The sequence below is a fragment of the Coffea eugenioides genome, chromosome 3 (assembly GCF_003713205.1).
Source record: "Coffea eugenioides isolate CCC68of chromosome 3, Ceug_1.0, whole genome shotgun sequence".
NCBI classification, from domain to species: Eukaryota; Viridiplantae; Streptophyta; class Magnoliopsida; order Gentianales; family Rubiaceae; genus Coffea; species Coffea eugenioides.
The window spans coordinates 15,944,673-16,016,761 of NC_040037.1; the positions used below are offsets into that span (position 1 = coordinate 15,944,673).

At 37.1% G+C, this 72,089-nt stretch overlaps 3 protein-coding genes, 1 non-coding gene and 1 pseudogene across 4 annotated transcripts; 4 read left to right on the plus strand and 1 right to left on the minus strand.

Annotated features, from left to right (window-relative positions):
• The first annotated feature begins 28,381 nt into the window (after window positions 1-28,381).
• On the plus strand, window positions 28,382-30,310 carry LOC113766168 (putative late blight resistance protein homolog R1A-10). Its single transcript, XM_027310386.1, has one exon. The coding sequence runs from the start codon at window positions 28,382-28,384 to the stop codon at window positions 30,308-30,310; it is 1,929 nt and encodes a 642-aa protein (XP_027166187.1).
• Window positions 30,311-34,858: 4,548 nt separating this feature from the next.
• On the plus strand, window positions 34,859-35,560 carry LOC113766169 (annotated as a pseudogene).
• Window positions 35,561-46,217: 10,657 nt separating this feature from the next.
• Window positions 46,218-47,521, plus strand: LOC113765636 (metacaspase-9-like). Its single transcript, XM_027309870.1, has 2 exons — window positions 46,218-46,678; window positions 46,787-47,521. Exons 1-2 carry the CDS (start codon window positions 46,349-46,351, stop codon window positions 46,808-46,810), a joined length of 354 nt encoding a protein of 117 aa, XP_027165671.1. The 5' UTR covers window positions 46,218-46,348; the 3' UTR covers window positions 46,811-47,521.
• LOC113766170 (metacaspase-9-like) lies at window positions 46,816-47,385 on the plus strand. Its single transcript, XM_027310387.1, has one exon. The coding sequence runs from the start codon at window positions 46,816-46,818 to the stop codon at window positions 47,383-47,385; it is 570 nt and encodes a 189-aa protein (XP_027166188.1).
• A 9,320-nt stretch (window positions 47,522-56,841) lies between the features above and the next one.
• Window positions 56,842-56,948, minus strand: LOC113767275. Its single transcript, XR_003467988.1, has one exon. It is a non-coding gene; the product is annotated as a small nucleolar RNA R71 (small nucleolar RNA).
• Between the last annotated feature and the right edge of the window lie 15,141 nt (window positions 56,949-72,089).

Here is a 72,089-nt window from a genome sequence, read left to right on the forward strand (position 1 = left end):
AAGGAAATTTTTAAGAGCTGCAATACCTGCATTGTTACTACCAGTAATAACAATATCATCAACGTAAACCACTAATAGGATAATACCAATTTCAAATTGTTGATAAAAGATAGAATGATCAGAATTACACTTCTTCATGCCAAACTCTTGAACCACCTTACTGAATCTCCCAAACCAAGCATGAGGACTCTGTTTTAAACCATATAGTGACTTTCAGAGTCTACAAACCTTACCAGACTCCCCCTGAGCAACAAATCTAGGTGGTTGCTCCATATAAACTTTCTCTTGCAAATCCCCATGAAGGAATGCATTCTTAACATCTAACTGGTACAAAAGCCAATTATTAGTAGCAGCAAGGGAAATAAATAATCGAACAGAGGTAAGTTTTGCTACAGGAGAAAACGTGTCTAAGTAATCCACCCGATATGTCTGAGCATACCCTTTTGCAACAAGACGAGCTTTGAAGCGAGCAATAGAACCATCAGGATTGACTTTTACAGCAAACACCCATTTACAATCAATAGATTTCTTACCTGTTGGTAGATGAATCAAATTCCAGGTACCATTATTATCTAGGGCCATCATTTCTTTCTCCATAGCAGCCCGCCAATCAGGATGTTTCAAAGGCTCAGATAAGCGTTGAGGAAGAGATATTGAATCTAAGGAAGCAGTAAAACAATGCAAGGAGGGAGACAAATGGTTATATGAAGCAAATGATGAAACTGGGTAAGTGCACTGTCTTTTACCTTTTCTTAAATCAATAGGCAAATCAAGACTAGAATCTAGAGACTGAGGAAGTTGTGGATCAGGACTCGGATCTGTAGACAGAGAAGGTGGTGGAGGATGTGAGTCTATGTGTTGAGAACAATGAGAATACACTTGAGTGATCGGTGGTCTTGTAGGAACAGTTGTTGTAACAGTGTAGACTAGAATATCATCTCCCTCTCCCTGAGTACTATAGATATTAGACTCAAGAAAAAATGGATGCGCCTCAAAAAATGTAACATCAACAGAGATTAAATAACGATCTAAATTTGAAGAATAACATCTATATCCTTTCTGAAGACGTGAATAACCTAAAAACACACACTTGGGAGATTTGGAATCTAATTTAGACACCTGAGGACGGGTATCACGAACAAAACAAGTACACCCAAATATGCGTGACTCAATGGGGAACAAAGATTGGGTTGGAAACAAAATTGAATAAGCAATCTCACCAGCAAGCACAGAAGATGACATGCGATTAATTAAGAAACAGGCTGTTGAAATCACATCTGCCCAAAATTACTTAGGAACCTTCATGTGAAATAGAAGGGCTCTATCAATTTCTAATAAGTGCCTATTTTTCCTTTCAGCAACACCATTTTGTGGTGGTGTGTCAGGACATGAAGATTGGTGAAGAATTCCATTTTCTGACATATATGAATTAAAGGGTTTGGAAAAGTACTATTTTGCATTATCACTTCGTAAAATGCCGACAGATACATTGAATTGTGTTTTTACTTCAGAACAAAAAGAACAAAAGATATTAAATAAATCTGAACGACTTCTCATTAAATATAACCAAGTAGCACGAGAGTAGTCATCAACAAAGGTGACAAAATACTTAAAATCAGACTTAGATACTATTGGACAAGAGCTCCATATATCAGAGTGCACTAATTCAAAGGGAAATGAAACCCATTTATTGACTCTAGGCAAGGAAGGCAAATGATGATGCTTGACAAATTGACATGACTCACAATTTAAATGGGATAAATTCTGAAAATTTGGACACAACTTCTTCAAAATGGGTAGAGATGGATGACCTAAACGACAGTGAATTTCAAGCGGAGTCAAGGTGGAGGAACATGCAACAGGTTTCGACACTTTCGATGAAAGGGTTTCAAGTGTATACAGGCCGTCAGACTCACGTCCTTTACCAATAATCTTCTCCGTCATAAGATCCTGAAAAACATAATATTCAGGAAAGAATGAGACAGAGTACTTGAGAGCTTTTGTAATTTTACTGACTGAGAATAGATTAAACGAAAAATTAGGTAAGCATAAAACTGAATATAAGGGGATAAATGACACAGAATTGCTATACCAGAACCCACAACTGAAGCACATGACCCATCAGCCAAAATAACATTCGGATGATCTTTGTTAGGATTAAAAGAGAAGATGATACCTTTATTACCGGTCATATGATCTGTTGCATCGAAATCGATGACCCATTTATTAAAAGATGACACAAGACATGTAGTAGGATTACCTGAGTGATCAATAGAAGGAGGATTGGTACTAGAAGATGGGTTAGCAGATTTTTGTGAGGCCTGGAACTCAGTAAAACGGGCAAACTCATCAGCAGAGATGAGTATGAATTTGTCAGACGGCACATAATTATTTTTCTGGGTTGTGAAATTTGCAAACGAGGGCTGCTGTTGAGGTCTACCATGAAAGTTCCAACACGTATGTATGGTATGGCCTGGTTTCTTACATGATAACAGACTCGCTGATTTAAGTTGTATTGTCTATGATCAGCAATCCCACCAGTCCCATTTTTGCCACTGTTTCTACCATTATGACCAGCTCCACTTCAACTTGTGAGAGCACTAGTAACATTGAAAGTAGACAAAAATCTCTCGATTCTCAACACTCGTGTGAAAGTTTCATGGAGGGAAACAATCTGTGGTTTAAAGAGAATTTGTGTTCGAGTAGCATCAAACTCAATTGGTAATCCTGCAAGAAAATTTATTACAACCATTTGTTCCAGTTGAAACTGTTGAGTCTTTACATCAGTACTAAAAGGAAGGAGAGAATTCAATTCCTCATACATACGTTTAAAATTTATAAAATATTCTATAAGGGATCTCTGCTGTTTTTCCAGACGGTAAATTTCCTTGCAAATATCATATATATGATTTAAATTACCCTTACCAGAATACAAGAAAGCCAAATAATCCATAAGATTTTTAACAAACTCACAATGATTGATGAGACTGACTATCTCATTATCAATAGAGTTTCGGATCTGCAAAAATAGTTTTGCATCTTCCCTTAGCCAAACCTTCTTTTCTTCCCCATCAACGGGTGGGTCATCAGTGAGATGATCATCTCTATCGATGCTGCGCAGATATATCCGAATAGTTTTACTCCAATCCAAAAAAAATTTTTTACCCAATTTGTGTTCAGTAATTTTTGATGTTGTAGGAATAACATCAGAAATTATTGTTTTCATCTCTCTACTACTATCTTTCATATCTGTCATTATAATTCACACAAGAAAGATCTAAAAGTGACTCAATAAGGTCACGTCAAAAGATAAACTGGTATCAGAGTTGAAGATATATGATCTAATATTATGAAAAATTTTGATATTGTAAATATTAGAAAAAATTAGATTTGATTGATTATAGTATCATTTGATTATAGTATAATATGATTATAGTATCATATATTAATTAGGTAATAGATTGATTTATATTAGCATGATTTTAAGATCTAAATTAGGTTAAACTTGTGTATATATATTTGTACATTGTGTAGTCCAAAGATATATGAAAAAAAATATTTTCTCTCCCTTTTTCTTACTTTTCATGATATCAGAGCTTCAGACTCTGTTATCAGTTTGTCTTTTGACGTGACTCTATTGAATCACTTTTAGGTCTTTCTTGTGTGAATTATAATGGCAGATATGAAAGATAGTAGTAGAGAGATAAAAAACTGTAATTTCTGATATTATTCCTAGAATATCAAAAATTACTGAACACAAATTGAGTGAAATTTTTTTTTGGATTGGAGTAAAACTATTCGGATATATCTGGGCAGCATCGGTAGAGATGATCATCTCACTAATGACCTACCCGTTGATGGGGAAGAAAATAAGGTTTGGCTAGGAGAAAATGCAAAACTATTTTTGCAGATCTGAAACTCTATTGATAATGAGATAGTCAGTCTCATCAATCATTGTGAGTTTGTTAAAAATCTTATGGATTATTTGACTTTCTTATATTCTGGTAAAGGTAATTTAAATCATATATATGATATTTGCAAGGAATTTTACCGTCCGAAAAAATAGCAGAGATCCCTCACAGAATATTTTATAAATTTTAAACGTGTATATGAGGAATTGAATTCTCTCTTTCCTTTTAGTACTGATGTAAAGACTCAACAGTCTCAACGGGAACAAATGGCTGTAATGAGTTTTCTTGCAGGATTACCAATTGAGTTTGATACTATTCGAACACAAATTCTCTCTAAACCAGAGATTGTTTCCCTCCATAAAACTTTCACACGAGTGTTGAGAATCGAGGAATTTTTTTCTACTTTCAATGTTACTAGTGCTCTCGAGAGTCGGTTATAATGGTAGAAACAGTGGCAAAAATGGGATTGGTGGGATTGCTGGTCATGGACAATACAACTCAAATCAGTGAGTCTGTTATCACTGTAAGAAACCAGGCCATACCATACGTACGTGTTGGGACCTTCATGGTAGACCTCAACAGCAGCCCCTGTTTGCAAATTTCGCAACCTAGAAAAATAATTATGTGTCGTCTGACAAATCCATACTCATCTCTGCTGATGAGTTTGCCCGCTTACTGAGTTCCAGACGTCACAAAAATTTGCTAACCCATCTTTTAGTACCAATCCTCCTTCTATTGATCACTCAGGTAAATCTACTACATGTCTTGTGTCATCTTCTAACAAATGGGTCATCGATTCCGGTTCAACAGATTATATGACCGGTAATAAAGGTATCCTCTCCTCTTTTAATCCTAACAAAGATCATCCGAATGTTACTTTGGCTGATGGGTCATGTGCTTCAGTTGTGGATTCTGGTATAGCAATTCCTGTGTCATCTATCCCCTTATATTCAGTCTTATGTTTACCTAATTTTTCGTTTAATCTATTCTTAATCAGTAAAATTACAAAAGCTCTCAAGTGCTCTGTCTTATTCTTTCCTGAATATTGTGTTTTTCAGGATCTTATGACGGGAAAGATTATTGGTAAAGGACGTGAGTCTGGCGGCCTGTATACACTTGAAACCCCTTCATCGAAAATGCTGAAACCTGTTGCATGTTCCTCCACCTTGACTCCGCTTGAAATTCATTATCGTTTGACTCATCCATCTCTACCCCCTTTGAAGAAGTTGTGTCCAAATTTTCAGAATTTATCCTATTTAGATTGTGAGTCATGTCAATTTGCCAAGTATCATCGTTTTCCTTACTTGCCTAGATTCAATAAACGGGTTTCATCCTCCTTTGAATTAGTGCACTCTGATATATGGAGCTCTTGTCCAATAGTATCTAAGTCTGATTTTAAGTATTTTGTCACCTTTGTTGATGACTACTCTCGTGCTACTTGGTTATATTTAATGAGAAGTCGTTCAGATTTATTTAATATCTTTTGTTCTGAAGTAAAAACACAATTCAATGTGTCTGTCAGCATTTTACGAAGTGATAATGCAAAAGAGTACTTTTCTAAACCCTTTAATTCATATATGTCAGAAAATGGAATTCTTCACCAATCTTCATGTCCTGACACACCATCACAAAATGGTGTTGCTGAAAGGAAAAATAGGCACTTATTAGAAATTGATAGAGCCCTTCTATTTCACATGAAGGTTCCTAAGTAATTTTGGGCAGATGTGATTTCAACAGCCTGTTTCTTAATTAATCGCATGTCATCTTCTATGCTTGCTGGTGAGATTGCTTATTCAATTTTGTTTTCAACCCAATCTTTGTTCCCCATTGAGTCACGCATATTTGGGTGTACTTGTTTTGTTCGTGATACCCGTCCTCAGGTGTCTAAATTAGATTTCAAATCTTCCAAGTGTGTATTTTTAGGTTATTCACGTCTTTAGAAAGGATATAGATGTTATTCTCCAAGTTTAGATCGTTATTTAGTCTCTGTTGATGTTACATTTTTTGAAGCGCATCCATTTTTTCTTGAGTCTAATGTCTATAGTAGTCAGGGGGAGGGAGATGATATTCTAGTCCACACTGTTACAACAACTGTTCCTACAAGACCATCGATCACTCAAGTGTATTCTCATCGTTTTCAACACATAGACTCACATCCTCCACCACCTTCTCTGTCTACAGATCCGAGTCCTGATCCACCGCTTCCTCAGTCTCTAGATTCCAGTCTTGATTTGCCTATTGATTTAAGAAAAGGTAAAAGACAGTGCACTTACCCAGTTTCGTCATTTGCTTCATATAACCATTTGTCTCCCTCCTTGCGTTGTTTTACTGCTTTCTTAGATTCAATATCTCTTCCTTAACGCTTATCTGAGGTTTTGGAACATCCTGATTGACAGGCTGCTATGAAGGAAGAAATGATGGCCCTAGATAATAATGGTACCTGAGATTTGGTTCATCTACCAATAGGTAAGAAACCTATTGGTTGTAAATGGGTGTTTGTTGTAAAAGTCAATTCTGATGGTTCTGTTGCTCGCCTCAAAGTTCGTCTTGTTGCAAAAGGGTATGCTCAGACATATGGGGTGGATTACTCAGAGACGTTTTCTCCAGTAGCAAAACTCACCTCTATTCGATTATTTATTTCCCTTGCTGCTACTAATAATTGGCCTTTGTACCAGTTAGATGTTAAGAATGCATTCGTTCATGGAAATTTGCAAGAGAAAATTTATATGGAGCAACCACCTGGATTTGTTGCTCAGGGAGAGTTTGGTCAGGTTTGTGGACTCCGAAAGTCACTATATGGTTTAAAACAGAGTCCTCGTGCTTGGTTTGGGAGATTCAGTGAGGTGGTTCAAGAGTTTGGCATGAAGAAGTATAATTCTGATCATTCTGTCTTTTATCAACAATCTGAAATTGGTATTTATCCTATTAGCGGTTTATGTTGATGATATTGTTATTACTGGTAGTAACAATGCAGGTATTGCAGCTCTTAAAAATTTTCTTCAATCGCGCTTCCAGACAAAAGATTTGGATATGTTGAAATACTTTTTAGACATTGAGGTTACAAGATATAACAGGTATCTTCTTATGCCAAAGGAAGTATGTTCTTGATCTTTTGAAAGTAACAAGAAAGTTAGGTACTAAGCCATGCAGTGCTCCAATGATCCCCAATATGCAACTTACAGCAGATGATGGGGAGTTATTCTCAGATCTTGAAATGTACTGGAGATTAGTGGGGAACTTGAATTATCTTACTGTGACTCGTCCGGATATTGCATATCCGGTTAGTATTGTGAATCAATTTATGCCCTCACCAAGAACCATCCATTGGGCAGTTTTAGAGTAAATATTATGTTATCTTAAAGGAGTTCCAGGACGTGGTATACTATTTGGTAATCATGGTCATTCTCATGTTCAATGCTTCTTAGATGCGAATTGGGCAGGTTCTAAAATTGATCGAAGATCTACAACTGGATATTGTGTCTTCGTTGGAGGTAATTTGGTATCGTGAAAAAGTAAGAAACAAAGTGTAGTATCTCGCTCTAGTGCAGAGTCTGAATACCGGTCTATGGCACAATCCACTTATGAGCTTGATAGGTTGCAATTTTATCATTTATTTTATAATTAATTTCCCCTATTACCTGACTTGATGTAAATTAATTGCTAGATTCTACTCACTTTTGATATTTTGCATTTATTTCAGGGAGTAGAACGAAAATATAATAACAAGTGCTAATTTGATAGAAAAGGAGTCCAAGGCACAGAGCTTATCCCGGGGCATTGTTGGCAAAGGCAAACTTGTGCCCATTTTAGTAATTACGGAAGGCAAAAGGACGGAAACGAGGAGTCTTCTTATTCAATTGAGAGTCGCCGCACAAGGGGGATGTTAGTGAGTAACTAGAGTAGGACCTAGACAGATACAAAAACTGCAGAGAGCAGGCAATACCTTTAGCTTTTCACTTTGACTTTTCCATGGCCGTTTTTGAGTAGTGGCTCCCTGCGGATGGCAGGGACCATTAGAATGAAGCAATCACTTTTGTAGTTTAGCTTTTCATTTGATGATTCAAACGAATTGGGTCCACTAAATCGGAGACCATTGCCGCAGCTTTTGCGTCAGTTTTGTATGGGTTTTTCTCATCAACAATGAGCTAAACTCTTTTATCTAGTCAAGGGACAACGGATGCTTTGGGTCATCTAAAATTGTGAGATCGATTTAATTTTATCTTTTTCTTTTATTTATTGATATTCGCATATTTCCTGGTTACAGTGCTTATGGTTGTTTAATTAATTGATTGTCTTGGATCCGGATAATTAGTTAATTTAATAATCTATTGTCAATTGAGGTATTAAATCCGTAATTGTTTAATTGCCTTGAAATAGTGACAACTGGCACGATTAGATTCGTGTCAGGGGGATACGCGGGCTAATCTAAAATAACCCTGGTAGTGCGTTATTTGGTTAGAATAGGGCTCCTCTAATACGTAAGGCAATTGGGGAATTAAATTCTATGGGCGTACCTAGGATTATTTCTCAATTAGAGCAGTGATTAACGGGCGTACCTTGATCACCGACACAGTAAGGAGGGGTTGACTGTCATCGCTTGTTTGGTAGTTATAACCTATTTATTGATAAATAATTGGAATTGGCTTTGCATCGATGATCAATTAGGTGAACCATTGCTGAAGTTATTCCTTGGCTAGATCCTTGATTATCATTCATTTGATTTTAGTAATTTGTTATTTAATTTTTAGTAGTTTCTTAGATTTTATTTGAACTTCTTTTATTGTCACCTTCTGCATAAAAACACCACCTTGTCACTGTGAATTTGAAAAGAAACAATTACTCCCAATCCCTGTGGATTCGACCCTGCTCACCACTATCTACAGAAATTAACTTTAGTTTGAGCAGGTTTTATTATTGCACAGGTTCGACACCCTGTCAATTTTTGGCGCCGTTGCCGGGGACTGGCGTTATTATTTGTTTCTTTTTAAATTCATTTTTGTCCTAATTTTCTGGTATTTTTCTAGTGTATGCCTCGGTCTTCTCGTACAGGTGATTTGATTTTTGACCCTGAGTAGAGAAGACCGCGCGTAGAACGAGAAAGGAAACCAGACAGCTCAGAGAGGAGCACTCCAGTGCTACATCTCAGAGACCTGAGTCAGGAGTTGAACCAACAGATTCGTTTGGTGACACTTCAAGTGACTCTGACCAGGAGGAAGGAACCATGGCTAATGCACGAACATTAAGGGAGTTGGCTGCCCCTAATTTAAATCAGCAGCCTCTATGCATTACCTTCCCCACCTTAAATGATAACACCTCCATTTGAACTAAAATCTGGTCTGATTCAGCTTTTACCCTCTTTTCATGGTTTACCAGGTGAAGAGCCGTATAAGCATCTGCAGGAATTTGATGTCGTGTGCAACAGTATGAAGCCCCCGGGTATTACAGAAGAGCAGATAAAAATGAGGGCATTCCCCTTTTCCTTGAAAGACTCTGCAAAGGACTGGTTATACTACCTACCACCAGGTAGCATCACCACGTGGGACCAATTGAAGAAAAAGTTCTTAGATAAATATTTTCCGCGTCCAGGGCTGCAAGTCTGAGGAAAAGAAATTTGCGGGATCAAGCAGCACCCAGGGGAGTCACTCTATGAGTATTGGGAACGGTTCAAGAAGTTGTGCAGAATGTGTCCCCAGCACCAAATAAGTGAGCAGTTGCTCATACAGTATTTTTATGAGGGGCTCCTTTTCAGAGACAGGAGTATAATTGATGCTGCAAGTGGAGGGGCACTGGTGAACAAAACCCCTCAGGAAGCACGGGAGTTAATAGAGGGGATGGCAGAGAATTCACAACAATTCAGTTCGAGAGAGGATGTCCCAATACGTAAGGTGAATGAGGTAGAGACACCCTCTATGCAGCAGCAGCTAACTGAGTTGACCGCGTTTGTTAGGCAACTGGCTGTGAGAAATGCATCTCAAGCCAGGGTATGCGGGATTTGCACTGGTATAGGTCACTCTGCAGACATGTGCCCAATGCTTCAGGAAGAAACTGCAGAACAGGTGAACATGGCTGACCACGCGCCCGCGCCAAGGAAGCAGTACGACCCTTACTCAAGCACCTACAACCCAGGGTGGAGAGATCATCCCAACCTCAGTTATGGAGGGAATAAGCAACCCAACTTTACACCGAACAGGCAGTCTAACTTTGTGCCAAATAAGCCACCAGGGTACCAGCAGCAATACCAACCCCGACCACCTCCGCCCCCAAGCTCTGGTCCATCTTTGGAGGAGATGATGAAACAAATGATGACAACCATGGCGCAAAATCAGCAAAGGACGGAGGCAACCATTATGCAAAATCAGCAAAGGACGGACTCCGAAATGCAGGATATAAGGAATCAGATAAGTCAAATGGCCACAACAATCAACCGTTTGGAGTCCCAAGTAAATGGAAGATTGCCATCCCAACCTGAACTGAACCTGAAGAACGTAAGCGCAATGACTTTAAGGAGCGGGAAGGAAATTCAGGGGTCTGAACCTATGATCCCTAAGGATAAGGATGAGGAAAAGATCGAAAATGAACTTGAGAGGGAGGACAGCAATGGTGCAGATCTAAAGGTACTTCCAGACCCAGTAATTACAGTTAAAACTAATCCCCCTCCATTTCCTTGCAGGTTGGAAAAATCGAAGAAGCAGGACAAGGAGAAAGAGATCCTGGAGGTGTTTCGCAAGGTAGAGATCAATATCCCCCTACTAGACGCCATCAAGCAAGTGCCGAAGTATGCAAAATTTCTGAGGGACCTATGTGTCAATCGAAGGAGGCTGAGGGGAGATGAAAGAGTTATTGTTGGGGAGAATGTGTCAGCAGTTCTCCAAAGAAAGCTACCACCAAAGTGTGGGGATCCAGGTAGGTTTACTGTCCCATGCAAGATAGGTAATACTCTGATTAGAAATACCTTGCTGGATTTAGGAGCATCGATCAACGTAATGCCAAAATCTATGTATGCTTCTCTGAATCTCGGTCCATTAAAAGAAACCGAGATAATAATTCAATTAGCTGACCGAACAAATGCATACCCTGATGGGTTGGTCGAGGATGTGCTGGTTAAAGTTAATGAATTGATATTCCCGGCTGACTTTTATGTACTTGACATGGATGATGATCATTCCCCTGACCCCTCACCTTTGCTACTAGGTAGACCCTTTTTTAGCACAGCACAGACAAAAATTGACGTTAATAAGGGTACATTGTCCATGGAATTTGATGGAGAACTAGTCCACTTTAATATTTTCGATACAATGGAACATCCTGTTAACTCTCACCCTGTGTTTGCTATTCATGCTATTAATCCCTCTGTGCAAGAATTTTCTGAGTTTGCTTGTAGGGATAAATTCAAACTTACTGAGAACAAGTATAAGGGGATGAAAGCACTGTATGAGGTGAAAAGGAGTAGAAAATTAAGAAAGAAGGCTGCACTCAAAGGCTATTTGGATCCTGGAGGAGGGCCACCGATTTCCAGGAAAATTGAGTTACACCCAGATTGAAGAGTGGTGTTCAATGTCTAGCCAAAGACATTAAAGAAAGGCGCTCCTTGGGAGGCAACCCAATTGTTCCTTTTAATTGTTTGTTTTATTTCGTGTGGTAGTTTAAATTGTTTTCCTTGAATTCGACTGATTTTGGGTTTCAGTTTTCGTTTTTGCTGATTTATAGGTGCCCTTCAGTCATGACGCGCCCGCGTGGTGACGTGCATGAAGCTCACGATCAGAAACTTCTGGGAGCTCTCTTGCCCTCATGACGCGCCCGCGTGGTGATGTGCAGAAAGCTCACGACCAGAAACTTCTGGGAGCTCTCTTGCTCTCTTGACGTGCCCGCGTCACGTTCGCGGGAAAGGTAAGGATTCAAAAAAAAAAAAAAAAAAATCTTATCATCGTAGCTTTAGTTTCCAAAATTCAAAAATTAAAAAAATTAATTCCGTAGGAAAAAAAAAACCAAAAAAAAAAAGAGAAAAAAAATATTTCTCACCATAGCTCAAATGGAGCCTAAAAAAAAGAAAAATCTTTTTTCTTTTTTTTTTTTCCTTTTTTTCTTTTCTTTCTTTCTTCTTTTCTTTCTTTCTTCTACTCTGTGTTCCTGCTGGTCCGCCGCTGCTCTGCGCACTTCCGCGAGCTTAGCTCCGCCGCTCCTCGATCGCCATCAACTCCAACCGCGCGCCACCCTCTTCCCTTCTCCCTGGTCCACTGCCGCCAACCAAAAGACCTCCACCAGCCCGCGAACCACCACTTCCCCTCGTGTCTCCCTCTCTCTCCGCTGCTATTCACCACCAGCTCTCCACCGCCAGATCTGCTCCACAGTCACGCGCTCTTCCCCATCGAGCGCCGCTGAACCTCCACCTCACCGCGCGAGTAGCCCACCTCTACCCGAGCTCTACCTCGCGCGCAACCCAGCTGCCCTGCGTACGAAGCTCCACCGCCGCACAACCAGGCAGCCGTGCCTTCCTCCAGCTCCTCTGAGCTCCACTGCATCAGCTAACCTTCGCCACTGCCGTTTCAACGCACGAGGCGCGCCACCGTCGCTCACCAGCTCAGCCGTCGCCCCTCGCGCGTACGCCGTCAACAGCAGCGCCGCCCCTCTGCTCTTGCCGCCAGCCGCGGCTATTTTCTTCCACCGCTGCCCAGTCCACCAGTGCCCCACTGTCGGCTCCTCCTCGGTCTCCACATTCGCGCGCCACCCCTCCGTCCCTGTCCCCTTCATAGCGACTGCCAGCTCTCTCACCCCACTCGTTCCCTTTTTCGGTGGAGGTATTTGGAATTTATTCCCCAATTTCTTAATATTCATTGGTGCTGTCTGGTTTCTCAATAATTGGTATTGTTGGCCGTTGGGGGTTATTTCTTCAATTGTGTGGTAAACCAGTGGTACTGGTTGTGATATTTGACCCAGGTCTTGTTCATTCCTAGTTTGCCATACTCTTGAGAATATTTGTTGAACTTTTGGGTACATTTGTCGAGTTTTTGGGTGGGCTGGATTTGTGAATTGTCATTTGCTAATTGGGAGGCAGCTTTGCTTGTGTTTTGATTGTTACGATTCTCAATTGTGAGCAGTGTTAATTGTTATTTTGGTTTGTCGGTGGCTTGATATTGGTGGTGTGTGATTTCTCTTCCATAGTTTACTACACCAGTGGTACTGGTGGGGTGATTGGACCTCAATTGGGTACTTCTATTTGGTTGGCTAAGTGATTATTGTCCAAGCCCTGAGCTGTTATCCTTGAAATTGCTGATTTTGGGTTGCGACTTCTACTGGCCAACTGGAGCCATTTGTTGAGTATTTGGGTGAGCTGAAATATTGCACTTGTTTGTTAAATTGGGAGGCTTCTATACCCTCTACATTGCTTATTCCAGTTCAGTGCATCTAGTTGAAATGCTGGGGTTCATTATTAGATTTGACTGAGAATCCTGTGGATACATTGCTTGTTGGTGAATTGAGCTACATTATTTGGGGGATCTCACTAGAGTGGGTTAGCCGTTGAATTGTTTCGTCAACTCTGTGGGTGTTTTGACTCCACTAGATTAATTCTACTCTATTGGCTGACTGCTTGGAAGCTAGGGGTTTGAGATTTAGTTGTTAATGTCAGAGTTTTTCACTACTATTGCTTGACCTGTTCACTTCTTGAGACTCACTACTGGGGGCATTTGTTGAGTCTTTAGGTGCTATTATTGGAATATTTTATCTGGAACTAGTTAACTCTAGTTGGTTGGATATTTGATCAATTGCCAAGACCGTGTGACTGTGTTGCTATTGCTAATTCTCTACACTTCCATTGCTGCATTTAGCATATTATTGGGGCAGTTGTTATGGTTTGACTGGTGGGCATTTGTTGAAATTTTAGAATGCATTTGTTGAGAGTGTGGATGGCACAAGTTTGCTTGTTGACTGACTGAATTGGGTTGTCCTTGTGCTTATTGACGTGACTTTGCTAGTTCCCAGTAACTATGAATGTGCATTTGTGGTTGCTATCTTTGTTGGATATTCTGTCTTTTGTTGTTCGGGGTGATAATTGGCGTCAATTGTGAGTGGCGCCACTTACAAGCACAGGTTCACAACGTAGATGAGCGAATGACGAACATCACCCACCAAGTGGCAAGGATGTCTCAGAACTCGGCTTCCCTCCACTGTTCCCTCCTATCCCTTAGCTGTTCAACAGGGAAGTTTCATTGTTCTCTTCGCTTTCATTACTTTATTACCTCCATTGAGGACAATGTAGGATTTAGGTGTGGGGGGAGCAGTTATGGTGCTAGTGTCTTTCGTTCATTTTCTTTTTCTTTTTTTTTAGTGATTAGCTCGTATGTGATGCCAAGGTTTGATGTTGGATTATTGCCTCTATTTCTACTTTTGCCAAGTTTTAATAATAAAAGGGTACCAAGTTAATGTGGTTGAATCCAAAAACATCTCTTTGGTGAATATCAATGATTGTTTTACTCTTATAATTTTTGGTTAACTTTCCTAGGCATAGGGAATGATTATTGGCATTTTCATGTGAATTGGTCCGGTTATTAACTTTAGTTCTCCATGTTTGAAAATGAGGTTAGCTGATGCAAGTTTTCTTTTGGTTCTTGTGTTATATTGAGTTTTTGTGATTTTTAGCTATGAATAAACTTGACTGTACTCCGCTATTAGTTACTACTGAGTAACCGGGGATCTGCACCTAAAAGTGTCGATTCTCGCGTCAAAAAGTAGTAATTGCTATGAGTACGTGATCACGTGGCGATAGAAGCTGAGTAACCGGGCTCCTTCATCTGGCCAATGTTGGAGTTCGCGTCAAAAGGCTCAAATGGCTAGCGACTAAGTCTTTTGTTACTATTGAAAGAAAAAAAAAGAATCAAAAAAAAAAGAGAGAAAAGTAGAAAAAATGTGAAAAAAAAGTGAAGGTTGTGTTAGTGTGTAATAAAAGTCAGCTTGCCGAATTATGGATTTAATGTTGAGATTTTGGTTAATAGTTGGACCATTTGCTGATAAATGTTGTGTGTCATTCCTTTTTCTTAGATTAGTTAACCTGGAATTAGAGGAGTTTGTGGTTTAGAAGCTAACCGGAGTGATGTTTCTTGGACTTGACCATTGCTGCTTGAATATTATTTTTCTTGGTATCTTGGCAATTTGTTAGATAGAGCAATAGCCACTATCAAATATTGGTGTTTGTTTCTTGTTCTCATGCTTGAGGACAAGCATGGTTTAGGTGTGGGGGGAATTGATAGGTTGCAATTTTATCATTTATTTTATTATTAATTCCTTCTATTACCTGACTTGATGTGGATTAATTGCGGGATTCTACTCACTTTTAGTAATTTACATTTATTTCAGGGAGTAGAACGAAAATACTACAATCAATACTAATTAACAGTATCAGGAAAGAATTCAAAGAGAGGTTGACAGGGGCATTTTGGGAACCCAAAAGTAACGTGAGCCCTTTGTAATTTGGGCGAGAAGTCTTCCTTTCTCCTGAGAGCCGCCGCACATCTGAGGGGCAGAGGAGTAAAAACCAAACACCTAGACAGAGAAAAACTGCAGAGCTTCCTTAGCTTTTCGTCCTTTATAGCTTTTCACTTTGACTTTTCCATGGCCGTTTTTGAGTAGTGGCTCCCTGCGGATGGCAGGGACCATTAGAATGAAACAATCACTTTTGTAGTTCAGCTTTTCATTTGATGATTCAAACGAATTGGGTCCACTAAATCGGAGACCATGGCCGCAGCTTTTGCGTCAGTTTTGTATGGGTTTTTCTCATCAACAATGAGCTAAACTCTTTTATCTAGTCAAAGGACAACGGATGCTTTGGGTCATCTAAAATTGTGAGATCGATTTAATTTTATCTTTTTCTCTTATTTATTGGTATTTGCATATTCCTGGTTGCAGTGCTTATGGTTGTTTAATTAATTGATTGTCTTGGATCCGGATAATTAGTTAATTTAATAATCTATTGTCAATTGAGGTATTAAATCCGTAATTGTTTAATTGCCTCAAATAGTGATAACTGGCACGATTAGATTCATGTCAGGGGGATACGCGGGCTAATCTAAAATAACCCTGGTAGTGCGTTATTTGATTAGAATAGGGCTCCTCTAATACGTAAGGCAATTGGGGAATTAAATTCTATGGGCGTACCTAGGATTATTTCTCAATTAGAGCAGTGATTAACGGGCGTTCTTTATCACCGACACAGTAAGGAGGGGTTGACTGTCATCGCTTGTTTGGTAGTTATAACCTATTTATTGATAAATAATTGGAATTGCTTTTGCATCGATGATCAATTAGGTGAACCATTGCTGAAGTTATTCCTTGGCTAGATCCTTAATTATCATTCATTTGATTTTAGTAATTTGTTATTTAATTTTTAGTAGTTTCTTAGATTTTATTTGAACTTCTTTTATTGTCACCTTCTGCATAAAAACACCCCCTTGTCACTGTGAATTTGAAAAGAAACAATTACTCCCAGTCCCTGTGGATTCGACCCTGCTCACCACTATCTACAGAAATTAACTTTAGTTTGAGCAGGTTCTATTATTGCACAGGTTTCGACACCCTGTCAGAGCTTATATGGATACATCAATTATTGTGTGAGATGGGAATCAATAATTCATTTCCAATGAAATTATAGTGTGACAATCAAGCTGCCCTTCATATAGCATCAAATCCAGTTTTTCATGAGAGAACAAAGTATATTGAAGTTAATTGCCACTTTGTTCGTGAAAAAATTCAGCAAAACTTGATTTCAACCAGTCATGTGAGAACTGGAGAACAGTTAACTAATATTTTCGCTAAACCTCTAAATGGTCCGAGAATTGATTACATTTGTGGCAAGATGGGCATGATTAACATCTATGCTCCATCTTGAGGGAGAGTGTTGAAGATATGTGATCTGATATTATGGAAAGATTTGATATTGTAAATATTAGGAAAGATTAGATTTGATTGATTATAGTATCATTTGATTATAGTATCATATGATTATAGTATCATATATTAATTAGGTAATAGATTGATTTAGATTAGCATGATTTTAGGATCTAAATTAGGTTACACTTGTGTATATATATTTATATATTGTGCAGTCCAAAAATGTATGAAAAAGAATATTTTCTCTCCCATTTTCTTAGTTTTTACTTTTCAACATAAGTTGATAAAGAGCAAACTCTATTTAGTACAAATCTTTCGTCGTCCTCCCATTGCCAAGCATGTGGTTCGCCCCTTTCTTTTTTAAATGCTAAAACCATTTGTGCAATGCGCTGGTATGGATTCATCCAATGTAAGTAGACAAAGGGCGAACTTGATTCATCACAAATCTTTCGTCGTCCTCCCACGTGCCAAGTACGTGGTTTGTTCCATTTTTTTAAACACCAAAATCATTCGCGCAATGTGCTCGTATTGATTCATCAACATAAGTAGATAAAGAGTGAACTCGATTCAGTACTAATCTTTCATTGTCCTCTCACGTGCAAAGCACATGGTTCGCCCCTTTTTTTTTAAAAAAAAATCAAACCATTGACGCAATGCGCTCATATTGATTCATCAACATAAGTAGATGAAGAGTGAACTCGATTCAGCACTAATCTTTCATCGTCCTCCCACGTGCAAAGTACGTGGTTTGCCCCATTTTTTTTAAACACCAAACCATTCACGCAATGCGCTAGTATTGATTCATCAGACACCTAGATAGACTTGCTCTTGAGGGTTCTCTCATATTGTCGCTGCTTGCTCGCTCTCTTTTTCTCTTCTCCTTTGTCGCACCATCTTTCTCTTCCTCCTTCCTTCTTCGATCCACCAGCACCACAGCCAAATATATCTTTCTTTTCTTCCATTTTTCTCCTTTAGTTTTTTTTTTGGCAGAGAGTTCGTTTATTCTCCATCAATCTTGGTAAATTTTCTAGAACTAGAGTATCCACTGCCTTTTTTTTCTAAGACAAGATTGCTGATGTTGTTGTGGGGTTTGACAATCTCCTTTGAGGTTCCACCTTCTCCACCACCTCTATCTTGCGGCCAACTCCTCCTCCTATTCCACCATCAATGCCAATGTTTGTGGCCGATCCCCTAAAAGCCATCTATTCCAAGACCTCATTTGCTTCCACTTGCACCACCAGGTACTTCTCCAAAGTTTTATCATACATTTTCCAATCCTTTTCCGCTTCTTCCTACACAGGCTCTATATCCTCTAATGGACCACCACTTGAAATTTTTTCAAAATCTACACCTCATGTATCCACCACTTGAACCACCACCTGCAGCTACACCATACAAAGTTCTATTGTTTTCCCTTTTCGCAGGGGCTTCTCTTGATTGGTTATTCTGTCTCACTGCCTTTTGTTTTGGGCTCTCTATTATTTGTTTTGATTCTTTCTTGAATGTGTTCTCTATTGGAGTTTGCCTGACCTTTTTTAAATCTTATTTACGTCTTGATTTTACACTTCAATATTTCTGTCTTGGCTACTCTTTATTTTGGTTGAGATATGTAGTTAGTGTGTTTTGGTTATGGTTATGTTTTTTCCATTGGGATACATATCTGCTTGTTTGGTGTTTTTTCAAGACTTATTTCTCTATCTGCTCTACCATGTTGCCTTTTTTTTGGGGTTAATATCATTGGCTTTGTTCATGGTTGTTTTTAGTGAGTGCAATTACAATCCATGTTTGTTGTTTATTGTTATTAATGAGTGCAATTATAATCTGTGTTTATTCTTTTGGGGTTGCATCTTTTCTTTTGTACATGTTCTCTATTGTGCAATTATTTATTTCTTCAAGTTTGTATGTAATTCAAGAAGTAAAGGTTTTTGTTGTTTCCACAATGATGACGTTGATCGCATTGAAGGTCTTCTTGTTCCTTTTAAGAATTCTGCATTAGTAATGCTGTTATTGAAGAAAATCCCAAACCTTGTTCCTTTAAGTTTAAGACGTTGTTGGGGTAGAATCTATTTTCTCTTTTGTTTACTTTTAACTATTTGTCTTTTGCAATATTGGTTCACCAGAAATGAAACTTTTACTGCAAAAGGTAGTTTTGGATGAAGGAAGTTGTAAACCTGAATACAAGATGGAAGAAATTGGATATTTTGAGCCAGCAAAGGTGTAGCGGCAAGACTTCATGCTTAGGTCAATATGCTTCTTTAATTGAAAAATTGTGGAAAATAGTTCTAAATTTGCTATGTTATTCAAACGGGTTAATACCACTTTGTCCCCCCAAACTTTGGACGATTACCCACTTCAGTCCCTAAACTTCAAAATGGGACATTTAAGTTCCTAAACTTATAAATACCTCCCACTTAAGGAAAATTGTTAACAAATCCTGAATGCCGTTGGTGGTCGAAGTATCCCATTTTATAAGGGTTTAGGGATTTAAGTGTCCCATTTTATAAGTTTAGGGACTTAAGTGGGAGATATGTATAAGTTTAGGGACTTAAGTGTCCCATTTTGAAGTTTAGGGACTGAAGTCAGTAATCGTCCAAAGTTTGGGGGGACAAAGTGGAATTAACCCTTATTCAAACCTTTAATAGTTTGCTCATTATTAAGTGTACTTAAGGAGTATCTGGACAATTTTGTTTGTTGCATGTTTCATAAAAACTATGGTCATGTTATTCATTCATCGTTGGTCATGGTGTTCCTCTAATATATTAGTCCATGGAGTTAAATGGATATCTGCACCTGTCATTCCCCTTGTTTGTCTTCTGCAAAGTCCTTTTTTTTTATTAAGATGTTAGTAAACATGTGCTTTTGTTTAAATATGTCATTTGGTTGTATTTGATTTATTTTCTTGAACTGCAGTAGATATTTATCATAATTCAGTTTAAGATAATGATATGAAATTAAGACAAAACAATTTTTCATCCAGAAGGATTTATGTCACGAAAGGTCCATGCAGAATTTATCATTGTACTTTCACTTATGCTTTGAGAATGCTGGAAAATCTTTCAGCACTTATTCTTCTTTGGCCCTATAGATAAGTTTTGAAAAACTCTTGCATATCTACAGCAGTTATTTTCAGCCGTTGCTACTCAAAGATTTGGTGTTCAAGCATGGATTATTCTACAAGGGAGCTTGGCGTGCATCTTGGCATCAGGTACATTCTTATTTGAACCCACATGTTTGTTCCTTGAAACAACCGAATCCTATAGTATCTTATAGTGCTTTTTGGGCCAGTGGTTAGGAACCCAAAGGAGATTCCATAGGGTAAGATTGGAGCTGACTTTGTTGCTAAATCCACTAAAGTCTTTACTGATAAAGACAAAGCTGCTGCCCAATTGAAGGTACTACATTCTTTCTAAATTGATGATTTAAAGCAAGATTAACTTTAAGTCAATTAGATTATTCCCTTAGATATCCCATTTTTCTTTATTGAAAGAGATTCTTTGTTGAAAAATCTTTATCCGTGTCTATCAGGGAAATTCCAAGAAGGTTATCATTTTTGCCCCGAGTAAGGATGCTCTAATGTTTGTCACAACGAATTGTCTTGCTCATTTGACCGAGGTGCTTTGTTGTGTCAGTTCATTGAACTCTTAGTTTTTGGGATCATGAATTGTAAGTGATGGTTTTAGATGTAAATATTTGGTGTGCACTTCACAATTGGCACTTCATTCTTAACTGTGCTTAACCTGTTCTTTTCTTATTTTTCAACAAAGAATTCAATTGATGCTAATTTATATGATGTGATGTAGCCATATAAAAGTTAGCATCAACATTAGAATTATGATTATCTGCCTAAATCGCAACTGTTGGGCATCATGTCTTTCTATTTTGCTATCAATAGGTCGATGCATATATTTCTTTCATAATTTAGTCTGTATATGTCATCTGCATTGTTTTGTGTTATTATTTCTATCTAGAAAGCTATTCATCATTTGATCTTGCTTGACTTCCCTATAAGCAAAACAGTGTCATAAGCACTCGTACCATAGTGATACTGTTTTCTCCTAAATTAGCTCTAATTGACCATTTAAAGTAAATTTAGCTAAACAAGGTCTAATTAACTCAATTTCAATATAGCATTACTTACAAATTATGGAATGTGAGGTGCAATTGATCATTGTATCTTGACTGATAATTTTGTATTATTTGTTAATTGACAGACTCTTTCAAAGCATGCAGATCCAAGGCTATAGGAAAGCAAGATTCCAACTATCGATGATGCAATTAGGCACAAGATGTATAGCCTTGGAATGGCTGCAAGAAAATTTGGCCAGAAGAATAGATTTGTCACTGATCACGAACGTCGAAGTAGTGAAGCACTTCTTTTGATTCCACAATCCAAGATTCCTTTAGCCATTATCATCTTTGGGCAGAAAAGAATTGAAAGAATGGATACATGGCACTTCAATTTCAATATTTAACTTGGCCTTCAAGATATTGGTCATTGTGTTACTCGTAGTTTCAATTCATGAGTTTTTTTTTTGTTTGAAACTTTAATTAAACCTGTCCTTCAACACATTGGTTCTTTTCTCCTGTAAACTTTAGTTAGTAGATTGTTCGCTAAGTGCTAGCAGTAATCTCTTGATTCTTTTGGTCTTTTGTTACATCTTTTTTTACTTCAGTTTCTTTATCTTTCAAATAATAGTAATGTTCTTAAATATATAGGCATTTCCCTAATATAGTGTTTCACAGCTATTTACACTAAATTGGGCATGCACATTTTTATCTCTACAACGTAGTGTGCGGTTTATACCTCATAGTTCTTGAGAAAGCAAAGACAACATGTCACGAGCCAATGCATCTGTGCACAAGATCCATGAAAAATCTATTAATCTAGTTGAAAAAAGTATATCAACTGTACCAGTTGTACAGCAAGCCCAACCATATTGCCCTTGTTCTACAATATGCCAAAATCTTTTAGTACGAAGAACATTACTTTTCTTCATTGCAAAAGGACTAAAAAAGAAGACATCATCCTAGATCATTTTGGCATTACGTGTAAGAAAATGCTTAGTTAATTAAGCATCTTTACCGGGCCTACCAATTAATAATTATACCCAAAGCAACCATAATTCACGAACTTGGATTTATGCACATGGAAGCATCTTAAAGATAAATGATTATTTATTTTTTCCATCGAATTTGACATTTTTGAGTGAAAGTCTTTTTTTTTTTGTCAAAGATAGTCTTTCTGGGTGAACAGCATATCAGTTTTCGAGAAAGCAAAATACCAAGCCCGAAGAAACTCCAGTTCTGGCTTCAAAGTTTGATTAAGACTCTAGCTCTGGCCTGGTGTTATTTTGCAAACAAGTAATCTAGCACCATCAATTTTGTCTTAATTTTCTGGTAATTTTTAGATGTTTCATTTCCTATTCTTGACTAATTTGACTATCTTTGTCATTTTTTGGGCTCTTTGTAATCGAACAACTATCAGTTACCCTTTAGTTGATGTGGTTATGCAGGGAGATTTAGAGGGAGATGGCTCAAGCTGCAATTGTTTCTCTGGTGCACCAGTTGGAGTGCCTGATGAAATTCCCTTTTTTGATTCTCGAGATCAAGAAAATGCAGGTCAAAGCCTTCTCTGAGAAAGCCCTCGAACTTTTAAAAGTTTTAGAAGGAACTCCAGTTCTAGCGAGATCTCGTGTGGAGCAATTACGATTCAAGAGTGAACCTCTTGGACAGTCAATCGGAGATTTTCTTGTTGCAGTTAAGTCTAATATTGTGGTGTCTGTGTAATGAAGTCAATAGCTAAGAGGTACCAAAAGAGAAAAAGAAGAAGGCGGAAGAGTAGTTAAGGGAAGGCGTGGTAGTAGCGGGAGGATAACAAGAGAAGACGCGGTCTGATGAAGTCAGCAACTAACAGCTTACAGGAAAGGGAGGCGTGAAATCAGGAAAGGGGAAGGCGCGGGAGTAACGAGTGGAGACGCGACCAATAAATCACGCTTTTGCTGGGTTCATGCTGTTCTTGCTGAAGCTGGGGACCAATCAAGCTTGAAGATTCTCCTTACACGTGTCGATCACTCATTAGCTATTGGAAGAGTTAGTTAGAGTAGCTCTCTATAAAGGATACGATCAATGTAATTGTTAAGGCATTGGTTAAGATTTTGTTATTGAATTCAGAGAGGGAATATCCTCTCTATTTATCTTTTCTCTCAAGTTTCCTGCATTCTTTTCCCTTTCTCCTCTTTTCCCGCCAATTCTCCTTCTGTATCCAAATTGAAGTTCATCAATAAAAAATGGTGATGTTTGTTTGAATCTGATCAAATTAGTGTGTTATTTACTTCACTGCTTATTCCAACTTTTAATTCCTGCACCATTTCTGGTTCTGTACCACAACAGTGGTATCAGAGCTGGTCTTATGAGCCATAAGGATGACAAAGAACCAGGACAAAGCACTGAGAAGAGAGGTAGTAGAGCTAGGTAGTGTGGTCAGAACTTTCACTAACAAGAATGAGGGAATGGAACAGGTCATCAGATCAATGGAGTTCAGACAGGATGCTACTGAGAAATTACTGAAGGGGCTGGATCAGAAGTATGAGGGAATGATGAATATGATGGCTTAACTAATGACTAAAATGAATGACAGAGGGAAGGAATTCGAAGGAAGCAGCAGTTCAAAAGAGGAGGCTCAACTTGAGGGATCTAAGTTGGAGCCACAGAAGGAAGTAGCCGAAAGAAGAGAGTTCAGGACCATCAACAAACTGCCAAAAATGGATTTGCCAATCTTCGTTGGGGACAACCCTAGGGAATGGATCAGGAAGGCTAACAAGTACTTCAAATTGCATGGAATAGAGGAGGAAATGAAGGCTAAAGTAGCAGAACTTTATTTCAGAGATAGAGCAGACATCTGGTTTCATGGAGTTTTTCATGGAAGGGAAGTTATACCCTGGGGAGAGCTGTCTACTGCCCTGTGCATCAGATTTGGAGAAGGGACTCCTAAGGAAGCCATTGAGAAGTTCAACAAACTAATACAGATCGGATCAGTAGCTGATTACCTGAAAAAATTTGAAATGCTCAAAGCCCTGGTAATGCCATCCTTACCTCATTTATCAGATTCCTACTACAAAGCATGCTTTATGAGTGGATTGAAAGAGGAAATTGTCAATATGGTGAAAATGTCTAGACGTGAAACCTTAGTTGATGCCATTGAAATAGCCAAACTGCAAGAAAAGAACTTAAAAGCTATTCAGAAGATACACAAAACTGTTCCTACTAGTTTTGGTAGTCAGAAAAAACTTGTAAAAACACCACCCCACCCCAGATGGAACTAGGACAACCCCAAACACACTATTAGACCACCTAATCAGAATGCAACCAGCCAAAATCAAATCAAGAAAATATCCCCTGCAGAATTTAACCTGAGGAGAGAGAAAGGATTGTGTTATAAATGTGCTGAACCTTATACTTTAGGACATGTATGCAAACAATCCCATATTCATTACTTGTTGGCTGAAAAAACTAAGATAGTAGAAAAAAAACAAGGAGCAAGAAGAGGAGGTTTACTGTGACTGTATTAATGGGGAATTGGCAGATGAACACATAGAGGTGTCTATTTACGCCTTGGCAGGGGGGCATGGCACAAAACCATTAAGCTGAAAGGTATAATTAAAGGGAGGCAGGTTACTGCACTGATAGACAGTGGCAGTACCCACTGTTTCCTGGATGAACAACAGGCAAAGGAGTTAAAATGTAGTGCACAGGGACCTAACTTGATAGTTAATGTGGCCAATGGGGAAAAGGTAGATTCCAAGGGACTGGAGAAACTTCTGCAGTGGGAAATGCAAGGTCATCAGTTCCAACATACCTTTAATACTCTGAGATTGGGAGGATGTGACATGATCCTTGGAGTAGATTGGTTGGCCAAACACAGTCCTATAGAATTCAATTTCCAGAAACTCAGCATGAGAATCCATAAAGGGGAGCAGGAAGTAGTGCTGATGGGAGAGGATACCAGCACCAGATTAAGGATGGTCAAAGTGAGTAGGTTGGAGAGGTGGTTGAAGAAGCAGACATATGGGGTGGTAGCACAACTGGTGGCAGTAAAGGAGGAGGATGGTACAGGACAGACACCTACTGAGATCAGTCAGGTGTTAGATCAATACAAGGATGTCTCTCAAGAACCCAAAGGAATGTCTCCAACCAGGAGCCATGACCACCAAATTGTTCTAAAGGAGGGAGCCAAGCCTTTCCAAATGAGACCATATAGGTGCCCCTACGTACAGAAGACAGAGATTGAGAAACTAGTAAAGGAAATGCTAGAAATATGTATCATACAACCTAGCAGTAGTCTTTTTGCCTCACCAGTGTTGCTAGTTAAGAAGAAAGATGGGACATGGAGATTCTGTGTGGATTACAGGCAACTGAATGAGTTGACAATGAAGAATAAATTTCCCATGCCTTTGATTGAAGAATTAATAGATGAGCTGCATGGAGCCAGGCACTTCACAAAAATTGACCTGAGGGCAAGATACTTTCAGATTAGAGTCAAGGTGGAGGACATTCCAAAAACAGCTTTCAAAACTCACCAAGAGCTCTATAAGTTCAAGGTCATGCCATTTGGTTTGACCAATGCACCAGCAACCTTTCAGAGCCTGATGAACCAGGTCTTCCAAGATCAGATGAGAAAACATGTGTTGGTGTTCTTTGATGATATTCTAGTTTACAGCCCAACACTGGAGATGCATGTGAAGCATGTAACTGAGGTAATGAATCTTCTGAGACAGCACCAGTTGTATGCCAAGATGAGCAAGTGTTCTTTTGCTCAGTTACAGGTGGAGTACTTGGGACACATAATATCAGCAGAAGGAGTTCAAGCTGATCCTAAGAAGGTAGAGTGCATGGAGAACTGGCTAAAACCAACTAATATCAAGCAACTAAGGGGGTTTCTGGGACTGACAGGCTACTACAGAAGATTTGTCAAAGGATATGGGGCCATTGCAAGGCCTTTGACTAACCTACTGAAGAAGGACAACTTTCACTGGAGTGAGGAATCAGAGATAGCATTTCACGAATTAAAAAGAGCCATGTGCAATAGCCCTGTACTAGCAGTACTTGACTTCACTCAGCCATTCATCATTGAGACAGATGCATGCTATAATGGCATAGGAGTTGTATTGATGCAGAGCAAGAGGCCTAGTTCCTACCTCAGTCAAGCCTTGGGACAGAAGAATATGGGGCTGTCAATCTATGAGAAGGAATTGCTGGCATTGGTGACTGCTGTGACCAAATGGAGACATTACTTGGAGGGACATCACTTCATCATACATACTGACCATTAGAGCTTAAAGTATTTGCTGGAGCAAAGGATCACTACTCCTCTCCAACAGAAGTGGCTCACTAAGTTGCTAGGACTAAACTAGAAAATTCACTACAAGAAGGGGAAGGACAATGTGGCTGCTGATGCACTATCTGGACAGGACAGAGAGGAGATGGGGGAGTGCACAGCCATATCCTATGCAGTACCTGCTTGGATTAGAGAAGTAATAGAGAGTTATAAGGAGGATGAGTGGGCTCAGAAGACCCTATCCCTGGTGCTACTGACTCCCACACAGGCCTCAGACTACTCGTACCAGGATGGTATTCTCAGGTACAAGAAGCGGTTAGTAGTTTGAGGACATGGTGACACCAGAAAAAAAACTTATCATTGCTTTGCATGACTCTCAGATAGGAGGGCACTCAGGCATTCAAGCTAGCTACATAAGGGCCAAACAGCTAATCTACTGGCCAGGAATGTACAAGGAAATCAAGAAGATAGTTCTGGAATGTGACACCTGCAGGAAGTACAAGGATGAACATGTGGCTTACCCAGGATTGCTACAACCTTTACCTATCCCTTAACATTTATGGAGTCGTGTTACCATGGATTTCATTGAAGGACTGCCACAGTCAGAGGGGAAGAACACCATAATAGTAGTTGTGGATAGATTCACAAATATGTTCATTTCATCAGTCTAGCACATCCATTTGATACACCAAAGGTAGCTAGGCTTTTCATTGATCATGTTAGTAAATTACATGGAATTCCTCAGAGCATGCTGTCAGATAGGGACAGGATATTTGTCAGCCAATTCTGGGAGGAATTATTCAGTATGTTGGGAGCTAAATTGGACTACAGCACAGCTTATCACCCTCAGACTGATGGCCAGACCGAGAGAGTAAACCAAGTGCTAGAGATGTACCTCAGATGCCTGACTCATATAGAACCTAATAGATGGAACCAGTGGTTGTCTTTGGCAGAGTGGTGGTACAACACCTCACACCACACAGCTATTCAGATGGCCCCATTCGAGGCATTGTATGGCCTCCTCCCTCCCTAACTAGCTCTGGGACCTTACCTGCAGTCCAGAGTAGCTGCAGTGGGAGATTACATTAGAGAAAGGCAACAAATGGACAACATGCTAACACAGAACTTGAAATAGGCTCAGGAGAGGATGAAGAAGTATGCTGATGAGAAGAGAAGTGAGAGGGAGTTCAATGAAGGAGATTGGGTATACCTAAGGCTACAACCATATAGACATAGTTCAGTAGCCTTGAGGGGAAACACCAAACTCTCAGTAAAGTACTTTGGCCCATACAAGATAGAGGAAAGGATTGGGAATGTGGCATACAGGCTGAATCTACCAACTTCTTCAAAGGTTCATCCTGTTTTTCATGTATCATTACTCAAGAAAAAAGTGGGAGACAATATCACACCTATACTCCAGTTGTCAGAAACAAATGAAAAGGGGCACTGGAGGGTGGAACCAGTAGCAGTGCTGGATAGGAGGATGGTAAAGAAAAGAAATATTGCTGCAATTCAGTGGTTAATCCACTGGTGGGGTACGGATCCTGCAGAAGCCACATGGGAGGATGCTGAAGAGATTGGAAAACAGTTCCCTACATTCCAATCTTGAGGACAAGATTCACTGTTAAGGGAGGAGTATTGTAATGAAGTCAGTAGCTAAGAGGTACCAAAAGAGGAAAAGAAGAATGCGTGAAGAGTAGTTAAGAGAAAGCATGGCAGTAGTGGGAGGATAACAAGAGAAGACGCGGTCTGATGAAGTTAGCAACTAACAGCTTACAGGAAAGGAAGGCGTGAAATCAGGAAAGGGGAAGGCGCGGGAGTAACGAGTGGAGGTGCGACCAATGAATCACGCTTTTGCTAGGTTCATGCTATTCTTGCTGAAGTTAGGGACCAGTCGAGCTTGAAGATTCTCCTTACACGTGTTGATCACTCATTAGCTATTGGAAGAGTTAGTTAGAGTAGCTCTCTATAAAGGATACGATCAATGTAATTGTTAAGGCATTGGTTAAGATTTTGTTATTGAATTCAGAGAGGGAATATCCCCTCTGTTTATCTTTTCTCTCAAGTTTCCTGCATTCTTTTCCCTTTCTCCTCTTTTCCCGCCAATTCTCCTTTTGTATCCAAATTGAAGTTCATCAATAAAAAATGGTGATATTTGTTTGAATCTGATCAAATTAGTGTGTTATTTACTTCACTGCTTATTCCAACTTTCCATTCCTGCACCATTGCTGGTTCTGTACAACAATAGTCAGATGTCATGGAGATTATAAGAAGATTATTTCGAAAAAACAGAATGTTGGAGAATATGCAGAAGATGCTTGATGAAGTGCCAACAATGTTGGAGCAAATTGATTTCGTTCTCAATGAATCATACAGATTCCATTGCAACAGAGATCTTCAGAGCACCAGGGAAAACCCAAGACTATGTTATTTTCTTAATGTAGCTAAAGAAATGGAAGGTCCTAGTCATGATCTGAGAGAAGCCATAGTCTTTTTCAATGATATGTGCATCCAGCAGATGGTTCTGTACGAAGATCTTCGGTTCTTGCTGACAGCCTTTGAGGATTCTTCAGTCAAATGGCATGGCCGTAATGAAATGGAGAAAGATGTCAATTATATTGTCAACAGAGCAGCAGATTTTGTACAAGAATGGATGATAGACAATTCTATTGTGTCAGAAATGAGGTATTTAATAGATATATTAGTTCTCAAGTGCACTGAAAAATCTCCAGATAGGAAAATTAATCTTGAAGCAGCAATCAAAAGCAGTTTTGATGGCGAGAGAGGCATTCACCACTACTTTTTACACATATCTGGAGAGATTCGATTCATTAGGAGAAAGATCAGACGGATTAGAGGGATAAATGGTACTACACTCAGTTTAAAAGCCTTGCAGCTGGAGAGTAACCTTCCCCTCAAGGGACACTCATTATCTGATTCAAATCTGAGGAATATTGTAGTTGGTTTTGATGCTGATTTGATGAAAATTATGGATAGACTAGCAAGACCCTCGCTGGGACGAGAAGTTCTAGCAATTGTGGGGATGGGTGGCATTGGTGAAACTACTCTAGCTAGACAAATGTTTGATCACCCTGATACTGCTTTTCAATTTCATTGTCGGGCATGGGTTACAGTATCTCAAGTATACCAATTGAGAAATTTGTTGCTTGATCTTTTGCCCTCTATTACTAAGCCGTCTGATAAAGTTCATGAAAAGTGCAGTGAAAAGACTAATGAAGATCTTACTGATGACTTGTATAAATGTCTAAAAGGTAGGAAGTACCTGGTTGTTATGGATGATGTATGGAGTAATGAGGCCTGGGATTGTATCCAAATGTGTCTTCCAGACGACAAAAATGGTAGTCGAATAGTAATGACCAGCCGGTTAGTGGAATTAGCAACCTATGTTAGTCCAAAGAACCATCCTCATTGTATGAGTCTTTTGGATATAGAGCAAAGCTGGGAACTGTTGGAAAAACTTGTTTTTGGATTTGAAAGTTGCCCTCTTGAATTGGTGGACTTGGGAAAGCAAATAGCAAGAAAATGCCATGGATTACCCCTTGCAATTGTTATTATAGCTGGCACTCTGTCTAGAACTGTGATGACATCTGACTGCTGGAAGGATTTTGCAGCTAGTGCAAGTTCAGTTGTACTCACTAATCCAGAACAATGTTTAGATATACTTGCTCTAAGTTATAACTACTTGCCCCTATACCTTAAAATTTGCTTTCTATACATGGGGGCCTTTCCTGAAGATTATGAGATTGAAGTTCAGAAGTTAATTCGTTTATGGATTGCTGAGGGCTTCTTGAAAGCAAGTTCTTCAAATAATCCTGAAGATGTAGCGGAGGACTACTTGGAAGATCTTATTGATAGGAGTTTAGTTTTGGTTGGGAAAAGGAATGTAGATGGCAAAATCAAAACTTGTCGACTACACGACCTCTTGCGGGAATTATGTTTGAGGGAAGCTCAAAAAGAGAACATCATGTCTGTAATAAAACATGAGAACCAAAGTTTTCCTGCAAAAGATAATCAAAATTTTCTGGTTTTGCACTTGAACTCTGATGCTGATGTCCACTTAGCACCTCCATATACAAGCATGGTTCAAAGTCACGGTCGCGGCTTGAATCGTTCCACATCAGTCTCGGCATATCGGTCGCGGTCTCGGGGAGACGCGAATTTTTAAAATATTTAATATTCTAAAAATTGTAAAAAATGATAAACAAAAATAATTAAAAACTTAGTAAAAATAATAAAAATTCGAGTTGATTCGGGATGACTCGGTGTGACTCGGACGTTTCAACCTTTCACGGTGACATTTCGGCGAGTCACGTATCTCGGTATCGTTTTGTCGCGGTCTTGTCTCAGATTAGGCCGAGACGGTGACGACTCGGCCGAGTCTTCGAACCATGTATACAAGTCTTCAATCTTTTTTGTGCTTTACTTTGCGTTCTAGTTTTGTTCCAGATATCTTTTTCTCTTATTTGAAATTCCATTACCTCAGAGTATTGGACATGTTCTTCCTGCAGTTTGATTCTTTCCCTGCTCAAATAATTAAGTTACAAAAGTTGAGGTACCTTGCACTGAATGTTACTTATATAAGCTGCCCACAGAACTAGACAGACTCAGGCATCTCCAAACCTTAGTCATCAATGGTCCATGGCCATTAAGGGAAGATGGGGATATCCCCACCCTGACAATGAGATATTGGAATATGCCAAAATTGAGGCATCTCCGTATAACTATGGTTGCTTTTCTAAGCTATCTCACTGATGCTGCAAGCAATACTTACCGCCAGCCATTGTCTTCGGGATACCTAAAAACATTATCCACAGTACGGTTCCTCAGTTGCTGGAGGGATGCGTTTGCTATGATGCCCAACCTTACAGAACTAGGAATGTGTGAAACCGAAGAAGACTACTACAGGGATAGATCATGCGAGTGTCTGAAGAATCTGGCTTATTTGCATCAGCTTGAAACACTCAACTGTTCCTTTTACAGAGAAATCAGAGAAACAAGGACTATAAGTTGGGATGCTTTCCCATCTAATCTCAGGAAATTGACTTTAAGTTCGAGCAATCTGCCATGGGAGGATATGACCAATGTCGCCAAGTTACCCAACCTTGAGGTGCTCAAGCTGAAAAACTATGCCTTCCGAGGATCAACATGGAAACTAACTGATGAAGTATTTCGCTGTCTGAGCAATTACTAATTGAAAAAACTGATATAGTGCAATGGGAAGCCGAAGGTGATCACTTTCCCTGCCTTCAGTTCCTAATCCTGAGGTCCTGTGAGTTTCTTGCTGAGCTCCCTTGTGCTCTCGGAGAAATCCCAACTTTGGAGCGAATTGAGTTGCATTACTGTAATGAATCTGCTGAACTTTCTGCAAACGAACTTAAAGATCTGATTGGAGACCTTGCTGTCATCATCAGGAATTGACCAATTTGTGAGAAAGTATTTCAAAAAATTCTTGACTTTTGATATTTAGTCTTCACATAGGACCCTGTTTAAAATCCTGGATAGGATTGATAGTATGCCTTTTCAGTGTATTGCAACTACTTGTGTAATGCCCATCTTCATGATGCTACTTAAAATTGCCATTTTCAATTCTTGATTTCTGAAGCTTTCGTTATTTTGTGCAGCGGATCTCCATTGTCTAAGTACATGATCTGTTAATTCTTTGGCCAATTCAATCCTTGATAATGTGATGAATACAACTGAATTAAATATGCAAAATTGATCAACTTTACTAGTAGCACCTTAAGAGGTGACCTCGGGAGTGTTAGCCGGTTCCATGCGTGTTTTTTTTTAATGCCTATTAGTAGTGACATTAGATTAACTTATTGTTTGGCTATGATACAACAGTTCTCCACTGGAGTAGCAGGTAGGTATGGAGTCTGCAGTGACAATAAATTTGACAACTCAAAAGCAATTTCAGTATTCTAATCTTTTCATCATTGATCATTTTGTTGACTCTTTGGTGAACTAAAATCTAATGATAATGACATGAATTAGGTTGGTTCGATAAAACTGAAATTTGAAAATTGAAATTTAAAATTAAAAAATTTAAATTTAAATCCATTAAATTATTTAATTGTTAAGTATTAAATTTGACATATTTGAGTGTATATCATATTCACTTATAAGTGAATAATTTATTATTTATTTTTTATAACAAGTTTTGCATAGGAAATCTAGTGTCACTTAATTAATCCAAATGTTCAATTTTTAGTTATTAAATGCGTCTAAACGTATTAAAATCTAAATCTATTAAATTTAAATGCTGAATTAGATTATCGCCTTAATCTAGATTAGGGGATAGTCGTACTGATTGATTGATTCGGTCGGACCTATGGTAAAAAATAACACTTCAAAATTGCCAAAAATACCCAAAGAAACTCACAAAAATACCCACATATTAATACCATTTTCCCCATCAACCACCACCACACTCTGCCAATCAACCCCTTCCGTTCTCCTCTCTCTTCCCCCTCTTCCATAGCACCTCCCTACCGTCCCCTCCTTCCACTCCTCCTGCCACCCCCTCACCACCCCTCCTCTGCTTCTCTGCTCTCTCCTTCTTCCCCCTTCTCCATGCGACACCGAATTCTATCAAGATAGTGGTGGGTGATGAAAGGGCTGGGAAATTATATAACTATCAGGTATCAAAAACATTCCTAAAGACTCGTTACAAATACTTCTAAGATACCACACCAAATGTTTTTATTAATACGCACACCTATAGTTCCAAATTCTATAATAACACCCCTAAACACCCAAATCCAAACGGGCCCTAAAGTTTCATATTAAACTATACACATATCCTGTTCACGTTCTCACCATTCCTACGTATTAGTAGTTGGATACGAATGTGCAGTCTATTCTGTCAACAGTTGCGGACTTTCGACATATGGTAAATCGCATGCCACCAGGTGCTGATTTCGTTATGATAGCGGACTCTAGTCCTGCAACAGTGGAGGGCTAATAGATCACTCAAACGGGCAAGTTGGACCAAGCTTTATCCCAGATGTAATTTGCTATGCCCCAGGGCCCTCCAATTCCGACGGCTTCCTCCGCAAAGCCAAAATGATCCCCATCACATCGATCGTGCAGGGTTTGAGACCCTCGAGTCGCGTAAACACTTCAGACATCCATCCACACCATGGTTCAAAGCCGTAGTCGCGGTCCGGAGCATTCCGTATCGATTTCGGCATATTAATCATAGTCTCGACGAGAAGCAAATTTTGAAACATTTAATATTCTAAATATTGTGAATAATATTCAAAAATATACTAAACAAAAATAATTAATAAAAATTATCAAAAGAAAAATTGTAAAATATAAATTTGCGAGTTGACTCGAGATGATTCAGGCCGATTCGGCCGAAACTATCCGTATCGGAGATTTCTCAACCTAATTCTCGGTGAGTCAAGTATCTCGAAATTATTTCATTCGAATATCATATAGGATGAGTCCGTTCCGATGACAACTCGACCAAGACCGAGACTTTGAACCATGAATTCCACACACTCTTTAGAAACATTTATGGAACTGATGCCAGCATCATGTTCCAAGGGCTTGTTGATCCTGAGCTGTTGAATCCGATCTTGCTTGACGGTGATGCCAGTCCAACGAACATGCGATTGATGATGGGAATCATCATTGTCCTCGTGGTGTGTTTACTTATGCACTTCTTTTTCTTTTTTTTTATCATTTGTCATCATCTACATCTACATCTACATCTACATCTACATCTACATCTACATCTACACCTACTCCTAGTTCTAATCTAACCTATACTAGGGGAGGTGACTCAACAGGGTCACGGGAAACCGATGGGAACTAAACCACCATCGGACCATACGGGTGTACAACACCTACATGAATCTTAAGCAAAGCCACATTAAGTGGCACTTTTGATAGGAGGCAAGGGTTGAACCCTTGGGAGGGTAAGAGAAGTTGAACTCTTGACCTCCCATCCCACACTAAAGGTGGTGGCCAACTCCACTAAAGGGAGTTTCGTTTGCTTATGCACTTAACTCCACGTTGAGGGACCAACGCCGTCCCATCAGTAATAAGTTGCTCGTGGAGATTATTAGAGATAAATTAACAATGCGGATTCCGTGTCTCTACTGCACTAACAAGCATGTCAATGCGCCTTTCCTACGGCAATTCTGATATCAAGCCCCCGCTTGTATGGCTAATAAAGACACCACACTCAGGCCTGTTCTTGATTGATTTTCTGGTTCCTGTTGTTGAAAGTAGGGGTGGGCAAAAAAATCCGAAAACCCGAAAACCCGATCGACCCACTCCGACCTGTCCCTAAAATTAGGGTATCCGACCCTATTTTTATCAGCGGAGCAGATAGGGTCGGGTACCCATAAAATTCGGATACGGATACGGATCACAAAATCTAAAACCCGCGGGTACCCGACCCGGGGGTATATTTTACAAATATTAAAAAATATAGGGACAAATTTATAATATTTTAAAGTTATTAACCCTAAGTTCCTAACATATCTCAGTCGACACTCCAGCATTCAGTCTTCACTTCAGCGCCGCCGCAACTTCTTACCCTATAGCATGCCTGCTATTAGGTCTGAATTCAAATAAATTGATCTTTTGTTCCTTTTTTTTCGTTTAATTTTACATCTTTCTGTTGGTAATTGGGATTTATGTAGTCAAGAACAAGAGTGGGAAGGAGGAATCAAATGGTGGAACTATTGGTTAGCCAATGGCCATTGCAGGCAATAGGATGGGCAGAGCCATAGAGAAGCTGGAAATAAGGCCGAGGGTGGAGGAAGAGAATGATGGTGGATCTGTACATCATTACAGTGATTCTGAGTCACCCTCAAATAGCCCAATGAGCCACACTGGAAGCGTCCTGGGAGGCAATGACTCCGGTACGAATTTCACTGGGAGCAGCAGCAGCAGCAGTGGTGGATGTTGTTCAGGAAGCATGAGTGAAGAGGATGAAGGTGGAGAGGTTGGATGCTTGGATGATTGGGAGGCGGTGGCTGATGCTTTGGCTGCTACAGATGAGAAGCAGCAATTGCATATTGGTACAGCTCCTGTGGATAAGAATATTGCCCATTTTGACTCTCAGTCAGATGTTGATATTTCGAAAGAAAAGCCAGAGAATGGGGTATCAGTGCAGAGAGCTCCAGTGAATTGCCGTGCATGGAGGCCTGATGATGCTTTTAGACCTCAGAGTTTGCCCAACTTGTCCAAGCACTAGCAGTACAGTTTCCCAATGAATTCAGATAGGCATTATGGCTGTGGTGGATCTGTCTGGGGTTGCAAGAATGCTGCATCCATACCAAAATCTTGCCCTATCTGCCATGAGGATCTGGACTTCACTGATTCAAGTTTTCTTCCTTGTTCTTGTGGGTTCAGGCTTTGTCTTTTGTTCAAGGCTATTAAATTTGTTCTTTAATAGGGGCGGGTACCCTATGACCCGCCCTTATTTTTCGGGTATCCGAGGATCGGGTACCCGAGGGCAAGCGGAGCGAATTAGGGTCAAAAAAGTAGTGACCCGACATGTTAGGGTCGGGTCAGCCATTTGATGTTCGGGGCGGGTACCTGACCCGTGGCCACCCCTAGTTGAAAGTGTGACCTTTTACAGTTAACACCAATAAAAATGCACGCTTTCTTTTGGCGAGCCCAATTGTCAGCCTTTTAGTTTAATGCCAAAAGGTTTCTAAACTAATCAGTTTTAAAAGGAATTTTGTGTTTAAGATAAACAACATGCTTCTCAATTTATTTGAACAAAAAATTTTGTAAAAACCAAGAGGAGGGTGATGCCTCTAATACATTGGGGGGTTGGGGGGGGAATTACATCTACCACCCTTGAGGTTTAGCCAAATTACAAGTTAGACCTTTAGGTTTGACCATATTACCAACCACCCCTAAAAACCATACACTCATGAATTTACACCCCTTATTTGGTTATGGCTTTCACTATGACATTGGATGGAAGGTAGTGCCTAAAGCATACACATGTGAACAATCAACAAAACCAATTGTGTGATGCAAATCGCTTGTTAAATCATTTTTTATTTAAGTAATAGAGAGGTCCTGAACTGTAATCAATTCTTTATGTTTAACTGCAAAATGTCCCCAAAACTATTATATATTTGTCCTTTGCCTCTTAAAAAATAGCCAATTTTAGCAATCTATCACCTTATAGTCTTAATCTGGGGAATCTCAGTGTGTTCTGTGTCTACCTAAGGGTTTTCTAAAGAAACCTGCTAATTGATCTTATGACTGTTTTACTTCTGTTCTACGGTCCAAAAGATCCCTTTTAGTGATCAACTTGCCTAAGATAAGTTTGTTAATTGTTTCTTAAGATCAAATGGGATCTTTCTGTCTCAAAAGTTGAAAGTTCGAGTGCATGTGAACATTTCTCACACTAGCGAATGGTAGTATTGATTTACCACTGGACTTGTAGTCAAGAACTTTTCATAAAATTAAGCAGCAAAACCCAAAGTTCGTATGATTAGAAGTAAACTTTTGATATGATTAGAACTAATAGTTTTACTTCTCTTGGGGGATTGGGGAAGTGTAAAGAATGCAAATTTGGACAAAGTTAAGGGGGCAACATAAACATAAAGAGAATTTCCGAAAATTCAGCGGTACAATTGTGAGACAAATTAACAAAATTGATATGTAAACTTTACTGGCCAAATTTATAATTTTTGTGCACTGAGCCGCATTTTACTGATACCACCAGCACTCGTATAGAATAGATTCAAAATGTTGCTGTCCAATCATGATAAATTTGAAAGCCAATCATAGACAAGGGCATCAATGCGTCTCGTCGAAATTGGATAGCAAATGGATTGGTTTGAACTTTGAAGGATAGCGAATTGAAATTGGACAGCAAATGGATTCGTAAATTACATGCAACAAGGTGCTCATTGCATTTTGATAGTAACTCATCGACTCCAGCAACAGTGGTGGTCTAATCGAAATGTTAAAGGAGCAAGTTCGACCAAGCCTTCCTCCCCATGCTAGCCGTATGGCACCAATTGTGCGGCATTTGGAATCTTTGAGGGGCATAAAGAGTCCAGACATTGGCACACACTTCAAACACATTTATGGAACTGAAGCCACTGCAGCATTGCTAGCCTCAAGTTAAATCATGTTCTCTACGTTCTGGCCACTGGTCCCCACACAAGACTTAAGTATTGGTGGTGTGGGAGGTCCAGGTACCCTCGACCTCTCACCAACTTGCCATTATATATGGCGTTTTTAATTGGTCATTTTTAATGAAGTCTCTACTTATATTGAACTCCCCTCCCCCTTCCCCTAGATTACGCTAGATTAGATTATAGGAATTATATCGTTGCGATAAAAAAAAAAAATTCTCTCCATTCTATTGAAAACGCTATCCTTTTGTTTTGTTCCTTCTAAAATAATTGTCATATAATTAAAATAGAAAACTAGTTTGCATCCTATTCTTACATTTACCCTCTCATATATAGGTCAAGGTCAATGAATATGAAAGACACCAACAATATGGTCCATGAGATGCGCCACACAAAATTGTAGTAGCGTTGTTTACAAGCGCACAGTGGCCAACTGTGGTAGCGTTCCACAAATACTGATTCCCTAGATATCTTTCGTTGTCTAAGCCACATATAAGAGGGTAAAGGTGGAAAGTAATGCGCAATTCACTACAATTCACTTCATCTTTCGTTGGTTTAGACTTTTTTTTTTTTGGCATTTTGCTTAAACAATTGTTTTAACTATGAATTGTAACATTGCCCTTGATTCTAGTCTCATTACACTGAGGAAATATGTGAGATTTTCAAAATCTCATGGTAGGTTTTTGAAATTATCTCGTAAACTTAACGCTTACTAGTTATTTCTCATGCATGTTTGCATTTTTTTAATCAAAATTACATATGTAACCCCACAACAGTGAGACCAATAAAAGAGATTACAACTGATTCAAATTGTGGCCAATCACCATAGTTGGTGGGGCAATACTAATACACAGTTAAAATAACTCACAACATAATAAGAATTGGACTCCTAGATTGTGAGGTGTCAACCTTGATCAGTGAACTATAACCCGCATTGATTTTTCTGTCCTACTTACCATCACACTCCATGTCCTACCTATTACATCGTTATGTATTCTCCATGAATATTCTATCTCTATTGTCTTTTTTCTTCCTTAAAATTTAATAATTAGCTAGTAACAAGGTTTTTAAAAAAATGTAATAGGATTGATGACATGAGTAGATAGGAGTTTTGCTGCAATAGACTGAGGACGCATTTTGCAGTTTCTAACAGAATCAATAAAAGCTCCTATTTTTTGGAAAAAAAATTATAATATAATAGGCTAAAGACTAAATATAACTAGAAAATAGGATATTTATGAAATTTTTGGTATTTTTTTTATTGTATATTATTTTTCAGTTGTCGTAATTTTTTTAATCCTATAAGCAATTGTTGGAACATAAGAAAAAAAAATAAGAATTAAAATATGATGCTCGTGAAGGATAAATTGTAATATAATAGAAGATGGGACGATGAATGTAATAGCAAGTGGAACAGCAGATCCATTGTGAGACACTCCTCTCATCAGCCCCATGCATGTTTGCTTATATCTGAAGTGGTGAGGTCATAGTATGACCTCATAGTATGAACTCACTCCCATGATGTTAGATTTATTGTTCTTCTTTCCGATAAAACAAACTTCAGGTTGTTAAACTGCAGTTTCCCACTACTATTCCAGTGTTGACGCCAAATTTGTCGAATGGAAGGAAGCCAAGCCAATTCCAGTATTCTGATCTTTTTTTTTTCCTCCCTTTTTGGACGGGTCATTAAGCGGTTAATCGACTCTTTGGTGATACTAAATACGGCAAGCATTATCCTGTGGGTGATGATACTAATTAAGCCATCTTTAGTTGATTTGACTGATATCCTGTGGACATGATTTGGGTGGAATATTACAATTGGAAAACGTGTTGAAAGCAAAAGTTCTTTGTTCCTGGAATAAGGCAAAGCATGAGAAAACACAAGTTTTCTCACTTTTGTATATTTTTGACCCAGGCTTGGCTCTTCCAGCGTGAATCAAGGCTCAAGCATCAATTCTAGACTTGCCTAGGTCCATATTTTTGAGAAAGGAAAATGATCATTTCAATCCCTTATCTTTGGGTTTTGATGGGTATAGTCCCTTATATATTAGGCCTATTAATCGAGTTCCTCATCTTTACAAAATAAAATCAATGTAAGACCTTTCATAAGAGTCAAGAATGGGGGGCTGCCCTTTCCTTCTTTTATATGGCAATGAACATTCGATTACATCCATGGGAAAACAAAAAAGGAAATTCCAACGCGTTAATTGCAAAAGTTTATAAATGTGGCTCACATGATACAAGATTCCCCTTTATTAAAACTGGTTAGCCGAAATTCTGTCTGCAAATAAAGTTTGTTTCTATGCCAACATTGGATTCGAAGTGTCAAACATAAGCAAATTCATGCATGAAAAGAAAATCAGCATTGTTAGACTCGAACTAGACCGGACTAGTTGGTCCTATTAGTCCATTTGTGAACCGGCCTTCTTCTTGAATTAATTAGTAGCACAAAATCAATTTGATCAAAACTAATCAAAATCGTCAAAAACTAGCCAAACTAATGATCTGATTCGATTGCTTGACTTGGTTCTCAAATTTTTCTTTTTTGTTTTTCCCCAAACATTAATTTGAGTTATCTAAATTGTAAAACTTTCATTTATTAATGGAAATAACACTATCCACTTAGTATAAAACACCAAAATCACTTCTTTTTTTTTGGTGGCAAACCCCGTGCACGGGGGTGGGATGCCAGCTCAACTTTTATTATAAGAAATCAAATATACATAGCGAGGGACCACACCTTACCTCCAGCCTATGAGACCGATTAGACAAAGTTACCATCCGCAACAAAATCACTTGCTTTCTCAAATGATCTCTAAATCAAGAAGTTTTATCCCTATCATCTTATCAATTTGTCATCAATAATTCCAACTTGCATTATAAAGCCATGTTCCTAACAAGAAGATCCCGAATTGGATATGATTTGTTTTAATTTTTTTAAGTAGTTTTGGATAATGAGCATATTTTAGACATGAATTCACATTTTTATATACGCCCTCCATCCTAGGGCTGAAAGATTAATCAAATACTCAATATTTGAATTGACTTCAAATTGATAAGCTCATTCAAATTTGATTCGCTAACTGGTCAAGTTAAAAATGAACAACATTTTATGTTTGATAGCATTTAAACTTGATAAAAAAAAACTCACTTAAATTCTATTTGGCAAATAAATAAGTCAAGTTTGAACAAAAATTTGAACTCATTAAAATAATCAAACAAACTTGAACATAGGGTTTTTGGATTGATTAGTCTCATTTACACCCCTACTCCATCCCAAGATTAAGTGATAAGTTATTCACTTATTACTGAATATGATAGACATTCAAATATATTAGATTTAATACTTAACAATTCAATAATTTAATGGATTTAGACTTCAGATTTTAGACTTCAATTTTCAAACTTTAGTTTTATCAAACGCACCGTAAGTCGAAACCTATCAAATTGAACACAACAAAAAGCTATCAAATTGAACACATTCACAGAAAAAAGGCACAAATAAAATCTATATAATTTGATTTTTATAGTTATACTGGCATAGGGTTTTGACTTTTCCTGCTTGGTGGTCGTTTTCATCAAGATGTTAATGTTTGCAACCGTTATTCCTTAGAAAGATACGACTTATGATGGCATGGTATGATAGAGTTCTTTTAAATCATAATAACCAAATAACCAGAAATCGGGGAGCCATTTTTTTTTGGCCGAAAACAAAATCCAAAAAAAAAAAAATTCTGCTGCTGCAGACATGTGGACGCCTCCTTGGGTTGAACTTTAGTATATTACTAATAGATGTCACTAAAGAATGCCAACGAGATAATATTTAATTGTCAATGTTAAGTCAAATTTTTTTCCTAAAATTTTCTCTATCTACATGATGAATTTGTAAACTTTAAAATAGGATATAAGTAAAAGTTCTATTCGTTTGAGGGGCGGAGTAAGGAATGGAGGAATACTGAGAAAAATTTTGGGCAACAATGTAAACGGTAAAGGAAGGTTTTAAAAATTGAAGGGTTGCAAATGTGAGACAAATGAATAAAAATATAATATTACTAGCCACATTGATAATATTTAAAATTTGAGTGGGAAAATTCCCAGCCTCAATATATACATACGCGCGAGTGCGCACACACATATAACGAGGTTCACCCATGGATAAAAGTAATTGTTTTGTTTCTCTAGGAATATATATTTGAAGGCTGCTAGAGAAGTTTTTTGGAAAGGTATTTTTCTATTAATTTGGGGGAAAGAGTTTTAAAAATATGAAGAAGAAAAATTGTAAGGCATATTCAAGGCAAGTTTTAAAAACTGAACATTTATACTGGCCAAATTTATAAACTTTTGAGGTAATTGTGGAACAGTGTGGGATCACATACTCACATATCATCCATTCAAGAATTATGTATGTATATACTCATATAGGATTAATCTTTCCTACACTGACAGTGTATACACTGTCAGCGTTGGATAAATGACAACTATACAAAATTTGAATTTAAAATTCAACTTTTGCATACATGTCATGAATCTATCGATGATAGTGTATATACTGTTAGTGTATATAAGATTTACATATATATATATATATCTTTCCACCCTTTTCACATCCTTTTTACCAATAAATCTGATAATAGAAACAACTCTAAAAACTCTCCCTGACCATTGCCTAACCTTTTTTTTTTTCCGAAACGATAAGTGATTTTATAGATGAACAAAACCTTTACAATTTCAAGTAAAGACTTGAGGGAACTACACAGTCAGTGCTAACTATCACTGAGGAATCCAGAATTCCTGGTCAACAAAAAAATCTAGCGCATGAGCGCTAATCCTATGAGTAATATGGTTAATATCCCTGTTAACTAGGCAAAAGGAACACATACGAAACAGGTGCTTAAGGTATGTATATCCTCCAGCAGTGTGACCACTCGCATATCTGAAGATTTTGGCTGCTGGATAAGATGGAGTGTCTGCTTGTTCTGAACCTGAACTTCTAACCGCTCCAAATTCTGTACAGCAGCTTTACAAATCAGTAGCTTAATTGCAGTAAGTTCATCAATTAGCTTATGGCCAGAACATCTTTCCCGTAGAGCCCATCCTCTCATCAGTTGTTGATTATCCAAAGAGACAGTTGCTCCAATCCCCATTTGGGGGCTGTCTTTGCTGTTTTCGATAGCAAATCTTAATCTCAGAATGCCTGCTGTTTCTTCTTGTTGCTGGGGGGTTGCGGCTGGTCTCCTGTTTCTTCTGTACTCCTCTTTAAAGCAGTGACCGTAGCTTCACCATATTCCAACCATTCCTCATGAGCTTTCTGCACTATTCGTATTGGGGGATGCTGCTTACCTTCAAATTCCCTCGCATTTCTGCTCTTCCAAATCTGCCAAAGAATGTTAGCCGTGAGAGAAATATGTTCATATCCCTCACTTCTCGACCTCGCCTCCATCACCGCTGTCCACCACGAACCAAAACAGCCTTGCAGATTTGTAATTCCCTCCCATTGGATAGGTGCCATTCTCCACACCAGTTTAACATGATTACAGTTGAGTAACGCGTGTTCAACTGTTTCGCATTCTTCTCCACACACTCTACAAGTAGGATCACCTTGTTGTGTTCTACTGTGAATGAGGTGTCTTACAGGTAATGCTTGGTTGAGACATTTCCATAAGAAAAGCTTCACTTTATGCTTAATATTCAGTTTCCACAGGTACTTCCAATTTTTCTGACTTTGGATACTCCAGCTAGTACTAGCTGGCCCCCTGAACTCCTGCTCGAAAGCCTTCAACTCTTCAGTTAGTACCCTGTAGGCTGATCGCACTGAATAATGCCCATTTGAATTATGAATCCAAAAGTTGTTGTCCTCTCTGTCTACTAAGCTTATAGGGATGCTTAGTATTCCTTCTGCCTCCGTGGAGGTGAAATTCCTAAAGAGAAGGTTCTTGTTCCATCTTTTCTGGACGATCAAGTCTGCCACCTTAACCAAATTAACTCCTTGTGGCTGCTGTGTTGTCACTCTTCCATTTGGTGTCATAGGAATCCAGTTGTCCTCCCAAATGTTAGTACTCAGGCCATTACCAATCCTTTTTCGAGTTCCTTCTTCAACCAGCAGCCTAGCTCGCATCAGTCCTTTCCAAATCCATGAAGCATTCCCTGCAACTTTACACTTCAATATAGATTGCTTTGGGTGATACCTGGACTTTAGCACTCTACTGACCAGCAAATTTGGTTGAGTGAGCAACCTCCAAATCTGCTTTCCCAATAAGGCTAGATTGAAAGCCTCCAAATCCTTGAAGCCTAAGCCACCTGCCTTCTTGTCCCGCGACATCTTGTTCCAAGCTTTCCAGTGAATCTTGTTCTTCCCATTCTCCTCACCCCACCAATAGTTGGCCATTGTGGAATTAATCTCCTTACACAACTTTTTAGGTAACTTAAAACAAGACATTGTGTATGTTGGCAGAGCCAATGCCACAGACTTGAGCATAATCTCCTTACCTGCTGCACTCAAAAGTTTATTTTTCCACTTTTTTAGTCTTTGTTGAATACTGGATTTAATGTATCCGAACAGCTGCTGTTTAGATCTTGTTACCACCATTGGAAGACCCAAGTATTTACCTTGGCTTACAACATGGAGATTTCCTAGAGCTTGGCTGACTTCCTCCTTCGTTTCCTGCTGCATATTGTTGCTGAAGATGACTGAGGATTTTTCCAGGTTAATCAACTGGCCTGTACCTCTTTCATAAACGTTCAGTAACCTTTTGAGCTCAGCTGCATTCTGGGAATCTGTTTTACAAAATATCAAAGAGTCATCTGCAAAAAATAAATGGGTTAGTCTTGGTCCCCTCCTGCTGATTCGCATGCCTTCAATTCTTTTCTCAGTCGCTGCCTTTTGGAGGAGATTGGAAAAACCTTCCGAGCATAGGAGGAATAAGTAGGGTGACAATGGATCACCCTGCCTAATGCCCCTTTGTGGCACCACATACTCCTTGACTTCGCCATTAACCAGGAACGAGTAAGAAGCAGTAGAAATACACTCCATGATCCAGCTTCTCCATTTGTCATTGAACCCCATTTTCCGCATTACAGCATCCAGGAACCCCCATTCCACCCTGTCATAAGCTTTAGACATATCTAATTTCACAGCCATAAATCCTTCTTTCCCTTGCCGTTTGTTTTTGAGAAAGTGTAAAAACTCATGTGAAATCATAATATTGTCTAAGATTTGCCTACCAGGAACAAAAGCTGACTGAGTTTTACTGATACAGGCATGAAGAACCTGCTTCAACCTATTAGCTAGAATCTTTGCTATGATTTTATAAACTGTCGTGCACAAGCTAATAGGTCTATAGTGCTTAAGGGATGTGGGAATCAAAATTTTAGGAATGAGAGAAATGGCTGTATGATTTACAGACTTGAGCAGATGACTAGTGTGGAAGAAAGTTTGGACAGCTCCTACCAAATCCTTTTTAACTATGTTCCAAAACTTTTGGAAAAAAATGGGAGGCATTCCATCTACACCCGGAGCTTTATCAGGATTCATAGAAAAGAGGGCTGATCTAATCTCCCCTTCACCCACAGGTTTTGTTAGGTTATCATTCATACTACCTGAAATTGTGTGTGGAATACCATTTAACACTTCCTCCATTTCATTTGCATCTAAAGTCTTGAAGAGTTCTCTATAATAGCTAGCAATCTCTACACTGAGCTCATCTTCATTCTTAGTCCATGTGCCATCCTCTCTTTGGATGTTGATCACTTTGTTCCTCCTCCTTCTCCCCTCCACACTGGCATGGAAAAATTTGGTATTTTTGTCTCCTGCCTTGAGCCATTGCACCCTTGCTTTTTGACCCCAGTAGATCTCCTCATCTCTATAAGCCTCTTTCAGTTCATTCTTAAGCCTCTTCTTCCTCTCTCGCTTCACCTCAGCATCACACAGATTTAGTTGCTGCAGTTGGTCCTTGATTTGCTCTATTTTTTGTTTTGAATTGCCTTGGATTTTACTGTTCCACTTCAGAAGATTTACTCGACACCTTTTCACTTTCTGCATAACCTTGAACATCCTTGAGCCATAGTCCCTTTGGTCCCACGCCTGTTTAACAACATCCAAGACTTCATCCCGTTGGAGCCACCTTTTGTCAAAATAGAACCTCTTCTTTCTCCTGAATTTTGTTGGATGTGTGTCTATAAGCAGCATGCTATGATCAGATGCGAAAGAATCCAGGTGTTTACACTTAACCTTATCAAAAATTTGGAGCCAAGGATAGCTACACAAACCTCTATCCAGTCTTTGTTTTATCTCACCCGCACCTTCCCAATTATTACACCAGGTCCAAGGATGACCCTCAAAACCAATATCCATCAATTGATTATCATTGATAAAGTTTTTGAATGCCATGAAGCTACCTTCGTCCCTCCAGGTTCCACCCCATTTTTCTTCATTCGAAACAATGTCATTAAAGTCACCAGCCATAATCCATCTTTCTCCCCACAAAACTTTCCTAGCTTGGAGTACTAGCCATTGCTGTTTCCTAACTTGATCATCACTGCTAGCATAAATACCAATAAACCACCAATCCCGTCTACTTTCCTTATCCTCTATCTGAGCTTCAATTGTAAAGGCAGTCTTGAGTACTTGTTTTATCCTAATCTCCTCCCTCCAAAGAATTGCCATCCCACCTGCCTTGTTCATAGCATCCACGATGACAACTTCATCAAATCTCAGAATATTTTTGACTTTTTCCAGATATTTACTTCTATTTTTGGTTTCACACAAAAAAAACTATGTCTGGAGAGGAGAGGTTATTCACCATTCCTTCGCCAATAAAGCAACAGTTACCCCACCTTACATCGTGCTACAAACAGTAGTTACAGAGATGGTACAACAAGTGGCCATAAAGTTGAAAAGCAACAATAGACATGGGAATTGGAATCCCGTGGCACTTTGTTGAAATTTGATAGTGTAGGCATCCATAAATACCCACAAGTAATAAGCCTCCTTCCAGCATCATTCACCTTGAATCATTTCAAGTTTATATCTCTTTGATAGTTAAATTTATACTCAAAAACTTTTCAGTGATCATTTAATGGGCAAATTAGCTTTCTTAGTTGGTTGTTGCTACCTGAATACTGAGGATGCGCTAAAAGGCTGCTATAATGATGTGGACGCAATGCAAGATCTGCTGATAAATAGGTTTGGTTTTCATCGCAATGATGTGATAGTTCTCACTGATATGCCTAACTCCCCTTTGAAGCCCACAGGTGCTGTTATAAAGTATCACCTTTGTCGGATGATTCAGCGGGCAATGGCCGGTGATGTTGTACTGTTCTATTTTAGCGGCCACGGAACTTTTCAGGATATCTGGGAAGGCCCCTACTGCAAACAATTGTCCCCTCTGATTTCAATCTCATATACAGTAAGTTCAAACATATATATAATACAGCCATGCCAAAGCCCAGATTTCTCAGTTTCATATAATTTACGCCCGTGTCTTGTTCACATTCTACATTACTTCTGTCAACAGGTGACGACTTTCGATATATGGTAAATAACATGCCACAAGGTGCTGATTTCGTTATGATAGCGGACTCCTGCAACAGTGGGGGGCTAATAGATCAGTCAAAGGAACAAGTTGGACCTGGCTTTCGTCCAGATGTTTGCTATCCCACAAGGCCCTGCAACGAGGTCTGGGGCAAAGCCAAAATGATCCCCATGACATCAATTGTGCAGCATTTGAGACCTTTGAGTCACATAAACAGCTCAGACATCCGCACACTCTTGACAAACATTTATGGAACTAATGCCAGCATCATGTTCCAAGGGCCACTTAATCCTCAACTGTTGAATTCATTCATGGTTGATGGTGGCATTCTTATCAGTGCCTGCCAGTCCAATGAAGCCTCGATCGATGATCAGAAAGATATTCGTCCTCATGGTGTGTTTACTGATGCACTTTATTACTCGTTGAGGTATCAACCTGGTCCCATTACTTATAAGTCGCTCGTGGAGATTATTAGAGCTCAATTAACATCGCAGCGTCCATGTCTCTATTGCTCTGACCAGCATGCCAGTGCACCTTTCCTCCGGCATATTCCAAATGTTTTTTCACGCTTGTTAATGTAGCTGTGTTGTACTAACCTGGTGGCATCAGTGATAAGTTGCTCGTGGAGAATATTAGAGCCAAACTATTATCACAGTTCCACTTCTTCCTTGTTTTGTTTTATAATCCGGCAAGAAATTTTTGTTGTTTTGGAAGTAATTATGCTCCGCTCCTTTTCTTTTGATGCTTAGTTACACCGATTTATGGAAAAATCCTTATTACTCAAACAATAAGCGTTTAAGTTACTAACAATATGCTAATAAGGGGATAATTTGCTGAGATTTTGATAATTCCACTGAGGAGGTTTCAAAAATTACATCCACCTCCCTTGATTTGACATTTTTGGTAATCAAACCTTAGACATGCTCAATAATTTAAATGAATACCCCATATTACAGTTAACTGATAAAGTTTAATTATTTTTCAATGTAATTGGTTGCCCAAATGTGAGGAAAGAATGTCAATTTTCAATACAATAGTTATTGTTTGATAAGCAATGAAAATAGTTTTACATTATGATAGAATGCTTTTAATGATGCTTTATAGGGAATACACATTCTTCCTAAATTGGAGAAGAAAGTATCGTCATATTGCCTTTAGAGTTTGTGAATTTTTAGATTACTAGAATTCCCATAATTTGATAGAAATTTTGACCATTTTTTTTTGAGTTAGAGTTCCTTTTGATTAAGAAAAGGACTGAAAAATCAAAATTGGATGGCGTTCAACCTTGTTAAAAAAAAAATCACTAATTCAAATTTAGAGTCGACATTTACAGTTTTCTATGGTTTCTTTAGCAAAAATATAAAATGAAGGAATAAGAAGAGAAAAGGAAAAAAAATAATTATAAATCTCATTCTTTGTATATGCATGCCGAACAAGAGAGTTTTATTTAAATGTTGAAGTTAGTATTGTCATTTTACGTGGATAAGGGAGGTAAGTGTAATTTTTAAAATCTTGAGGGAGTTCGGTGAAATTGTCAAAAATCGCAGGAGAGGTTTGTGAAACTTCCCTAAAAAAATAATGTTGATTTTCTTCATCAATTCTAGTATGGACAGCCAAGAAGATCCTTCGCGAGTACCTGATCTATTTGACATTTCATGGCATTCGTAATCATGTTATTTCATCGTTTACTTGAAATTAGAATTCAACAAGAACCGATGGATGCTTACTGGTTTTTTTTTGACACAATTAAAGCTTGTGATTCTGAATTAATCCAAGTCAAAAGAGGTTTTTTTCTTCATGATGAGAATTGACAAGTAAGAATAAAATAGTGTATTTTAACGAAACAAAATATTTTACAATGTAATGGTACATTCATGTATCAAAACAAACCATAAAAAAAAGCACGGAAAATTTAATAAAAAAGCACCCTCAACTCATACTGTGATAACGAGTTAACCATTGGATAGCAATTGAGTGTAGCATAATTTAGTTGTAGGCATCAGAATTTGCAAGGAGGTAGGCCTCCACAGCCTTGAACATGGCCAAGGCCTTTTCTTTTCCTGCCTTAATTTTTTACATTTCCTCCCTCAATTTGTTCCTCTTGCATTGGACATCACCCTTGGTGTGGATGTTTAGTTTTGGTAACCTTTGCCACAATTGTAATGCAATGAATATAAGTTTCTGATATTGGCTATTTTTGGCATAAGAATAACGAAGACAAAATTTTGCTAACATTCAAAGCTACCAATACTTGTGGTATTTTTTTTAAAAAGAAAATATAAATCGATATAGATTGTTGTAATTCTTAAAGGGTTTGGTGTCCACAGACAAAATTCACAAATGCAGCAAAGTAATACAAACACAAATATAATTGGTACTCTAACACATGCTAATAATGCATGGGACTATTTTTTTTTTTTTTTTTTGCACCGAATAAAGTCAGTCCATATGAATAAAAAAATTATATTTACTAAAAGGATAAAAGTTGTTAAGGAGAGGGAAACCATAACAGAGAAATAATTCAACCTTTTGTTAAAAGATAAAACCTTTTAGAAGAGAGTAAAAAATTACAAAAAGAAATTGATTAAAGAGTAGTTGGATGCAAAATAGCAAAACTTAAATATCCAAATGATCCAACAATTCTCTTCAATTAGACATATCACCCAAGAAAAAAAAACAAAATATAGCTTGATTAGTAAGATACTTTACTTATAATCAATAAATTACGCGTTCGAGTCATTAAGAGGTACGTGAGAAACCACAGTTAATCTATTAAAAGATACGTGTAGCTCACAAACTTACAAAGAAAGCATTTGATAAAGAAACTTTATTCTACAAGGTCATATATCTTTAGCAATACACACGAATCAGCACGGACTTTATATAATTTTTTTTCTTGACTAATGTCATCAGTAAGCGTGCTTTTGAATTCACATATAGCACAAATTTCAGCAGCTTATTTAATTTCTTCTCATAATTCCTGCAGATTGGTCACTTTTGTCCAAGACATTTGCTTCTTCATAACAACTTGCGATTAATTGCCACGCCAAATTGAACCATATTCTGCGGGTACGCATTGGTAGGAGGAGGCGGTGGCAGTGCAGCCACTGCAGCACGACCTGCAAAGTTCTTCTCGCTAATGGTGCTGGGGTTGCACGGTGTACCACCACCGCCGGGGATGTAGCTGCACCCACTTGGCGCTGGAGGGCCAACTACTTTCCGAGACCGCAGAGATTGTAGAAAAAGATGCAGCTTTCTTATAACCATAATGCAATCTTCTTCTGGTTCTTCCACATCAGAGATTCTAGTGGCTGCATATGGTTTGATGCTGATTGCAAGAATTATTAAGGCCATGCAAAACATGCAGTTTAGAATCCTCATCTTGATCTTTTTTGGGTTGGACGTAAACGAAAATAATTAAGACAAACAAATTATAGCAGATCGATAAAACTGGTGAGGTTTAGGTGCAAGACAACCGACTACTTATATACTCTTTTTTTCATCAAGCGGTCATGAACAACGTTGTATGACTTGGAATTTTTTGTGTATGTTTTTCGTTAGTTTGATTTTGATCAAAAGCTTTGACTTTTGAATGTACCGATTTGCCTAGAATTCTGAAATTGAATGGGTCCAAATGGAAAATTCTGAGGCTTAACTGTGAGTGGTTTATGGTTTCCCCAATTGATAACATTATCTAAAACCGGTTTGAGATTGCAGTAATTTATTAAAAATATTTCACCTAATAGAACTTTTAATAAAAATACTTATTAAGGGGTTAAGTACTTATTATTATATTATTTGGATATATAGTCGAATAAGTACTTATAAGTACTTATTGTATTGGATAATATGTAATGTAAAATTTTTAAATATAATTTTATCTTTATTTAGTTTATACAATAAGATAAAAATGATTAAATTTAATATTTTTTTAAAAAATATAAAAGCAATTTTAAGAGTATAAAATTTGAACTTTTGCTAAAAATACTTTTAATATCAAAATTTTTATTCCTAATTTTATAAGATGATATTTAACCAAACGCTTCAAAATTACTTTTAGCACCAAAAGTGTTTTTTTTTTATTAAAAGCACCACAACCCCTAATGGTCGCCTAATATGGAGAATGGAGACTGGATCAATTAGTAATTTTATTTTTTGGTGAAACATAACTAGATAACACAAGGAAAAATTGCTGCTGATTTTAAAACATATAGCATCTAACTTTCATGATCCCTATTTCACTCTTGATAATTCACGCTAAAGGAAAATAAAACTTATGAAGATATCAATGAAATAGTCACGATCTTCTGTAGGAACTGAAAAACAAACACAAGAAGAGGCAATATGTGAGACTACAAGTTGTAGTTGTTTACTAAAGTAAATATTAACTAATTGCTTAACATTACTTTTCACGAATAAACCTTTGTTCGATGCCAAGAAAAGTTGAAATTCAGATTACCTAAAAAATTAAAAAGAAAACATATGGTATTAACAATCAAAATAGGACGGAGTTGCTGGACATACATAGTTCATATATAGTTTTGTCTTCTATTTTCATCATAAATAGGAATTTTCGTGTCGATATCAATGAAAAGAGTGATTACGTATCATGATTCAAGCATAAAGGTTGTTAAAAAAAATTAAAAGAGTTAAGGTTACCTATTATTGAAAATCTACCTTTGTTGGATTGCCTTTTCTTTCAAACAAAAAATATAATTTTTTTGTGAACACATTTTTCAATCACCTTTATATCTCACATACGTCAAATCGTTACAGCATATTTTTCTATAAAAACTCTAAAAAATAGCGATCCAAATAGAGAATTAATTTACGTTGCAGAAAAAGATTGCTCCTGCCGTCCATTTCCAAATCCGAGAAACAACTTAATTGTCCCGCATGTGCTTCTCGGTCAAGGAAGACATTCCTTGTTTTTCATTCCTTTTGTTCAAATCTAGACTATAAGGTCTTTTTTTCCCTTCATTTTACCAAGTAAAAGGTTATAGCATGAATTGACCGTGGGTGAGGGTGATTCCTATAAACTTGCTTCCCGGGGCATGGGAAAGCGTCTACTTTACATCTTCTTTGCCTAATTTCCTGCTGCCTCCATAGCAATAACAGTGGGACTGCATTTGAAGACTTATATTACTTTTTTACCTTGCACTCTAAATTTTAATTTTATACACTTTTTATTCTAAATTCTCAAGTTTGTTCCATTTAAATCCAGTCAATCATAACATTAACAAAATTAATAGGATAGAGGATCATACAAGTTATTGACAATATGCTGAAAGTACTCAAAAGAAACAAAGGGATCACGACTAGAACAAAATGATACATCATCATTAATTTGCACTATTCTTTATCTCGTTAATTTTACTAACAATATTAGTGATTAAATATGATTCTGGTATAACTGCAATCCTTTTGACCACTTTGATTCATTGTTATTTAATTGTATTATCTCTATTTCGTTAATTTTGCTAGCATTGCTATTGATTGGATTTAAGTTGGACAAACACAAGAGTTTAGGATGCAATGTATTCAAAATTGAAAGTTTAGAGTAGAAAGTATCTAAAATTAAAATATAAGATGCAAAGTTAAGAAATGGTACTAGTTCGGGAGTACAACGTAGCATTAGTGCATAAAAATGAGAATAAAATATTTACTCAGTGCGTATCCTCTATACCGGGCAGTGGCGGTCTTAGGCTTTGAACATTTGAATTTGGGGGTCTCGGAGTGGTCATTGTGTTTGTCCATGCTTCACGCAACAGAACGTTTCAACCAAAGGACTGATTTCAATTCCGTGGCCACGACTCTTTGCTCAAGTCCAACGAGCGGAATTCCATGCATCATACATGGATGCCCTAATGACTATGCAACCCACAACAACCACTGCTCAATTTCTTTGCTGCTTCTTTCTCTCTTATTAGTATGATATACCGGTGACCAAAGTTGGGCTCTTATTATTTTTCTTCCACGGTAAGCAAATCGACTTTAATCTATCTGTTGAATCTGGAAAGAAACCGAGAACAAATCTTGGACAAAATGAAGGATGAAACTTCCAGCGAGACCTCGAACAGCCCAGCGAAGGTCGAAAACCTGATTCAAAGCATCTCAACACATAATAATATTTTCCGTGCATAATTTTTTATTTCTGAATTTCTTTATTAAGGAAGGGGTGGGATTCAAGATGCAGTAAAGGAGAAGAGAAATTTGATAGCAAGATCTCTTAGTTTTTAAGATACAACTTTAGCCACTAGATTAAAATCTTCTCTATTATTTTCTATGTATGCTTGACAATTCACATACATGTAAATGACAGAAACTTTCAACACCAAAGCCTGCTCACACTTTGCATATAGAGAGATGTATCTTGACAATTCACATACATGATCTACTCATTTATGGTAGCATCTAAAAATCACATAGTCGGAAGTATATTTGACACATAAAAATATACGAGAGAAGAGGAGCTTATTATCAATCACACAGATAATAATTTCATCCGACTTTTATATTGAGACAGGTATAAAATCTAGATAGAATTGCCTTTACAATAATCACAACTCTTTATAAATTTTTCTCACTCTTCTCAACTGAATGTGATAAGAGTTTATTTTACGTATTTTTTAGTGCATTTTATTAGTTAATTTTGAGTTGATTATTTAGTTTTATAATTAAAATAAAGAGGTTTTTGGTAAAATTATATATTTTTGGTAAAAGTGGATAATATTGCATTTCTATTGATTTTAATAGTAAAAACTTCATTTTTATGCAGGAATAATGAATCAATCACCAAAGGAGGTCAATTGAGGTGAAAAATAGAGATTTGGTGATGAATTTAAGTGGCAACAAGAAGAATGAAGTGAAAAACGTTCAAGTGAGGAAATGCAATACAAGTCAGTTTTGACACTTTTCAGTATTTTGACCATATCTGGAGCTACACTTATCGGATTGAGGTGATTTTTTATACCATTTTAAAGCTAAGAAAGAGACCTACAATTCGTATGAAGACATCGAAATCCATTTCTGCCATCTTCATGGGCAAAACGTTGGAATACAGAAGCTGCACCCTGTGGTCGGAAGTTAAAACAGAGGTTTGAACAGGTGACAGTATTTCGATCATATCTCAGGCTACAAAGCTCCGATTTGGATGATTCTTGAAGCATTGGAAAGCTAACTCAAAGGGCTACAACTTTTGTGTTTTGCACAAAAGCTAGTTCGGTCTTTATGATAGATAAAATCGCAGATGAAGTAAGGCCAAAGTGAATACGCGAGTACACAAAACGTGACTTGTAACCGCGTTTTGTGTAGGCGCGTTTTATAGCCGAAATTCTGCAATTTGACTCAGCCAATTCTCTTGTGTTCATACCACTTTCCAGCTATAAGATGCAAGGGAATTCGGTGCACATGCTTCAGAAGACAAAAGGGCAAGAAAAGTGGCTTATTTTCAAGTCAAAAATATTGGTTTTTGACTATGCTAACAAAGTGGAGATTTGGGAATCAAAGGATAGAATTTGACTTGGAAAAATGGAGCATTTGAGTGTTTTTTATGCAGAGATATGGGGAGAGATCTGGGAACCATTCGTAGCTTAGTTTCTTACAGAAAAACATATTCTCTCTACCTAGGACTTGCAAGGGGCAATGGGGATTTCATCTTGTAATCATCTAAGTTCAAGACAAAGGAGATTTTTGGAAGGCTTCACCATATCTTGGCTAAGACTTTCTTTACTCTGTTTGTATTTGTAATTCATGATGATTTACATTAATGAAGTTATGAGTGTTTTATCATTCATGAGTAGCTAATTTTCTTTATCTAGGGAGTAGATGAAGCTTATGGCCAAATGATATGAAGTGATTGTTATTCATTCTTGTTATGTCTTGTATTAACTTATCTACTTGTGTATGTTGGATTACTTGTTGTTGCTTGATCACCAATAGCAGGTTTATAGTTATTTTTATTCATTGAGAAATGGTAAAAATAATGGAATGACACAAGTAGAACTTGAGTTGTATATTCATGAGAATAGAAATACGTTCAAGTGGATGAAATCTGCATTTCATGTGTGAATAAGAACAGATTTAGTATTTACCAAGAGATTAGGACAAACTAATCTGTTTTAACCCATTATTATCATGAGAATGTGATTTTGGTATTTCTGGAAATGAATCCTTGGTTAAACAAGAGCAGTAACAAGTGTTGAATTAATTCATTTTAGATCTTTTGTGTCATAAGTGGAATCTACATCCCTAGATCTTAATATTTAGTGAATTCTACTCCCCTTGAGATATTGCATTTATCTATTTAAGAATTTTTGTAGTTGAATTAAAATCTGAAGTTTCTGCTCAAATTAATTGTGAGTCTAAATAATAGAGTAAATTAGTATCTAATAATTGTTTTAAATTGCTCCTCGTGGGATCGACCCGATACACATCTCGTACTACAATTACGACCTGTATACTTGCAGTCCAACGGGTGTAAATTCGGAATTAAACTTGCATTGATAAAAAAAAATCCCGTCAAGTTTTTGGCGCCGTTGCCGGGGTATGGATTAGTAGGTATGGATTAGTTATAAGTATAATTGATTCACTACGAAAGTAGGATTCAAATGCATTAGGAAATTACACCATAATTAGCCTAGATGTAGTACTCAATGATCCAAATATAACACTTGCATGAGTAGTTAGGGATACCACAACCTAAGGAGCTTTTATTTGTTAATTTCTTGTATAAGTGCAGTAGGTTAAATTTCTTATTATTCATTGATAGTCTAAATAATAAAGAAACTTTAGTAATACCGGTAATTGTTCACTCTTCCTTGTGGGATCGACCCGATATATACCCTAAACTACTAGTTGATCTGTATACTTGCAGTGAACGGGTGTAATTCGGTATTTTTTAGCTTGCACGTATGTAAAATACCCGTCAAGTTTTTTTTGGCGCCGCTGCCGGGGATTCAAATGCATTAGTAGGATTACTATTACTAAATCTTGTACTAAAATTGCGACCTGTATACTTGCAGTCCAATGAAATTACACCATAATTAGCCTAGATGTAGTAATTAATGATCCAAATATAGCACTTGCATGAGTAGTTAGGGATACCACAACCTAAGGAGCTTTTATTTGTTAATTTCTTGTATAAGTGCAGTAGGTTAAATTTCTTATTATTCATTGATAGTCTAAATAATAGAGAAACTTTAGTAATACCGGTAATTGTTCACTCTTCCTTGTGGGATCGACCCGATATATACCCTAAACTACTAGTTGATCTGTATACTTGCAGTGAACGGGTGTAATTCGGTATTTTTTAGCTTGCACGTATGTAAAATACCCGTCAAGTTTTTGGCGCCGTTGCCGGGGAGCGGCAATATTAGAGCCTAATCATCTTTATTAATTTAGACAGCTTTATTTTTTAGATTATATTTAATCTTGTATTGTAATCAGTTTTTTTTTTACCATTGAAGTTGCATAATATCCCTTATTTCTGTTTGTAGTGTATGCACCGGGAGTCTCGAGAAGTCGCACCTTTCAATCCAGAAATTGAGAGGACACTACGTAGACAAAGGAGGCATCCACCACAGCAAGAGGAACAAGAGATTTGGCAACCTATAGAGGAAATCTCAATAGAACTACCATTTGAAGAAGAAATGGCTGAAAATGACCCAAATAGGCGAGTTCTACGAGATTATACTCTACCGGAAACACAAGGATCTCAAACAAGCATAGTAAGGCCTACGGTAAATGCTAACAATTTTGAGATTAAACCATCACTTATCCAAATGGTTCAACAATCTCAATTTGGAGGTAATGCAGTAGAAGATCCTAATACACACTTAGCTACATTCTTGGAAATTTGTGATACAATTAAAATGAATGGAGTTAGTGATGATGCTATAAGGCTAAGGTTGTTCCCATTTTCATTGAGAGATAAGGCCAAACTTTGGCTACACTCTCATGCTCCTAATACTTTCACTGGATGGGATGAACTATCAAGAGCATTCTTAAATAAGTATTTTCCACCAGGTAAGACTGCTAAGTTTAGAATGGATATCACTGGTTTTAGTCAAATGGAAGGAGAATCATTATATGAAGCATGGGAAAGGTTTAGAGATTTGCTTCGGAAATGTCCACATCATGGACTGCCGGAGTGGTTAATCATACAAACCTTCTATAATGGTTTAGTTTTTTCTACTAAAACTATGATTGATGCAGCTGCAGGTGGAGCTTTAATGGGTAAATCACCCCAAGAGGCTCATAATTTGATAGAAGAAATGGCAGCAAATAACTACCAATGGGCCAATGAGAGAGGTAATACAAGACGTCACGCAGGTATGATAGAAATGGACACTCTCAATATGCTGAGTGCTCAAATGAATAATGTGATGAAGTTATTGAGTAGACAAGGTGGAGTTAGCCCAAGTTCATCTAATGCTCACGTAGCTTGTTGTTCTTTCTGTGAAGGTGAACATGATATTAATGAGTGTGTTGATTCTGAGCAGGTACAATTTGTCAATAATTACAACCGAAATGCTCCAAATAATCCCTACTCGAATACTTACAATCCGGGGTGGAAAAATCATCCAAACTTTGGATGGAAAGATCAAGGCAATCAACAAAGGCCAACCAATCCGCCGGGATTTCAACCAAGGCAACCACAGGCTGAAACTAAACCAAGTTGGGAGATCGCGGTGGAAAAACTTGCTAAGGTGACTTCGGATAGATTCGAGCGAGTTGAGGGGCGGTTGGACCAATTAGCTGGGATGTACAGAAACTTGGAGGTTCAAATTGGTCAAATTGCCAATGTGATCAACAATAGAAACCCTGGTGAATTACCAAGTAAAACCGAAGTGAATCCGAGAGAGCATGTCAATGCAATCATTCTTAGAAGCGGTAAAACGGTTGAGGGATTTGATTTTGAAAATTCAGGTGGTGAAAAAGACAAGAAGCAAGCAATTGAAGGGGAGCAAGAAAGTCAAAATGATCATGTTATCATTGATATTGATGCACTTCATCCCAAATTAAATTCTAATGTGATACCTTTTCCTCACAGGTTGAAGAAAGATGGACAGGATCGGGAGTTTGAAAAGTTCTTCAAAATGTTTAAACAATTGCACATTAACATTCCTTTCATTGATGCTATAACACAGATTCCCTCTTATGCACGTTTCTTGAAAGACATCATGTCAAAGAAGAGGAAAATTGTAGATAATGAGATGATAGCATTAACGGAAGAGTGTAGTGCATTGATTAAGAATAAACTCCCTCCTAAATTGAAAGATCCGGGAAGTTTTTCTATTCCTTGCACTATTGGTCAATTGCATTTTTCTAATGCTTTATGTGATTTAGGTGCAAGTGTGTCACTTATGCCGTTATCGGTTGCCCGGAGATTGGGACTTCAAGAGCTAAAAGCTACCAATATTACATTGCAATTAGGCGGATCGGTCAATCACACGTCCCACGGGTATTTTGGAAAATGTGCTCATAAAGGTAAGACAATCTATAATACCTGTGGATTTTGTTGTCTTAGATATTGAAGAAGATGTGAGAATGCCAATTATTCTAGGACGACCGTTTTTAGCCACTGCACGAACTATGATTGATGTAGAAAAAGGTAAGCTTATATTACGGGTTAATGGTGAGGAATTGGAATTCAATTTGGATAATAAAGAAGGGAGTATAGAGCCTACTGCTCTTGTGTCTAATATGCCATATGATGAAAAGGTTAACCAAGAAAGGACCGAAGAAGTTAAATTTATAAATGTCCTTGGTACTAACTTTCATGGTGTAGGAACAAAGGAGGAGAAGATAAGGATGGAAGTTGGCTTAATAAATTCGCCATTCCATGAAGAAAATGGTGAAAAGTTGAGCCAATTCAGAAAAGACAAGCAAAATCCACTCCAAGGTGAAGTTGAGCCTCTCTATGACAAGTCTAATATTCCTCCTTGGCATTTGAGGAAATTGGACTATGAAGATCAAAGCATGGTTCACCACATGGTGGATTGGCTCGGGAGTTTCGACCCATGGGGAGAAAATCGCTCCCTAATGCTCTAAAGTGATTCAACTCTTTCAGTCGAGCCAACGACTATAAACAAAAGCGCTAATTGGGAGGCAACCCAATGTTTATGTTATTTGTGTTAAATTTTTGTGATTTTTAGACTTGAATAAGTGTTTTAGTTAATTTGTTGTTTTTGTGTGATAGGGTTGGCAAATGGAAGCAAGAATGACCATTTGAGGTGAAAAGGGCGAACTTTGATCAAACAACTCAACCCCTCGATTTGCGTTAAAGGTGTTTTTGATTCATTATAAAGGGGTAAAATGCATGTTTTTAATGTTTTACATTTGTTCCAGTCATTAAAATTGGCAAACAAATGATCTATGATGCATTTTGAGTCATTGGGGTACCTTTTGTAATTTTTCAAAAGTTGAAATTCTGCTAAAAATCGAAGCAGAAAACGCGTTTGCAAATAAAACGCGACTACAAGTCGCGTTTCTCAGAATCGCGTTTTCAATTCTGCACCTGCAGAACAGAAAACGCGCCTTCAAAAACGCGACCTAAAGTCGCGTTTTAATGGAAGTCGCGTTTTCAAGCCTGGATCAAGACTCAAAAACGCGACTTCAGAAACGCGACTCAAAGTCGCGTTTTCCATCACAGTCGCGTTTTCATTCCTGCAAGATTTGTGCAGGAAACGCGACTTCAAAAACGCGAGTTGAAGGCGCGTATTTAGTCGCGTTTTCCGTGTCTGAATATAGCCTTCAGAAACGCGATTTCAGCCTTTCTTCTTCACTTCTCCAATTTTTCCAGCCGCGTTTTTCCCTCTTCCTTCTACCCAACTCACAAATTTTCATTTATACTCCATAATCTTGCTAGAAATCATCACCCCAACACCTTTTGAGCTTCATACAACCTTTTTAACCGATTAAAATCCAAGAAAAACACCTAAAATCAGGTTTTTGAGGGATTGAAGGTTAGGGTTCTTAAACTCTAATTTCTTCAATTGGAGGTCAATTGGAGGTTGTTGTTTCATAGGGCTTTTTGCATTTTTAGCATCACCAAACATCCTTCTACGTGATTGAGGTAAGTTTCTTCATCAAATCTTTTGATTTTAGAAGTTCATATTTTTTATCCTGAGCTATCTGACATCTTTTAATTTCGAAAATTTGATGAGGTTCATGGCTATTTTTGATTTTATTCATGATTATTATGATTGTTTAAGCATGTTTAAATGTTTAAATGTAGCAATTTATTGGTTTTCAAGTACTTTAAAATTCACAATTGCTATATTTAGATGAAATTGGAAAAAGGAACTAGGATGTTTTTGAGCCATTGGTGATGTTAAATTATGGTTAAAAAGGGTTAGTTGATGATGTTTAAGCATGTGCATTGTGTATAGTGAGTAATTTGGTTGATTTGGTGAGTTAGTTAGTTTAATTTTTGCCTAAACATGATTATAGCTAAAAGCATATTATTATTGTTAATTCTAAATAGTTATAATCATAATTGCTCCTATTTTCACTAATTGAATTATAATTGATACATATCTTGTGTAATTTGGTGATTTTGGGCAACTTTAGGCAGAAAATATGTCTTGTACGATCATTGAATGATTAGAACTTAAGCAATTGTATTTGAGGTTATTTGGATTAATGCTGAACTTTTGTTGCCAAAAAAATGAGTTGTAGTACATGTGAATAATTGAAATATTTTTTAGGTACTATGCCAAGAGGAAGAAGAGCGGTACTTTCATCCTCTAGTAGTGAGGAGAGGGAGGTTAATGAAGAGATGGAGGTGACTGAAGAGGAGAATTCACCTTCTCCTCCACCAATTAACCGTCGACCTGGTGAGGGCACCTCCCGTGGAGCGGGAAGATCGGTATTTGACAGTGCTAGGTTCAACACTCGCAGGAATCAGGAGTGGCATGAGGCGCGTGCTAATTTGGAGTTTTTGTTTGAGATGCACGTCAGTCCACCAGTTGAGATGATGTACAACATCTCAGAAGCTTTTGCTCAGCTAGGATGGGCTCCGATTCTCACCCTTCCAAACCATTACTACCCAGACCTGGTGCGCGAGTTTTACGCCAACATTGAAAGTAAGGCGCGCCATAGTGGAGAAATAATTGAGTCCTGGGTGCGTGGAAGACGAATCACCTTGTCACGGCAAGATTTGGCTGCTATTTTGGGGTGTATGGATGACGGACGTCCAGTAGACTTGAAGAAGGAGTTTGTTCCCCCGAATAGGAGGTGGGATCCATCATTGGCCATGGCTAGGTTTGGTCTCGAGTACCAACCTTTTCGCTCTACCAGAAAGGAGACTATATTGGCAAATGTATTCGAACCTCGTCATCGGCTTATCATTTACATGATGGCTCACAATGTCATCCCAAAGAAGACGGGGCACACGGAGGTTCGCAAGAGCGATATTTACTTCCTTGATTACATGTTCCACAACCGAACTTCCCCATATGCTCGAATTTCATTGCCGAACATCATCATCAGCCACATTAGGTCTACGGCGAGGCGTAAGACAACTTCTTTCAAACTTTCATTTCCTCGTCTACTGACTTTAATCTTCCCCCGTTTTGAAGTTCCCTTGGAAGGCATGCGGCGGGAGTATGTTCCACCACGTGCTGAGATGACTATCACTACTCTTCGCCGCCTTGGTATTGGCACGGGAGACATTCCACGCCCTGTTCAGGAGCGGAGACAAAAGGCTAGACATGGTCGCGATGGAGCTGGACCATCTACTGCAGCACCACCTCCTCCGCCGCCACAGACCAACTGGCAGCGGCTTTTCGGTCGCTTGGACGACATCGACCATCATTTAGCCAGAATGGATACTCGCCTGGACCGAATTGAAGATCATTTAGGCACACGCCCACCTCCCATCGATGATGATGAAGATGACGATGAAGAGGATGATTGAGGCTGCCCTTTGGCTGGCTTTTCTTTTGTTTGCTTGTTATTTTTTATCTTTTGTTTGAAAAATGTTAACTTACATTCCTTATTTTGAATATTGGAACTTGTGGCAGTAACTAGTAGATCGTTGACTGTGGATGGTTGAGCGGTCGATGACTCATGATTCAAGGCTTCACTGGACTGCAGTCATCTCACTTGGGGAGTCACTTGTTCCTTTCTTTTGTTTCTTTTCTTTTCTTTCCCTACACATTGAGGACAATGTGTATTCTAAGTGTGGGGGAAGAAATGTGTGGTACTTGTGATTTTAGTTGTGTTTGATATAATTCTTGTGCTTAAATGGTGTTTCTTGTGGTTGCTGGCAGGGAGATTTAGTCCACTTTTAAGGGGAGACTCTGTCAAAATTTTTCCAAAACCTTATACATATATATGTTATTAACTATAATAAATAAATAAAATTTTGTCACTTATCCTTTTGAAATAAATATACGCGGTTTTGATACTTCTTTTCTCATGAAATTTGGAAATGACTTTTATGTGATTATAATTTTTACATCTATAGGAAAGTATATCTAGTAAAGTGGAGAAAATTATGCCTACATTTTGTATATTTGATGAAAATTCTTCTTTTTATCTAATTTTATAAGATAAGAAATTAATATGGTTAATAAGTGTCATACTCTTCTCATGATTACTCTTAGAGGGAATTTTATTATATATTGTTAAAAAAAATAAAAAAAAAAAAATGGTTATTCTACTCCAATGATTCTCGTACCGAGTAACCGGGGGTTGGCATCTACAAATGTCGACATTCGCGTAAAAAGGTACTTGAATTAAGAGTATGCAAAGCAACTTGAGTATGTGAAATGTTGAGTAACCGGGGATCTGCATCTAAAAATGTTGATCTTCGCGTCAAAAGGCATTTTTCACAACTTAAGTAATATTTAATCCTTAAAATATATATATATATATATATATATATATAAAAGTAAATTAAATCCCTCTTTAAGAAAAATAAGAAGTTGATCATGAGATTAGTTAGCATCTTTATTGACTATAGGAGTTGCTTGCTTGCGAAATTGGATAAAAATAAGAAGTTGAGTTGAATTGGTAAAATTATGGTATACTTGGCTCTTCTTTGCTTGATATTATGAGTACTTGAACTTAATGGAAAGATCACATAAGGGTTATTTACCTTGATTCAAGGAAATGGAGTTGAAATACTACATATGTTTATTTTAAATTTTTGGATCATTGATGGTTGGAATTTTATATTGCTTGAGGACAAGCAATGATTCAAGTGTGGGGGTATTTGATAAGAGTTTATTTTACGTATTTTTTAGTGCATTTTATTAGTTAATTTTGAGTTGATTATTTAGTTTTATAATTAAAATAAAGAGGTTTTTGGTAAAATTATATATTTTTGGTAAAAGTGGATAATATTGCATTTCTATTGATTTTAATAGTAAAAACTTCATTTTTATGCAGGAATAATGAATCAATCACCAAAGGAGGTCAATTGAGGTGAAAAATAGAGATTTGGTGATGAATTTAAGTGGCAACAAGAAGAATGAAGTGAAAAACGTTCAAGTGAGGAAATGCAATACAAGTCAGTTTTGACACTTTTCAGTATTTTGACCATATCTGGAGCTACACTTATCGGATTGAGGTGATTTTTATACCATTTTAAAGCTAAGAAAGAGACCTACAATTCGTATGAAGACATCGAAATCCATTTCTGCCATCTTCATGGGCAAAACGTTGGAATACAGAAGCTGCACCCTGTGGTCGGAAGTTAAAACAGAGGTTTGAACAGGTGACAGTATTTCGATCATATCTCAGGCTACAAAGCTCCGATTTGGATGATTCTTGAAGCATTGGAAAGCTAACTCAAAGGGCTACAACTTTTATGTTTTGCACAAAAGCTAGTTCGGCCTTTATGATAGAGAAAATCGCAGATGAAGTAAGGCCAAAGTGAATACGCGAGTACACAAAACGTGACTTGTAACCGCGTTTTGTGTAGGCGCGTTTTATAGCCGAAATTCTGCAATTTGACTCAGCCAATTCTCTTGTGTTCATACCACTTTCCAGCTATAAGATGCAAGGGAATTCGGTGCACATGCTTCAGAAGACAAAAGGGCAAGAAAAGTGGCTTATTTTCAAGTCAAAAATATTGGTTTTTGACTATGCTAACAAAGTGGAGATTTGGGAATCAAAGGATAGAATTTGACTTGGAAAAATGGAGCATTTGAGTGTTTTTTATGCAGAGATATGGGGAGAGATCTGGGAACCATTCGTAGCTTAGTTTCTTACAGAAAAACATATTCTCTCTACCTAGGACTTGCAAGGGGCAATGGGGATTTCATCTTGTAATCATCTAAGTTCAAGACAAAGGAGATTTTTGGAAGGCTTCACCATATCTTGGCTAAGACTTTCTTTACTCTGTTTGTATTTGTAATTCATGATGATTTACATTAATGAAGTTATGAGTGTTTTATCATTCATGAGTAGCTAATTTTCTTTATCTAGGGAGTAGATGAAGCTTATGGCCAAATGATATGAAGTGATTGTTATTCATTCTTGTTATGTCTTGTATTAACTTATCTACTTGTGTATGTTGGATTACTTGTTGTTGCTTGATCACCAATAGCAGGTTTATAGTTATTTTTATTCATTGAGAAATGGTAAAAATAATGGAATGACACAAGTAGAACTTGAGTTGTATATTCATGAGAATAGAAATACGTTCAAGTGGATGAAATCTGCATTTCATGTGTGAATAAGAACAGATTTAGTATTTACCAAGAGATTAGGAAAAACTAATCTGTTTTAACCCATTATTATCATGAGAATGTGATTTTGGTATTTCTGGAAATGAATCCTTGGTTAAACAAGAGCAGTAACAAGTGTTGAATTAATTCATTTTAGATCTTTTGTGTCATAAGTGGAATCTACATCCCTAGATCTTAATATTTAGTGAATTCTACTCCCCTTGAGATATTGCATTTATCTATTTAAGAATTTTTGTAGTTGAATTAAAATCTGAAGTTTCTGCTCAAATTAATTGTGAGTCTAAATAATAGAGTAAATTAGTATCTAATAATTGTTTTAAATTGCTCCTCGTGGGATCGACCCGATACACATCTCGTACTACAATTACGACCTGTATACTTGCAGTCCAACGGGTGTAAATTCGGAATTAAACTTGCATTGATAAAAAAAAATCCCGTCAGAATGCAAATACTAAAACACCCTCTATGTACATGGTACATAAGACTTGTATAATCAGGAAATTACTAAGACATGAAACTACCAAATAATTTCTGTATACTTAACCAAATAAACTAATAAAATGTGAGTAGACTTGAACTTCTACTTTAGAAATAGGAAACATTAATAATTAGGAAGTTTTGTTTAATCATGCCAACAATGCCTCCTTATACCAAACCTTTGCATGAATACAATTCCACATTATCATCAACAAAAAAATATTCGTTCAAATTATTGCACCATCTTCTAAAATGTTTATTAAGCATTGCAATTCACGTAAGTGGATAGATTAATTCTTATGAATCATTTCACGTTCAATTTAATAGTCTTCTTGAATGACAACTGGTATCACATTTCTTGTTCTTACAAATCCCCACCACAAACAATCTGACAGGATTTTTTCATCTCTTCGATATCACCAAAATGTCAACAAGTGACGTCAGGACTTTTTTCCTTGATCACTATCCAACACCAAGGATAATATGGTAGGATTTCTTTTTTCCAATCTTCGTAATGACAATTGTATTTTCTAATTATCAACACCAATTGTGTACTCCAAGACCAATCCAGTGGCCCAATTTTATCCTGTGTTCCAGTACTCTAACTTATCAAATAATTCATCAAAATCCTGTCAGCATCTTCTTGTGACTCTAATTTGATGAACGCCCAGGATTAAAGTCTAGAGCACTGATATCACTTGTTAGCACCAAAAAATCACATAGCGAAAGTATATTTGACACATACAAAAATATGTGAGATAGCAGAAGTTTATTATTAATCACACAACCAATAAGTACATTCGATTCTCATATTGATACTTATATAAATTCCAAGCAGAATCCCCTTTATAGCAACTACAACTCTCTATAAATTTTTCTCACTATCCTCAACTGAATATAATGCTAAAACAGTGCAAAAGACTTGTGTAATTAAGAAACTACTAAATAATTTCTCTATACCTTAACCAAATAAACTACTAAAATCTGATTACACTTGACCTTCTAATTTAGAAATAGGAGACATTAACTATTAGGAAGTTTGGTTTAATCATGCCAAAAATTTAGTTTTTACAATGGCATCAAATAATTCTTGTTTTTATCTTTCTAACCACCTTTTTTTTAATTCTTACAAAGGGTCTCTAATTAGTATACTTCAGATTTATTGGAATTCCTTTTCCAGGCTCTCAAATATTTATTGCCATATATCTATTATTAATACTGATAAGTGTTTATTATATATGTTTATTAAGTAGCATTATATGTTTATTTTTGGCACAAATTAGGATTTTTAAGGTGTAATTTGCTCTCTAAGTCTATAAAATTTGCGAGTTTCGTTAGAGTATATTAATGTGCAATTTTGGTTATATTTGCAGGATTTGAGACGCAATATAAACGTTGGATTGATATGATGTCACCTAAACTCCATTAATGCATGATTCAATGACAATTCGGAAAGGAAATAGGGCATCAAATGTAAGTATTATTGGTAAAATGCATGAGCAACAACATGGACATCTTGTTGGAGAGCTTAGTGATGAATTGGAGCAGAAAAAAAAACAAAAAATACATACTTGAATTGAATATGTGACCTCCAATACGCGAGCTCAGGTCATGTATCCTGAGGTCACGTACTATCCTCTATTTCTTTGCAACTTGTTCTACAAGTTGTCATATTTTTACACTACTTTTCATCTCAATTCTAGCACAGAATTTCGGCTGCACATGCTCAAGAACCTTTAGGGAAGAGAAAAGGAACCTTTATGTCATTTCATTTACCACTTTTTTACTCTTTTAACACTATATATATATATATATATATATATATATATATATGAATCATTGAAGAGAGTAGAGAGGAGAGAGTTATTATCAGTTTTTAACTCAAGAACTTAGTTAGAGCTTTTCTCATTCTCTCTAGCTAGAAACTTGTAAGAAATACTTGAAAATTTCATTGTACAACTCATTTGTTGAAGAAATAGAAGATTTTGGGAGCTTGTTTATCATCTTGGCTAAGTTTTCTTTCTCTATCTCTTTACTTATGATTCAACATGTGTTCATGGAATGGAATTATGTTTTTTCTTGTTTTATATCACATGAGTAGTTAAATTTCTAGATCTAGGGAGTAGATGAACCTTATTGCTACTTAATATGAGTTGAATATGATTTATACTTGTTACCTCTTATATTAACTTATCCATTTATACATGCTTATCACTTGTTGTTACTTGATCACCAATAGTAATTTTTTAGTTGTTGTTATTAAATAAAAATTGGTAATAATGATGGAACAACATAAATGGAGCTTAAGGAGTAGATTCATGAGAATAGGGGTGCACTTGAGTGATTTTTTTTTTTTTTGTGCATTTCGTGAAGAACAAAAGGGCAGACCTAGTTATTCACAGTAAGAATAGGGAAAACAAGTCTATTATAGGTCATTACATCATACGAGTGAGTTTTGGTTAAAAGAGTGAATTGAATCCTTAATTAAACAAAAGTAGTCAACAAGAGATAGATCTATTCATTTGTAACTTTTATGCCATAAGTGGATTCTTCATCTCTAAACTCAAGTATTTAGTGAATTTTCTTCATTGTTTTCTTGCAAGCTATCTAGGCAAATTAGTTAACTAGTAAGTAATTGTGATTTCTTTTGTGTTCATTGATAATAAGTCTAAATAATAGAGTAAGTAAGGACCTAGTACTTGCAATATTCGCTCCTTGTGGGATCGACTCGATATATTCTCTAAACTACTATTTGACCTGTATACTTGCAATCAAACGGGTATATTTTGGATTTAACTTGCATTTGTATCAAACATCCGTCAAATACCCAACAAAATATCAAGCATATTTGCATTGCTTATGTTTCCAGCCGCTTGAGGATGACAAAGTCACCCATTAACGATTAGCAGTATTTCTGGCATTCGGTCGCCAAACCAGATTGACTGCTTTCTATAATCTATTTTCCACTATCTCGAAATAATTTCCACCTCCACTGAATAAGAGATGTGAATATTATTCCTTTAAATTACTCACGCTTAATATCTAATTAGTGGGCTTCCTTCAATATCAAATTTGAAACTTTTACGATAGCTTTTATGTTTTAAAAAGTCAAACATTAAATTTAATCATTATATCATGAACTAAATAAAGAGATAAATATATTTTAGAATTTTAAAATTACATGTTATCTAATGCAATAAGTACTTATTGAACAATGTATCTAAGCAATATATTTAGGCCCCATTTGGAGTTGCGGTGCATTTGGTAAAAAAATACTTTTAGGTGCTAAACGTACTTTTAAAGTGTTTGGTAAATATCATCCGATAAAATTAGGAGTAGAATTTTTGGTGTTAAAAGCACTTTTAGCAAAAGCTCAAATTTGGTGCTTTTAGAGTAGATTTTATAATTAGAAAAAAATATTAAATTTAATCATCTTATCCTATTTATGAACCAAATAAAGAGATAAACACTTTTTAAAAATTTCAAATTACACATTATCCTATACAATAAGTACTTATTGAATTATATTTTCAAACAATATATTTAAAAGTACTTAAGTAGTTGATAAGTACTTTTATTAAAAGATCTAATAGAAAAGTACTTTTCAATAAACTATCACAACCTCAAACGGGCCCTTAAAAGCGTTTAAACATTTAATAAGTGCTTTTATTAAAAACTCTGTTAAGTAGAGTATTTTTTAATAAGTTATTGCGATCTCAAACAGATCCTTTATCTTGCATATGCCATATCAAAAAAATGCAGCAATATTTTTTCAAAAAATTATCCCATATAATCTACTTTCTAGATGTACTTATGTTTTCCTTATATGAATTTTTAGATGCCATTAATATTATTTATTTATTTATTTTGTCAAATTCAACTTACACCCAATTTAACCAATAAGGGAAGACTCTTACAGTTTCTCTCTATTATCAAATTCATGATTCGAATTTTGAACTTGACAATTAGGGATAGAAGGGTATGGGGAGGGAAGAGAGAATAAAAAGGGAAATTTGTTTAAGGAAAAAAAAAACCTTACACCCCATGTGATGGAGAATTCACATAACTGCCTCATTGTTTTCATTTATCCACTTATGCCCCTCGCACTTGTGGTTTGTTTGGTAAAAAACAGAAATTGACACCAACCATTGATATTCCACTTATGTTCCCATGTCCCCATTTTATGTACTTTTTACTTTGTGTTCTTCCCCTTCCCTTTGTCTTCTCTCCCTTCCTTCCTCATCCTTCTTCATCCCGTCCATTCTTTTCCCCTTTTCTGCTTCCTCTCTCCTCTCTGATCACAGCCTCTAGTCGCGACTAGAAGAGGCAAAGAGAGAGAAAAGAGAAGGCAAAGGGAGGAGAGAAGAAGGGATGGGGAAGAAGCAATGTTGTTGGTGAATGAGAGGAGAGATGATAGTGGTCTATAGTGGTAGTGTGTGATCACTAGAAGAGGATAAAGGTGGTGGGTTTTTTTTAATTATTTATTTTTTAGTTGTATTTGACATTTATATGGATACTGTGTTTTTTGGACTGTTTTTTAGAGTATATTACTATAACATTATATTTGAAAATTTTGTTTGTGAAAAAATCACTAATCTTCGAGGTGTTTTAACAAGTTTTATTTTTAACAAGTTCTTATAACTAAAGTTGGAAAAGATTGAGTTAATCTTATATACACTATCGGTATATACAGTATCATATATGTAAATTTTAAATTAAAATTAGTAGTCACATATCTAACGATAATAATGTATACATTGACAATGTATAAAAGATTAATTCAAAAAATTTGTTCTAAAATAAACTATTCAAAAAATAAGAGTACCAAACACACCCTATACAATAGTGGCAAAGGCCGTTATAAGAAAGAGGAGAACTATCAAGCATTCCATTTTGATTCACTAAATTTTCGTTAAATCCATTGTGACCCAATAATTTATTTGTTTACTATTAAGTATTAACAAAAGATGGGTACACAGATACATTTGGATATAATTGTCCTTAACTCTTTCGTTTTTCCTTCAAGAAAACTCCAAAACGATGAACTCTTCTAGTTGTTTCTCGTAACATTGTCATACATTCACCCACATTAATTTCGCAAAATTTCGCATGCATTGTAAACTATGATACGCAAAATGTATATTCCAAACTATTTAGTGGCCAAACCCACCCATTCAGATATGTTTACACATTTATCTTTAATTTTTCAATGAAGATAGGAGTGTAATAAACATTTATAGTGGAAATATCCAATTTGGATTGTAATTTTTAATTTAAAATATATTATGACAATGTGATTTATATAAAAAAAGATAACTAAAAAAATATGTAAAGAATTATTTTCAAAATTTTTCCCTATAATCCAAATGGGAGTTAACCCTCTTGAAATTCAAATGCCAGTCCAATTTTAGTTATCGGTGGTTCCAAAAAATTACCATCAATCACATGAGAGCCAGCCTAGACACCTCATTGTGCATCACTAAAGCTTGGTATCAGACTTAAGCTCAGTTTGGGGTTACAGTATTTCTAGTAAAAAAGCACTTTTGGTACTAAAAGTATTTTTGAGGCATTAGGTGAATATCATTTCATAAAATTAGTAGCAAAAATTTTGAATATTAAAACCACTTTTAGCAAAAACTCAAATTTGATACTTTTAGAATAGTTTTTGAGTTGTAAAAAATGAAATATTAAATTTAATCATTTTATCTTGTATTATAAACTAAATAAATATATTTAAAAAATTTTAAATTGTATATTATCCAATACAATGTATCCACATAATATATTTGAAAGTACTTAATCACTTAACAAGTGCTTTTAGTAAAAACTCTACTACTTATCAATAAACTATGCAACTCTAAATGGGCGTTATTAGACGGCATTTCCTTTTCCCCCCTTTTAACTTTTGCATCCCGCCGAGATATAGAAAAGCCCAAAAAGGAAGCGGGGGCTGCACATGAGAAATTCAAAGAGGGCGATTATATAGAGATTCAAAGAAGTTCAAAACTGTTTTAGTTGAGATTGGAGGAAACCGCCATCACAGTGAAGCGTGCCGGCAAGGTTCGCATCCGCCCATACTTTGCCCGTTTGCCGCCCACCCAACGCTTACCGGAACTTCTACAAATCCGCGCGTGGAAAACTAGCAGTGTCTACCAAAGCCTGTATACCTTCTTCTTTTTGCCCCGGAGGGTAGTAAATTAGTACACCAGGCATTAAGGGGAAGAAAAGAGTGTTATTTTGCAAACCGTTAAGAATTTGGAGTACTTAATTGTGGGTGTTACCTACTAGAACGTGGCTTTGAGAGTCGTGCCAAAAGTAATTAACCGAGTGAGGTGTTGGAACTTGGAATGGTGCATAAGTCAAACATTTTCTTTGGGTCTAGACCAATTACTTCCAAACTCAATAATTAATTTTTGATTAATGAAAATGCTTTCCAACAAAATCTTGAAACTTGCCTTACTGATTCTATTAGCAACAATTTGTGTAAGTTTTAAAATTTATACATAAAGAGGAACCAGTAAAGCTTGCTAAATTTTGCCAAGTTGGTAATCCATGATAAAATTTCTCATGTGCAAGTATTGGGTGAGTTATATTTCAATTTTTAATACTTTTTGGTCAAAAGAGAGTAATTTTGTGAAAAAAAAAAGGCGAGCGGAACTTGTTTGTATTGCCCTTTTTCTTCAAATTTTTTTTTTATATTTTTCATGAATATATTTATCAGTCATATTTTTATATTACATGTATTAAGTTATTACAGTATATTTTTTTTTATAAAAATTTCAAAAAATAGCAATGATCGATATAATTAATTTCAAAAAAAGAAGAAAAAGGAAACAACAATTTTTTGTCACTCACGCGAGGAACAATAATGTAGAGCCTAACCTAAGCCATTTTTATAGATTTCTTACTGCTCAGCAGTCACATGGACAATATTGGGAACCACAATAATAAAAGGGGCCAATGGTTATTAGGTGCGTTTGATAAAATTGATGTTTGAAATTTGAAAGCTGAAATCTAAATCCATTAATTTATTGAATTGTTAAATATTAAATTTAATATATTTGAATGCATATCACAATTAGTGATAAGTGAATAGTTTATCA

Bases quoted from the DNA above. Each gene is read 5' to 3' on its own strand.
- LOC113766168 (XM_027310386.1), top strand. From the start codon at position 28,382: ATGGAGATTATAAGAAGATTATTTCGAAAAAACAGAATGTTGGAGAAT.
- LOC113765636 (XM_027309870.1), top strand. From the start codon at position 46,349: ATGGGCAAATTAGCTTTCTTAGTTGGTTGTTGCTACCTGAATACTGAG. The intron at 46,679-46,786 runs GTAAGTTCAAAC...TTCTGTCAACAG, and splicing joins TGATTTCAATCTCATATACA to GTGACGACTTTCGATATATG.
- LOC113766170 (XM_027310387.1), top strand. From the start codon at position 46,816: ATGCCACAAGGTGCTGATTTCGTTATGATAGCGGACTCCTGCAACAGT.